We start from the raw sequence: 60,379 nt of genomic DNA, 5'->3' as shown, positions 1-60,379 counted from the left end.
TAGATTTTATTCCAAAGACATTTGGGAGAGATTTAAGCATTTTACAAGTTTGCATTTTACAAATATTACGCTAACAATATAGATGCTAAAATATTAACAGGGATTGTCTCTGGGGGGTGGAATTGCTTGTGTATGCCGCTTTGCTTTGCTTTGCTTTGCTATTTTCCTTTTCTGTTCACTTACCTGTATTTCACTATGTTTTCCACAATGAACATGGCTTACCTGTATGCATTACTGTGCAGAGGCTGCCATAACAAAGAACCATAAACTGGGCCACTTAAAACAACAGGAATTTATTCTCTCCCAGTTTGGGAGACCATGGGAGGTCCAAAATCAAGGTGTCACAGGACCATGCTCCCTCCCAAGGTTTTAGGGGAGGATTCTTTCTTCCTCTGCCAGTTTCTGGCAGCTCCTCATATTCTTTGGCCAGTGGCTGCATCTCTCCAGTCTCTGCCCCATCTTCACATGGTCTTCTCCCCTGTGTGTCTCTGTGTGTCCTCTTCTTATAAGGATGCCAGTCATTGGATTTAGGGTCCACCTTAAATTCATAATGATCTCATCCGGAGATCCTTAACTAATTACATCTGCAAAGCTCTTTCTTTGTTCCAAATAAGGTCACATTCCGAGGTTCTGAGTGGACACAAAGTTTTGAAGGGCTACTATTCAACCCACTACACCATACGATACAGATAAAGCATCAAAGGAAAATTTAAAAATTATTCTGGAGGCCCCCTGAAGGCTGCAGGCAAAGCCTAGAGGCCGGGAGCCTGGAGACAAGGCTGTTGCTGGAGTCCAGGCCGAGGTTTGGACAGCAGCATCTGGGAAGACAGAGGGCAGGCGGGGGGAAGCTGTGGAGGCCATGTCAGTAAGACCCCAGAGTTAACTGGATATGGAAGTCAAGTAGGGCAAACTGCTGGCTTTCTGGCACTGCTACTTATCCAGGTGGGAGTGACAGGAGGCGCCTTGGGAGGAGGGCATCTGCCAAAACCATGAGAAAACTCCTCACAAGCAGTGGTACAGACTCTAGGAGAGATAGAGATATGTTCACTGGAGGGGTCCTAAGGCTAAAGAACCCACTGAAAAAGGCCTTCATGACGTCCTACTAATGTCAAGCATACTTTTCTAATTGTCATACATGTCTAACTGCTCCACTTTATGGATGGGGGGACTGAAGCCTAGCATATACCATTCAGAGTGTATGGCTTTATCTGTCCTGCTTAGTTTAATCAGACTGTAAACTTCTAGAAGGGAAAAGTATATCTCACGTTCAGCCTCACTTGTGGTTATTGAAATGCAAATTCAAACTACACTGAAGTAAACTGAATATAATTAAAATGAAAAACTTCCGTGCGGAGGAAAACAAGATGGCGGCGTAGGTCACAGCTGCACCCGCCGCCTCCCTCAACCTCATCAAAATTACAACTAAAATACAGAACCACCCTCACTCAGAGCCTCCTGAAATCTGGCTGCACAGAAGCCCCACAACCAGGGAGCTGAAGGAGCATCGAGAGCGGGAGGAGGGGCGCAGACGCGGGCGGATCGGGGCTGAATCCCGGAGACGCAGCCGCGGGCCCACACCCGGTGCCGCGGTTTAAACCCGGGAGGGAATCTCGGAGGTGGGGGTTTCCCGGAGGAGGGAGGGGTCCCAGCCCCACAGCAGGCCCCCAGCCCAGGGCTCCAGGCCGGGAAGAGTTGTCCCCACAACTCTGGGCTGTGAAACCAATGGGGACTGTGTCTGAGGGTCACAGAGGCTGCGGGAGCCCCAGCAGCTCCTCTTAAAGGGCCCGGCACGGACTCACTCGGACGCTCCCTCTGAGCCCAGCGCCGGGCAGCAGCCTGAAAGGACCCAGGACACTCGGGGAGGAACTAACCTGCATGAAATCCGGGCGACAGCTCGAGGGGCAGCTTCCTCCCAGGCAGAAGAGTGGGGGGGAGGACATGGCTCCTTTGGCGAGTCCTCCCCGCACAGTGCTCGCAGGCAGGGGCCATATTTGAATCGCCAGCACCTGACTCACACCTTTGGCCCCGCCCCGAGATTCCCGGAGGCCCCGCCCCTCCCCACCTGCAGCTCATCCGGGCCATTTCCAGGGGCTTTTCTGTGCAAGTGGCCTCTCAAGCCTCATGCTTAGGACTTTCCTAAAATCTCTCAAACAAGCAGCAGTGGGCCCCATACAGCTTGATAAGTGGCCCCAGGCCTGGCACTAGCGGCAGCCTGCTTTGGCTCATAGCTTGGCCTCTCCTGGACACCTCCAAGCCCAGCACAAGTAGCAGCCAACTACGGTTTGCTGTGTAGCTCATGCTGGGTGGCCCTGGGCAAGGCACTTGCAGAGGCTGACTTTGCACCTCCTGGGAGGCCCCAGAGACAGTGCACCTGGTGGTCAGACTTGACCACGCTGGATTACAACCCTACCACATCCACAAGTGACACTCAAGGGGCTCACTTGGTGAACACCAAAGCTCCACTGAAGTAAATCGTGCTCCATAGGGGTGTCTCCAGCACAGCAGCTCTTTGGCTGTAGTTGCAGCTGGTCCTCACAGCTGATTGGCCTGGGGGTCAATTCCTCCCAGTGATGCCAACAGCAACCAAGGCTCAGCTACAACAGGACAGTGCACACAGCCCACACAGGGGAGCACCTAGAAGGCCCAGCTCAGGTGACTGGGGAGGCTGAGACACTGGACCCTACAGGACACCTACTATACAAAGCCACTACAAATTCCAGGAGACATAGCAGCTCTATGTAATACACAGAAACAAACACCAGGAAGCAGCCAAAATACAGAGGCAAAGAAACATGTCACAAAGGAAAGAACAGAAGAAATCTCTAGAAAATGAACTAAATGAGATAGACCCACGCCAGCTAACAGATACAGAGTTCAGAATAATGGTTATAAGGATGCGCAAGGATATTAGTAAGAGTATGGCAAAAATAATTGAGAAAATAGATAACATAATAAAGTACCAATTTGAAATGAAGGCTATATGAACTGAAATGAAGAATAATTTACAGGAATCAACCATAGAGCAGAGGACACTGAGAATCAAATCAGCAATTTGGAACATGAGGAAACAAAAAACACCCAACCAGAAGAGCAAAAAGAAAAAAGAATTTGGAAATATGAAGATAGCCTAAGGAGCCTCTGGGACAACTTCAAGAGGCCCAAAATTCATATTATTGGGGTGCCAGAAGGAGAGGAAAGAGAGCAAGAAATTGAAAACCTATTTGAAAAAATAATTACAGAAAACTTCCCCTACCTGGGGAAAGAAATAGACTTACAAGTCCAGGAAGCACAGAGGGTCCCAAATAAGAGGAACCCAAAGAGGCCCACAGCAAGACACATCATAATTAAAATGCCAAAGGTTCAAGACAAAGAGAGAATCTTAAAAGCAGCAAGAGAAATGCAGCTAATTACATACAAGGGAGAACCCATATGGCTGTCAGCTGATTTCTCTCTCTCTTTTTTTTTTTTTAAATATATCTTTATAGATTTTAGAGAGAGGAAAGGAGAGGGAGAGAGAGAGAGAGAAACATTAATGATGAGAGAGTCATTGATCAAGCCCACAACAGGGCATGTGCCCTGACCGGGAATCGAACCCCGATTGCCTGGATCCTAGGTCGATGCTCAACCGCTGAGCCATGCCCGGCTGGGCTCAGCTGATTTCTCAACAGAAACCTTGCAGTCCAGAAAGGAGTGGCAAGAAATATTCAAAGTGATGAAAAACATGGAACTACAACCAAGATTGCTCTACCCAGCAAAGCTATCATTTAGAATTGAAGGTCAGATAAAGAGCTTCTCAGATAAGGAAAAGCTAACAGAGTTCATCACCACCAGACCAGCACTACAGGAAAAGTTGAAGGGTCGTCTTTAAGAAGAAGCTAATGAACAAAAGAATCTGATGAACTAAATAGATCCAGAGACATTGACACATGTAACAGACGATCGTATTTCAGAGGAAAAAAGGGAAGGGGGGTGGAGGGTGGGAAGAGATTAACCAAAGAAGTTATATGCATATATGCATAACCCATGGACACAGACAATGATGGGGTGAAGGCCTGAGGAGGGGGTGGGAGTGAGGTGAAGGGGGTCAATTGGGGAGAAAAAATGGAACACCTGTAATACTTTCAACAATAAAGATAAATTTTTAAAAACCTGAAAAATAAAAATAAAAAGAATGAGAACAAATTAAAATTAATTACAAGGTCAAAAAACCAAACCAAAACAAAACGAAAACAAAAAACTTCTGTTCACAAAAAAGTGCTATGAAAAAGTGAGGCAGAGCCCTAGCCTGTTTGGCTCAGTTAGCGAGCTGGCCTGTGCACTGAAGGGTCCTGGGTTTGAGTCTGGCCAAGGGCATGTTGCAGGCTCCATCCCTGGCCTGACTGGGGTGCATGCAAGAGGCAGCCATTCGATTTGTTTCTCTCACATGGATTTTTCTGTCTCTCTCCCTTCCACTCTCTCTGAAAAGCAATGGAAAAAGTATCCCTGGGTGAGGATTAAAAAAAAAAAAGTGAGATGGAGCCAAGGCCGGAAGTAAAGTGGTGGTGGCGGTGGTGGCAGCTTGGGACTGAGTGCAAGTAACAGAATCACCATGATTCTTCAGAGGCTCTTCAGGTTTCCCTCTGTCATTCAGTCTGCAATCTCAGTCCATTTGAGGAGGGACATGGGTGTGGAGCAGTGACATTTAATAAGGAACTTGATCCTGTACAGAAACTTTACATGGACAAGATTAGAGAATACAGAACTAAGCGACAGTCACATGGATGACCTGTTGACACTCGCCCAGAGTATCAGTAAGACTTGGAGAGGGAGCTTTTTAAGCTTGAGCAAATGTATGGTAAGGCAGACATGAATGCATTCTCTGACTTCAGATTTGAAGATCCCAAATTTGAAGTCATGGAAAAACCCTAGTCCTCAAGAAATGTAAAATTTATCTGGTAATATGCCCTAAATAAGTTGTACAACTGATCAGAAGTATCAGAATAAACATACATTTCAACAACTGTAAAAAAAAAAGTGAAAAGCAACTCACAGAATGGGAGAAAACGGTTACAAATCTGATAAGGAATCAATAGCCAGAATATATAAAGAACTCTTACAACTCAACAACAACAAAACAACCTAATTAAAAAATGGGCAAAGGACTGCCAAGCTGGCGTGGCTCAGTGGTTGAGCATCGACTGGTGAGCTAGGAGATCACAGTTCAGTTCCCAGTCAGGGCGCATGCCTGAGGTTTGGGCTCCATCACCAGCAGGGGGCGAGCAGGAGGCATCCGACCAATGACTCTCTCATCATTGATGTTTCTATCTCCCTCTCGCTGCTTCTCTCTCTGAAATCAATAAAAAAAAAATTTTTTTTAATGGGCAAAGGACTTGAATAGACATTTCTCCAAAAAAGATATACAAATTAACAATAAACACATGAAAAGAGGCTAAACATGACTAATCATTAGAGAAATGCAAATCAAAACCACAGTGAGATACCACTTCATACCCACTAGGATGGCTAGAATAAAAAAGACATAATAACAAGTGCTGCTGGGGATGTGAAGAATTGGAACCCTGTGCATTGCTGATAGGAATATAAAATAGTGAAACTCTTGTGGCAAACAGTCTGGCAGTTTCTCAAAAAGGTCAACATGAAATTACCATGTGAGCCAGAAATTCTCCTCCTAGGTATATACCCAAGAAAAATGAAAATGTATCCACACAAAAACTTGTACAACAATGTTTGTATATAGCAGCGTTATTTACAACAGGCAAAAAGTGAACATAACTTAAATTCCTGTTAATGCATGAATGGATAAGCAAAATGTAGTCTATGTAGTCAATGAAATACTAGTCAATCATAAAAAGAACAAAATTCTAATACATGCTACAACATGGATCAACCTTGAAAACATTATGCTAAGTGCAGTAAACCAGACACAAAAGGACAACTCTTATAGGATTTCCACTCTTATGAGATACCCAGAGTAGTCAAATTCTCAGATACAGGAAAAAAAGAGAATAGAGGTTGCCAGGGGCTGCGGAGAGGGTGGAACAGGAAGTTATTATTTAATGGGTATAGTTTCAGTTTGGGGGATGAAAAAGTTCTGGAAATGGGTAGTGTTGATTGTTGCACAACATTGTGAGTGTAGTTAATGCCACTGAATTGTACACTTAAAAATAGTTAAATTGGTAAATTTTATGTTATGGAAATTTTACCACCAAAAAAATACTCTTAAATACCATATCTCACCTATCAGGTTAGCAAAATTGAAAAGTATAGCATCTCATTCTCTTGGCAAGGCTGTGGGAAAGCAGGCCCTCTCATATTTTGCTAGTGGGAATGGAAATTGGTATGACGCTTACTGAGATGAATCTGTCGCTAGTAACAAAACTACATATGTCTTTACCTTTTACCCCAGAAATCCCACTTCTAGGACTTTACCTTGGAGATATAGTCCCAACAATATGAAAATACGTATGTGCTTGGTTCCTCATTGCAGCATGGAAACAATTTAGATGCTCTTACATAAAAAGGCGGTTGAATGAAAGTTCCTCCACACATCTCTGTGAACTGAGATGGTGTGATTTCCAGGATATAATGCTGTTAAAAAGGTGAAGTGGGAAAGAATATCTATAGCTTGCTACTTTTGTGTAAGAAACAAGGAGAATTAAGAAAATATACATTTGCTTCCTCACTTGAGCATAAAGAAACCTAGGAAGGAAAAAGCAGACAGAACTGAGATTGGCTACCAGAAGGTAGTGGGCAGGAATTGCATGGAGAGGATAGAGGGGATTGAGGAGAAGACACTTCTCTGAATATACTTTTTTTAAAAAAAAAAATCTTTATTGATTTCAGAGAGAGGAAGGAAGAGGGAGAGAGAGAGAAACATCAGTGATGAGAGAGTCATTGATCGGCACGCCCCCGACTGGGGATGGAGCCCGCAACCCAGGCCTGTGTTCTGACCGGGAATCGAACCCCGATCACATGGATCCTAGGTTGATGCTCAACTGCTGAGCCACACCTAGCCGGGCTGAATATACCTTTATGTACAGATCTGCCTTTTGGAACCATGCAATTCTTTCACATATTTGAAAAAGTAAGTATAATCTCTAAGATGGGAGGAAAAATATCCTAAAATTTAATACAAACAGAAACAAATGAACCTAAGCATATTTCAGATGAAAGACAAACACACTTGGTCTCACTCACTGCAGCCGGCCCACAAGCCTCATCCTCTTACAGCTCTGCTCTGTGCTCTTCCATGCCCCGAAACTGCTGCCTCCCCCTCCAATTGCCATGGAAGAAGAGATGTCATCAACAATGACTCTAGCAAGTGCAAAGCTGGCTTTGCTGGAAATGAAAACCCCCAGGCGTGCTCCCTTCCATTGTCAGATGCCCCCAACACCAGGGTGTCATGGTGGGAATGAGGCAGAAGGACAGCTATAAGGGCAACAAGGCCCAGAGCAAACAGCGCATCCTCACCGACTGGCATGACATGGAGATGGAGAAGATCTGGCACTACACCTTCTATAATGAGCTGCGTGTGACCCCTGAGCAGCACCCTGTGCTGCTGACCGAGGCCCTCCTAACCCCTAAGGCCAACTGTGAGTAGATGACTCAGATTATGTTTGAGACCTTCAACAGTCGGCCACGTACATGGCCACCCAGGCTGTGCTATCCCTCTATGCCTCTGCCACACCACTGCTATTATGGACTCTGGGGATGGGGTCACCCACACTATGCCCAACAACGAGGTCTATGCCCCTCCCCATTTCATCCTGTGTCTGGACCTAGCTGGCCAGGACCTGGCCAACTACCCCATTGAAGATCCTCACGGAGCGTCCTACACCTTCAAGACCATGGTGAGCGGAAAATCACGTGTGACATCAAGGAAAAGCTCTGCTACGCTGCCGTGGACTTCGAGCCGGAGATGGCCACTGCAGTGTCGTCCTTCACCTGGAGAAGAGCTACCAGCCTGAGGGGCAGGCGATCACCATCAGCAACAAGTGGTTCTGGTGTCCGGAGGTGCTCTTCCAGCTCTCCTTCCTGGGTATGGAATCCTGTGGCATCCACGAGACCACACTTCAATTCCATCATGAAGTGTGATGTTGACATCCGGAAGGATGCATGCCTTCCTGTATGCCAACACGATGCTGTCTGGTAGGACCACTGTGTACCCCACCATTGCCAGCAGGATGCAGAAGAGATCACAGTCCTGGCTGTGATCAAGATGAAGATCATCGCCCCACTGAAGCACAGATACTCGGTGTGGATCAATGGCTCCATTCTGGCTTTACTGTCTATCTTCCAGCATATGTGGATCAGCAAGCATGAGTGCGACAAGTTGGACCCCTCCATTGTCCATTGCAAATGCTTCTAAACATACTGTGGGCAGATGAGTGGCATTTGCTACATGAGTTGATCAAGTCTTGAGTTTGCCCTAACAGATGTATACACCTCATGCTGGCCTTGTAAAACTGGAATAAACCTTTGAAAAGAAATTGTCCTTGAAGCACGCATCTGTCCTTGTATTCAAGTTAACTGTTCCCTTGGTACATGTTTAATACCCTGTACATATCTTTGATTTAAATCTTGTACATGTGGTCAGTCACTTGGTGGCCGAAACGAGAACATGATTGTGCAAGAGAAATCCAGTGGCTTGATGAGAATTGGGGAGATCACACATTCCTGATTTGTGCAGGGTATTAACATGTGGAAGCTGCACATTCCAGGATTTCTCTAGTGGCTGTCATTTCTGTCCTGTCAATTTGATGGTGTTGGGAGAGTCTGAGGGTTAGGACCCATTTTCCTTTCTTAGCTGATGTTTTCCTGCAAGAACACCTGGACTGTTTGTTACTTGCCTTAAGCTGGAAAACAATTTGTATTTTCACCTGTAAATTTATTCATCCTTTTAATTTATGTAAAATTTCTGTACACAATTCTTTAATAGGTAACAAATTTTGGTTTGCTGTCATGTGAGAACATTAGGCCTCAACAAGTCATTGTGAGAAAAATAAAGTGCTGCAGTAAAAAAAGACACACATATTTAAGGGTGACAAAAAATAAAACCAATTAACTTAAGTAACTTTTGAATATAGTATTTAGAGCACATGTCATCAGGTTAAAGACAAAAAGAACTCTAAACAAATATTGAACCTTAATAGGTAAGCATTTTCTCCCACAGGCATGAATGAACAACTTGAAGTTACTTTTTGGAACTCTAGAATTGGGCAAATATGTAAATATATTGAGGAAATGGAAGCCAAGTTCCTCGTGGGTAGAGAATGGAGTTACAAATATGGAGAGGGGCCAGTGTGGCTCAGTTAATTGGGTGCTGTCCCGTGCACCGAAATGTTGCCAGTTCAATTTCTGGTCAGGGCACGTGCCCAGATTTTGGGCTCAATCCCCAGTAGGGGGTGTGCAGGAGGCAGCTGATCAATGTTTCACTCAAATCGATGTTCCTCTCTCTCCCTCCCTCTCCCTTCCACTCTAAAAATCAATAAAAAAGATTTTCTGTTTAAAGAAATATGGAGAAGGGAGAGGATAGAATGAACCCTGTAGCATTAGACTGGAATTGGCAATATCAGTGTAAACTCATGGATGTATACAGCTCACCCATTTCCCAGCTCTATTCTCCAAGAACGCCTAGAAGTGATGATGCCACAGAACCTGTAAGTACACCTAGTACCCAGATCTTGGTTTCTAAGTACATTTCCCACTAAACACTTTTTGTTTTAAAACTACGAAGGAGTAAGCTAGAAATTTTACAGCAGAGAAACCTGGTTGACCCCTTCTTAATCAAACAAAGTCTGCGTTGGCAGTAATGGAACTATTGGGCAGTATACACCTCTTCATACCATACACTGAGAACCCAGCATCACTTCCATAGTCTTCCTGCCAAAAGTGTATGGCCTGACTCCAGGTATGATGAAGTTGAAATTGAGGGACATTCTACAAAATAAATGGCCTGTGCTCTTCAAAATGGCAATGTCATGAATCACAAAGAAAGTCAGGAACTGTTTCAGATTAGAGGAGTCCAAAAAAGACATGGCAACTGAATGCAAAACTTGTATGATTTTGCATTTTCTTTTGTTATAAAGGATATTATCAGAACAACTGACAACACCTCCATAACCTCTGTAGATAACAGTATCACTTCAATGTTAGTTTCCTGATTTTTAAAACTATACTGTGGACATATAAGGGAACTCATTGTTCCCATAGGAAAAGGAGAATAACACCTACCCCATAGGGTTGTCAAGAGCATTAAATGCGCTGATTCACATACAGAATTCAGCACAAACTATTCAGTAAATATAGAGAAGAATATCATCGGGAATCTGGTTACAAGAAAGGGTCTCACTGGAAGTGGCAGGTTTTAAGAAACCACCATTCTCAACCTCAGAAATAACAGCTCAGGTGCAGAACAACAAAGACTCTGCCACAGAAAGAATATATCTGCCAGGAAGGACACTTTGTAGTTAACTGGGCACAAACTCATAGCTGAAGTCTAGCTGCCATTTTGTCATGCACACTGCATTTTAGGGAAAAGTCACAAACTGAAACTTTAGACTCCTGTATTGTGCTCCTAACACCTACCCTTATAGGAGTTTCTGGTATTGTCTTTTGACCATTGGGCTGAGAGCTGCGCTGCTATATCGGTATTTGCATCTTTATGGACCAATCAGAGCAGCTCCATAATGACCAATCAGAACATGTGATTCTGACCAATCAGACTATGCAAATTTGAATTCCTCATTTGCATAAAATGGACAGATAGGGGGCAGGGCAGGAACTTTCTCTATAAAAAGTGCCCTATGGTAATGCCCAGAGCATTGGTGGCTGAAGGAAGGGTCTCAGGTTCAGTTCCCAGTCATGTACCCTGGGTTGCAGGTTCCACCCCTGGCCCTGGTTGGAGTCTGTACAGGAGACAACGAATTGATGTGTCTCTCTCTGTCGCTTCCCCCTTCCACTCTCTTTAAAAGCCAGTGGGAAAAATATCCTCAGGTGAGGATTAAAAAAAAAAAAGTGGCCTAAGGAGCTCAGTTGGTTAGAGCTTTCCCAACATGCTAAGGTGTGTGTGTGATCCCTGGTCAGGGCACATAAAAGAATGAACCAATGAATGCATTAATAAGTGGAACAACAAATGGATGTTTCTTTCTCCCTCCCTCCCTCTCTCTAAAAATCAATAAATAAAAATTAAAAATTTTTTATAAAAAGCAGCCTCCCCACTGGCTGGTGTGGCTCAGTTGGTTGAGTGCAGTACCATGCATCACGAGGTCTCAAGTTTGATTCCCGGTCAGGACACATGCCTGAGTAGTGGGCTTGATCTCCAGTAGGGGGTGTGCAGGAGGCAGCTGATCAATGTTTCTCTCTTATCAATGTTTCTCTCTCTCTCCCTCTCCCTTCTGCTCTCTGAATAAAAAGACTTTTCCCCCTAAAAAGATACATTTAAAAAAAGCCTCCCCTTTGTCTCTGGGGTATACTTTGGGTTTCCAACTGAGGCTTCATTTCCTGGGTTTGCAAACTGTTCTTTTGAATAGTTTTTCCTCTTCCCATACTCCCAATTTGGGGCTTTTGTCAACATTAGGTTGGTGGCAGTGAACTTCTGTTGAGACCACTTTGCCATAAGTTATTTCATTGGTGGGTACAGCTCATGGAAGCAGTATCCAAAGGTACTCAAGTTCAAGGAGGCAGGCTTAGAACAATTCTTGGGAACTGTAAGCTCCTGCAGAAAATGGTGGATCTCCCAGTACCTGAGGTGAGTTTATCCTTACAAGGGCAGGTTAACAAGAAAACTTAGTGATATCAAATACAATCCCTCAAATTCAAATGGATAACAGCTCGTTAAATGGCTACCATGTACTGGGGTTTGTTGAGGGTGCAAGACAGACCTCCCCACCAAAGGTTAATGGTCGGTGATGTGCAGACAGGCTAAGTAGCCATCTCCAAGGGGTGAATAAAGAAAAATTAAATTTAGCCTGGCCGGGCGTGGCTCAGCGGTTGAGCATTGACCTAGGATCCAGGCGATCAGGGTTCGATTCCCGGTTGGGGCACATGCCCGGGTTGCGGGCTCGATCAATGACTCTCTCATCATTGATGTTTCTGTCTCTCTCTCTCCCTCTCCCTCCCTCTCTCTGAAATCAATAAAAATATAAAAAAAAGAAAAAAAAGAAAAATTAAATTTATTAAAAGGGGATGGGGATATCCAAAGGGAGGGGCTACACAGCACTGAGCCAAAGGGTATTGGGTACATGTCATCAAAAATATACCTGGGACAGTGAAACAAGAGCATAGAAGCAACAGGAGAACCTAGGCTGAGCTGCTTTGGCTCACTGAGAAATTGGAGAGAGAGAGAGAAGGGTGCCTTGGAGACAGGTTCAGGGAGTAAGTCCAGGGCAAGCTGCTGCTGCCCATTGCTCCCCTGGTTCAAAGTATCGTGGGGTCCCCTTGGAGGGATGGAAATGGTCCTGGCCTGCTCCCCTGATGGGGAGTGTGTACTGGGTCCTTTGTCCTGAGTGTATTTATCTTTTCCTTGGAGGCAGGAGTCTTAGGGGAGGTCTCAGGGGAGTGTCTCAATGGAATATTCATCAGCTTTCCAGGTGTGTTCTTTCAGGGTCCTGGTCTCCACTGATTGGTCAGTGCCAGGGCAAAGGGTCATTAGTTAATGTATCTGGTCCTGAGGCAGCCAAGAGGCCACTTGTCTGATTTCCTTGCTTATCTGAGCCTGGAGCTGAAATACAACTGAGGCCTAGATGCTATCTTTAGGGAGGAATGCTCAGGGGGTCTAAACTGAATGATCAGCCCTATGCTAGGGGAAGGATAGATTACCCTGGGGACAAGGTTCTTGTTTTCCCAGTTTCACCCCTTGCTAGGCATCCTGGGCTTCCTGCCCTGGTGAGTCCCTGTACCCTAGTTTTCATACCTGGCTTTCTGTATCCGGGCCCATCAAACACCCCCCATGACCAAGACGCTGAGTGGCCTGGCTGAGCTCAGTTTCTTTCAACTCTGCTCTGAGACTGGCTGGTTCTCAGGCTAAAAAAAATGTACTTAAACAAATTAACGAGACATTCTGCAAAAGGGTGAAAAATTTAAGGGTGTTTGTAACTTTTTTGCCCTGCTACGGATATAAATCGCATTCTTGCCTGCCCGCTTCACCCAGAGATAAAAGAAAATTACTTCCCTGGGCAGAGGGCCCGGTTATGCCCATATGCAACCGCGAAAGCTGTGAACATAAAGGCCAGCTGGAGAGGCTCTTGCCTCAGGCCCTGGGCCTGAAGCTGGGCTCTGGGGTCCTGGGGGAGTCGGTTGGCTGGGGCCTGAGGGGATTCCCCCCAGGTGCGCCATAAGGCCGAATGCCTTTTGGACGCTGGCTGACCCCGCGAAGCCCCTGGTCACACGGAAGCTGCAGGGTCTCTGGGCTCGGTGCCATCGCCTCCCAACATGGGGAGACAAAATGGCGGCCATGCCCAAGGCCGAAACTACAAACGGGTTCAGTGCCACGCTAGAACAACAACTCCCAGAATGCTCTCCGTCGAAGTCGGGAGTCCCAGCGCTCCAGCGTCCCAGCGTCGCTCGACTGGGCGCTAGGCCTTGTGTCCCTCCCCACCTACTGGAAACCCTCCGTAATACGTTGCCCGCTCTCCAGCACTTTTTCGCACTGGACGAAGGGGCTCGTAGTTCTTTGGCTACGGAACTGAACCTCCCTCAGGCCTAAGAAACTACACTTCCCAGTGGGTTTCGGCGCCTGCGCACAAGGCCGCGGTGCGTACTACGGCTCCCGGCGGGTTCTGGGACGCCCGCAGCTGCGTGCTGACGCACTTAGTCGTGCTGACGTGCAACGCGGCCCAGGCGGGGTGCGAGTGGCGCAGTCGGAGCCCGCTGCGGCCCCTGAGGAAGCGAGGAGGCGTCTGTGTCGGCTGAGGCGGGTAGATCGGCAAGGCGAGGCGGCGGCTCCAGGCCCCGAGAGACTCGGGAGCTCGAGCAGCGGTAGCACCTCTTCCCCTCGGAAGCGGAGGGCGGCGGCGGGTGAGAGGGTGAGGGAGCGCGCGAGCCGGGTGGGGGAGGGGCGGCGGCCCCGGCTTGAGGCCAAAGCGCGCGGAGAACGGTCTAGGCCGCCGGGCGCACGCGCGCTCGCCGCCCCTAGCTCGCGCGGACGCCCTCGCTCGCCTGCCTCCCCTCCCCCTTCCCTCGGTTTGTGTCGCACGGGTTTTACTCTATTCCCCTCCCCCATGGCAACGGCGCGCGCCGCCGATTGCACTGAAGCTCGTGCGCGCTCTGGGAGAGAAGGAGAGCGCGCGAGCGCTCGACTCGGCTTCTCGTCTCCCCCACGCGTGCGGCCGAGGAGGTCTTTCTGTAGGTGCCCCTTCTTGGCGGGGAGGGGGCGGCGGCAACGGGGGCCTGCCCCGGGATCCTTTCCCCCGCGCCATTCCTGCTTCCGCACCCTTCCTGGGGGCTTGTGGTCCGGCTGGGAGCCTCCCAGACTTTGGGGCGCCACGCAGCCCCCTCCCCCATTCCTCAAGTCCGAAAATAAGCCTTGGCTTCCCAGTCAGTGCAGAGAAGGCCTTGAACTAGATGCCCCGAAGGTTTAGACCGTTCGGACTCGTTACTGTTTGCCCTGAATATATTAAGGAGAGAAAAGCCCCAAACCTTTAGCGAAGAAAATTCAAGCTGAGTATGTAAAGGCAGACCATATGCTTTTTAAAATTTTAATTTTTACTTTTTATCATCTTTCCAAAAGTTGTATTAAAGTTAGGGAGGAGGCTGTTGGAACCTTCCTTTGGGAAGAAAACGCTGGACTCTTTCAGGCGTTATTTGACGTACAACGCTTCTGAAGAAGCCTTGGTTTCTAGTCTGGCTTATCTTAAGATATCTTTTGGATCAAAAATTCGAAGAGAGTCTGTTTCGTCTACCATCTTAAGTGTGTAGGCTTAGGTCTTTGCTTGAGCTAATATTTTAAGCATTCTGGGTTTCATGGTGTCAACCCAGCTACACAGTCCTCCGGTGCTGAGCTTGCTTTGCTTACATATGTCCATTCTCTCTTCCATCCCGTTTGGTGCCTCTTCGTTTTTTGGATACCTTAATACTGGATTTCAAAATTGCCTTCTATCTCATTAGTTCAGCATCGTGATAATTTCCCAATAGAAAAAATTCTCTTTTGTATTCCTTTGCAGCTTTTATTTTTTGCCTTTAGCTTGGGTAACTTTTGCATACCCACAGTCCATGGACCCCAGTTAAAGAATTCCTATTTTATAAAGCCATCCGGTTTTGGTGATTTATGTGTTGTTGATATGCCCCTGGTCCTTCCTTTTAATGAGCACTGCCTTGGATGCTGTGGTTTGTTTTTTTTCTTTTCCTTTTTTGGCTCATTCCCTACAAGTTCTCCAGTTCGTTGTGACTTAATACCCTTTGCTTAGCAGCTACTGGTTTAACCTCCTTAGGGAGTGGGAGGATTATTGTGTGAGGTGGTATGGAAGTGTGGGTGAATGGTTAAACTGAAGAATTAATTGCAGGTCAGAAGCATTCTGCAAGGGAAAAATTAGGTGGGGTATAGAGAGGCAAAGAGGGATCTAGGTTTAGAATGGGGAGGATTGGTATTTGAGAAAGTGAAAGTGAGGTTTGGAAGGTAGAAAAACTGATTTCTTGTGCTGTAGTTTTTTATTTCTTTTTCATTATCACTTGCCTTTCCTAGCCTTAGTCTTATCCATCACTCCCTTTACCCCAGCATGGTTATCTTTTGTTTTCAATTTCCTGTTGAATCTGCTACTGGGATGGGCAGGGACCCAGCCTTAGAGTGGGGCAGGGGTTGTCCAAACTGGTCTAGAGTTGGGCTGTCTCCCTTCCATTCAACATCTTGTCATACCCTTTTTGTTTTGCTTTAGTACATTTTTCCAGGCGTTTGTATAATGCTGCTTTATCCTGGGATTTTAAAGAAAGTAGCCTTCCCTTTTACCCAATTCAGTGTCTCTTTACTTTCACTAACCTAGCCACTTTGTTCCTTGGGTAGTTTTCCTCACACATTTATGCTTTATCTTGACCAGGATAAGTTGGAGAAAGAAATAGAGTACATACAACATGAGAAAGGAGTAGACTGCGTAGCCAAGAAATCTAACAAGAAAAAAGAGCTTGAGGGCTCTTCAGAGTCTGGGGTTGGGACAGGTTGAGAGGATAGAACCTGGTGGGAGGCATGGAGATAACAGTGTGAGAGGGATAAGAAGACAGGGCTGGAAGAGAAAAACTAGGAAGTGAGATTCAGGAGACTAGTAGGGAAAGCTGACAGTTTGACATAGTGAAAATGAGGTATAAAGAGTGGGTGTTTTCATATAAGAGGAGGAGTGTAGAGATGGTATGGGAACAGTGGAACAGGAGGCTGGTTTGATATATTTAGAGCATTGAACTGAAAACAGGTAATATTTAACAGGTGTTAGGGAGACTTGGGTGAGCTGCAAATCATGAGAGAAATCCTATAGGAAGGAAATTGAAGGACTGAGGTATCAGAGTAGTTGATAGGAGCTATAAATATTTGGAATCAAGGAACTGGTCCCTGGGAAATAAAGTTTAAGTGGATTGTTTCCAAGGTTCATTAGTTTCTGATGTGCATGTTGGCCTTTAGTCTGGGTGTGAGGCTGCATGGGATTCCTTTGGTTTATCTTAAGAACCAGTTGGTCTACCTGTTTAGATATCCAGGGACTGCTTAGTTCATTTTGCATTCATAACAGGGTAGTCTGAAATCCTTAGGTCAGTTCTTGGAAGAGTCCTTGGACTTGAACTGTGGGCCCTTGGGTGTTTGTTGTGCCCAGTTTGGAGACCTCAGTCAGTTACCAGAGGTTAGGAATTAGAGTAGTTGGTGGAGACAGCACTTGTGTGTATTGGGGCCAAAGGAGGATAAAGGGACAGTATGGAGAAATTTGAGAAAGGATCTTTGTTTGCTTAGGGTAGAATAAAGAAGAAAACCTAGGTGCAAGTAGGAATGGCTCTTGCACATGGAAGTTTTCAAAAGGCTATAAGAGCTGGGCTATGAGTTGGTGGAAAGAAAGTGTGGGAAGGATGAAGAAGGTTTTGTTAGGGGACCAGGAAGATTATGTAGCTGAAGGTTGTTTAGCGTGGAGATACATGTTGTAATAGGAATGGAGGAGAGCAGGGATTTGGGTGGTGGTAAGTGGTTAGCTTGGGGCCAGGGGCCTGACCCGTGTTTCCCCGCTCCCCCTCAGGAGCGGTGGTGCCCCCCTCCCCCCCGGGCACGGGGCCATGTACAACGGGATCGGGCTGCCGACGCCCCGGGGCAGCGGCACCAACGGCTACGTCCAGCGCAACCTGTCCCTGGTTCGGGGCCGCCGGGGTGAGCGGCCTGACTACAAGGGAGAGGAGGAACTGCGGCGCCTGGAGGCTGCCCTGGTGAAGCGGCCTAATCCTGACATCCTGGACCACGAGCGCAAGCGGCGAGTGGAGCTGCGATGCCTCGAGCTGGAGGAGATGATGGAAGAGCAGGGGTGAGGGGAGGGCTCGGCTCGGGGAGAGCCAAGCACTGAATGAGTGCAGAGCTGGGGGAGTTAGGTGGGGTGTAAGAAGCTTAGGGCTTGTTGAAAGAGGCCTGGAGAGGAGTTGTAGAAGGGGCGGAGGAAAAGGAACTAGCATATTGAAAGGAATTAAGGGACAGTTCAGAGTGGGAGATGAGGAAACCATGTCTGGGACATACAAGGGAGTCTGAGGAAGTCTGAATTATTTAGACAGGCATATGGGGAAAGGGGGCCATTGAGAGACAAAAATGTGCTTTAAGGAAGAGGTGGGAAAGCAGAGACCAGGCAAGAGATGATCTAGGTAAGCTGACAGGTGTTGTTATTGATAGAGATAGGAAGGTAAATGGATTTAAGGATTGAGACCTTGGAAGGTAGCAAAGGCAGGAAATCAGGAACTGGAAGAACACTTGGCTGGATAAGAGGATCCTGGGTTGGATAGGAAGTGAAATTTTGGAAAAGGAGCACATTCAGGGAAAAAACCTTTTTAGAGCAGTGGTTTTCAAACTTCAGCAGTGGCGCCCCTTTTATACAATGCACCTTATTTTGAAATCCTAGGAAATGAAAGACCTGTTCTTATTGAAGTTTGGGGAGGAGCACCTGGAACTCTGCCTGTTTAACTTTTGTTCTCTTGGCCCGTTTAAAATCCACTGTTCTAGAGGGTGTAGTAAGTTGAAGGAAATAAGATGACAGGGAAAAGGTCAGATGGATTTAAGAAAAGGGTGCTTTGGGTGACAGTGAGTGAAAAGTTCTATGTGTGCATGGAGAGGAAAGGGACCTTGTTGGGAATGAGGAAACTGTAAACCTGGGACTGGGGAAAGTGTCTAATCAAGCTTTAACCCTGAAGGGATTTGTTCTCCAGGTACGAGGAACAGCAAATTCAGGAAAAAGTGGCGACCTTTCGACTCATGTTGCTGGAGAAGGATGTGAACCCTGGGGGCAAGGAGGAGACCCCAGGGCAGAGGCCAGTGTGAGTGTTTCACTCTTCTTTAATTTCCTCTGGACTATATACTCCTGTTGTCCTCTCTTCTTACCTTGTACTTTCTGTTCTGTCTTCCTTTTCCCAATCCTCTTTGGCTCCTGTATATAATTGTGTAAAAATGACTATGCTTTGCTCTCAGTGTCCTTCACATCTTTGCTATTTTTTTTCTCTAGGGTAACTGAGACTCACCAGTTGGCAGAATTGAATGAGAAGAAGAATGAGCGACTCCGTGCTGCCTTTGGCATCAGTGATTCCTATGTGGATGGCAGCTCTTTTGATCCTCAGCGTCGTGCTCGAGAAGCCAAACAACCAGCTCCCGAGCCTCCCAAACCTTACAGGTACACAAGACCAAGAAACCAGTGTCAGTTTCTGTTCCTCATTCTAAGCACTCTGCTCTAATTTATTTATTTTTGTGGGCTGTTTCTTCCCAGATTCTTTAGATTTTGTTCTTCTGAAATTGAAATGTCTGAGAAAATTTGGCTTACTATCCATTCTTTTCATCTTTTCCCCAGCCTTGTCCGGGAGTCCAGCAGCTCTCGCTCACCAACACCAAAGCAGAAGAAGAAGAAGAAGAAGAAAGATAGGGGACGGTAAGTTAGTTGGAAAGTTACTGTAGTAAGCCAGAGGATTAATCCTGTCATGTATTTTCTCTCCCCAATCAATCTCTCTCTGTCTCTGTCTCTCTCTTGAGAATTCTTGCTTCTAGGAAGCAGGAGAGAGTTGTCAGAAAACTCAGGGAGGAGGGAGTTACTATTCAGGTTTAAGCTGGGAGGAGGGAATGTGTATGCTGCTTCAGTGGGAAGGGTTGATTCTGCAGCTCTGTCAATTGAGGACTGGCCAACAGCATTTTGGATTTCTGAGATTTTCATTTTGATGTTTGTTGATAAAAGGAGGGAGCATACCCATGATTTTTAGAGAGTAAGTTCTCGGCTTAGGTCTGGCACATTAATGCTGTTGGAGTTGTTCGGTGCTTTAGAAGCCTTTGGGCGGGGTGGGGGTTGGGGGTGGGGGTGGTTATAAGTGGGAGGGCCAGGGAAGGAGCCAAGCAGTATGACCTTGTTACTGAACTCATCTTTAGCAGGTCAGAGAGCAGCTCTCCTCGACGAGAGAGGAAGAAGAGCTCTAAGAAGAAGAAGCACAGGTATGAGGTGGGAGTACATAGTGTGGTTAGAGAGGTTTAATGAATCCAGGCATAGGTATTGGTTTATGTTTTGTCTTTTTTCCCCCCCAACAGGTCAGAGTCTGAATCCAAGAAACGGAAGCATAGGTAAGAGCTCTTTGGGGAATTGAGGACATAGTGGCATGCAGAGCTGTAGCCATTGTTTAATGACCTTGCTTGCTCTCTGTGGGGGGGTGTCTCTTTTTCTTGAAGTAAAGCTCAGTTTCTTGATCTGTCAACTCTAATATTTATTTCATTTTTTTAAAAGTGATTATTACTTTTAATAATTTTAACTTATTTCTTAGGTCTCCCACTCCAAAGAGCAAACGCAAATCTAAGGACAAGAAGCGGAAGCGGTGAGTGTTTGTGTGGATTGTAGGAAAATGTGCTTAGCAAGTAGATGAATGCCATCTAGGGGAATAGGGTAGAATATGTCATGTTACCTGACTGATAAAGGGTTGCGGGGTGGATGAGGGTAATCCAGTACAAATGTGACAACACCTGAGTTGTGGGTTGTGGTCTTCCTTCAGGTCTCGAAGTACAACACCAGCCCCCAAGAGCCGCCGGGCCCACCATTCAACTTCTGCTGACTCTGCTTCCTCTTCTGATACTTCCCGCAGTCGGTAAGGGGTGGTCCAGGAGGAAGGGAGGGAGAGGGACTTGTGGGTTAATTAATTTAATATTTATTGAGCGCCCACGGTGTGCTAGGCGCTGCACAGACCATTCGGAAGACACGGTCCCTGCCCTCTAGGAGCTGACAGGCTAAAGCAACAGGATGGACAGACATATACATTTCCCCTTCTCTTTTTTTTTTTGTTTTTTTTTTGTTTATTTTGTTATTTCTTGTTTTGTTCTGATGTATATGGACTGCCAGAATAGGGGGGGGTGGTTTGTTCGTGGTGTCTGGGGGAGGAAGGAATCCTTACCCTGGCTTCCTTAATCGGGGAAGGCTTCCTGAAGGAGGTGGGCTCAGAGGTGAGTTGTGAATGAAGTGGGTAGGGAATGGCTGGGTGGAGGGTTTTGGGAGGTTTGGGGGAGGTCAACAAAGGGGTAGAGGGAGAACATTTTTGGGGATCATGTTGGGAAGAGAAGGACCAACCAAAGTGAATTGGACTTGAATTTCAGTGAGTGATTGGAGTCTTGTGAATAAGAGAAGGCTTCTTGGAAGAGGGTTGTGTACAGTCAGGGAAGGTGGATGGGAGCTGGGGAGGGGGTTTTCTGTACTCCCCTGAGCTGATTTTCTTCCTCTCCCCCATCCTCAATTACCTCCCTCAGGTCTCGAAGTGCTGCAACAAAAACCCATTCAACTGCCTTGACGGGGCAAAGTCTTTCCCCTGCTTCAGGGCGTAGAGGGGAGGGAGATGCACCTTCCAGAGAACCAGGTACCACCAACACAGGGCATCCCAGCAGCCCGGAGCTTTCTGCAAAACAGCCTAGTAGCCCTTATGAAGAAAAAGACAAAAAGGAGGTATGTTCCTAAGTTAATGGATGTTTGTTGGGCTGCAGGGTTATGGATTTAGGATAGGTATTTGAAGTGAAAAAGAAATAAGAGTTTATTAAGATAAATGAATTCGGGGTGTTTTTTTTTTTTCCTGTATTCCTTTCTTGTTTTTTTAATCAGATTTTTTTCTACATCTGCAAATTCTTTAGAATTGTAGTTTTCAGACTACCCTGGATATAGGTTTTGCATTGTCGTCCTGTTTATATGTGTATATAGAACTCAAGAAAATTCCTTTATACTTGGCCTTACTACTTAGATTCTTCTAATATTTTTATTTCATTAAATGCTGGTGTGGCTAAAATGTTTCAACCCACTGGATTGCATTCTGAAAGTACTACTCTGGAATGGTCTGTTCAGCACTTATTCTTTTACACTTGCTATTCTAATTCAAACCCTAATGTTTTGTAGTTTCAACTATTACAGTATATTTTAATTGCTGTTTACTAAGTTCTTAGCTCTTCTATCCATTTTCCTGTCTTCCTGTGCTCCATCCTAGTCTTTTTTATTTACACAAGTCCTCAAGCCTTTGCCTTTCCCTTTTATTTTAATACAGTTATTTTTCAAGGATAAAGTAAGAGTTCACCCACTTTAGTGAATTGCTTTTTACAGCATTTTATAATGGTTATTTGTTTTAACGTGTGCTGTTTGTTTGCATTCTGTCTCTTACACGACTATTGAGGTCACAGACTGTCCATATCTTCAAATTTCCCCCAGTGTTTTTTATGTTAAATCGCCTCTTGTTATTGAATGAACGTGATGGTTGGTCATGACATGAGGAAAACGACCAGTTGGTGTAATGGGCCTTGCAGAGAAATTCCATTGAAACGGGTGTTGGAATCTTAAGAGTGATAAAAAGTTTTAGTGCTTACATATCCCTATTCCTACTTTTTTTTCCCACTCTTAGAAATCTGCAGTTCGACCTAGCTCTTCTCCGGAAAGGAGCAGCACAGGCCCAGAACCATCTGCTCCCACTCCGCTCCTTGCCGAGCAACATGGCAGCTCCCCACAACCCCTTGCAGCAACCCCCTTAAGTCAGGAGCCAATGAACCCCACATCTGAGGCTTCCCCAACCCGGGGTCGTTTACCACCTAAGTCTCCTGAGAAACCTCCTCAATCATCTTCAGAGAGTTGCCCACCATCCCCTCAACCTACCAAAGTTTCTCGGCATGCGAGCTCTTCCCCTGAAAGTCCTAAACCCACACCAGCTCCAGGGTCCCACCGAGAGATTTCTTCTTCTCCCACATCTAAGAGTCGCTCACATGGCCGAGCTAAGCGGGATAAGTCACATTCTCATACACCTCGTAGGGCGGGGAGGTCCCGTAGTCCTACCACCACTAAGAGGGGGCGATCGCGGTCTCGAACCCCTACTAAGCGAGGTCATTCTCGGTCCCATTCCCCTCAGTGGCATAGGTCCCGATCTGTACAGCGGTGGGGGCGATCTAGAAGCCCCCAGCGACGTGGCCGCTCTAGGTCTCCCCAGCGACCAGGCTGGTCCAGGAGCAGAAATACTCAGAGGAGAGGCAGGTCGAGGTCAGCAAGGCGAGGAAGGTCACACTCTAGATCCCCAGCCACTAGGGGCAGGTCTCGCTCTAGAACCCCAGCCCGGCGGGGCAGGTCTCGCTCTAGAACACCTGTCAGGCGTAGATCGCGATCCAGAACACCTGCCAGGCGTAGATCCCGGTCTAGAACACCAGCCAGGAGAGGCAGGTCTCGGTCTAGATCACCTGCTAGACGCAGATCTAGGACCCGTTCAATCCGACGGAGGTCTCGTAGTAGATCACCAGCCAGGAGAAGTGGCAGGTCCCGCTCTAGAACCCCAGGGAGGCGGGGCAGGTCGCGCTCTAGAACCCCGGGCAGGAGAGGGAAATCTCGGTCTAGGACACCAGCAAGACGAGGGAGATCTAGGTCTAGGACACCAGCGAGACGAGGGAGATCTAGGTCTAGGACACCAGCAAGACGAAGATCCCGTAGTAGAAGTATAGTTAGACGGGGAAGATCTCACTCTAGAACACCACAAAGGAGAGGGAGATCTGGCTCATCATCAGAGCGGAAGAACAAGTCCAGAACATCACAGAGAAGGAGCAGGTCCAACTCAAGCCCAGAAATGAAAAAATTTCGTGTTTCTTCAAGGCGGAGCAGGTCTCTCTCATCTCCACGATCTAAAGCAAAATCTCGCTTGTCTTTGAGGCGAAGCCTTTCTGGGTCCTCTCCGTGTCCTAAACAAAAATCTCAGACACCACCCAGGCGTAGCCGCTCTGGATCATCCCAATCTAAAGCTAAATCTCAAACACCCCCAAGGCGAAGTCGCTCGGGCTCTTCACCTTCCAACCAGAAATCTAAAACACCATTAAGACAAAGTCATTCTAGTTCATCTCAACCTATAGTGAAATCTGGAACACCACCAAGGCAAGGGTCTGCAACAAGTCCCCGGGCAAATGAACAGTCTGCAACGCCACAAAGACAGAGCTGTTCTGAAACATCACCTGAACCTGAGGTGAAGTCTAGGACCCCTTTGAGACATAGCTGCTCTGGATCCTCTCCTCCTGCAGTGAAATCTAGCACACCTCCAAGACGGAGCCGGTCTGGATCGTCATCTCCACAACCCAAAGTGAAGGCAGTAACATCACCAATCCAGAGCCATTCTGGCTCATCTCCAAGTCCTGGCAAAACACCACCAAGGCAAAACAGACCAGAGTCTCCTTGCTCCAAGGTGGAATCTAGATTATTGCAAAGACACAGCCATTCTAGGTCATCCTCACCAGATACCAAAGTGAAACCTAGAACACCACCAAGACAAAGTCACTCAGGGTCTACTTCCCCGTGCCCCAAAGTAAAGCCTCAAATTCCACCAGGTCACAGTCTTTTTGGATCAAAGTCACCATGTTCCCAGGAGATGTCTAAGGACTCACCAGCACCAAGTTCTGGATCCTTCCCACTCTGTTCAGGAGTAAAGTCCAGCACACCACCAGGAGAAAGCTATTTTGGCACCTTATCTCTGCCACAGGAAGGACAGTCTCACACTTTGCTAGATTCCAGATCTGATACTTCAAGTCCAGAAATGAGACCAGGTCACTATGACTCCCTGTCTCTGCAGAGCAAATCTCAAACACCACCTAAGGGTGGCCAGTCCAGGTCCTCTTCTCCTGTCACTGAACCTGCACCCAGATCTCCAGCACAAGATAGAAGCAAATTGTCAGTAAGTCCTAGTCTAAAACCTGGAATGTCTCCTGAGCAGAATAGATCTCAGTCTGACTCTTCCCCATATTCTGCAATGGACTGTAAATCTCTTCTGGGACAGAGTAGATTGGAGCCTTCTCCTGAATCAAAAACGAAAACAGGCTTACTCCTTCAGGAGGATATTACTACATCGTCTATACTAAGTGACAAATTGAATCCTCCTCCAGTACAGAATAGACCTGAATCCTCAGCAGTACTCAAAGACACATCTAGAAACTCATCAAAGGAAAGAGGTGGTGTTGGGTCATCTCCAGATACAAGAGACCAAAGTAGTCCATTAACTAAAGCAAGCCAAGATGAGGAATTAATGGAGTTGGTAGAGAAATCTGAAGAGTCCTCAAACCAGGTTCTGTCCCATGTGTCTCCAGAACTTAAGGAAATGGTGGGAAGTAACTTTGATTCATCTGAAATAGGAGAAAGGCCTGTTATGTCTTTGACTCTTGACCAAAGCCAGTCTTTGCAGGCTTTGGAAGCAGAAGTCCCTGCAGTGGCCTCAACTTGGAGTGGGCCATCTTTTTCTCCAGAACATAAAGAACTGTCTGATTCCCCTCCCAGGGGCAATAGCTATGAGTCACCTTTAGAATTTAGAAACTCAGGCCCTCTTTCAGAAATAAAGACTGGATTTTCTGCTGAGGTTAAAGGAGGTTTGAATGAACCTTTTCCCAATCAGCTGGAGACAGATTCATCTCTAGACATGAAAGAACAATTGAGGTCCTCCAGACGCAGCAGTTCTGAGTTATCCCCAGATGTGGTGGAAAAAGCAGGAATGTCTTCAAATCAGAGTCTTTCTTCACCAGTACTTGATGCCATACCTAGAACACCCTCAAGGGAAAGAAGTAGTTCTGCATCTTCTCCTGAACTGAAAGATGGTTTACCCAGAACCCCTTCAAGGAGAAGCAGGTCTGGTTCTTCCCCAGGACTTAGAGATGGGTCTGGGACTCCCTCAAGGCACAGCTTATCTGGATCTTCTCCTGGAATGAAAGATATACCCAGAACACCATCCAGGGGGAGAAGTGAATGTGATTCTTCTCCAGAACCAAAAGTGTTGCCTCAGACTCCTAGGCCAAGGAGTCATTCTCCATCATCCCCAGAACTCAACAAGTGTCTTACCCCCCAGAGAGAAAGAAGTGGGTCAGAATCATCAGTTGAACAGAAGACTTTGGCTGGGACTCCTCTTGGGCAGCGAAGTCGATCTGGATCTTCTCAAGAACTTGATGAGAAACCCAGTGCATCCCCTCAGGAAAGAAGTGAATCAGACTCTTCTCCAGATTCTAAAGTTAAGGCACGAATGCCACTTAGACAAAGGAGTCATTCTGGATCATCTCCAGAGGTTGATAGCAAATCCCGACTTTCTCCTCAGCTCAGTAGGTCTGGCTCATCCCCTGAAGTTAAAGATAAGCCAAGAGCAGCATCCAGGGCACAGAGTGGTTCTGATTCCTCTCCTGAACCCAAGGCTCCTGCTCCTCGGGCCCTTCCCAGACGAAGCAGATCAGGTTCATCGAGCAAAGGCAGAGGCCCTTCTCCTGAAGGAAGCAGCAGTTCTGAGTCTTCTCCAGAACACCCACCCAAGTCCAGAATGGCTAGAAGAAGCTCTCGGTCATCACCAGAGCCCAAGACTAAGTCTCGTACTCCACTTCGGCGTCGCAGCTCTCGATCATCTGAGAGGACTAGGAAGACCAGACTCTCCCGTAGAAGCCGTTCTGCATCGTCCTCACCAGAGACCCGTTCTAGAACTCCCCCACGACGCCGAAGAAGTCCCTCAGTGTCTTCTCCAGAGCCAGCTGAAAAGTCAAGATCCTCACGCCGGCGGCGTTCAGCTTCATCCCCCCGTACTAAGACAACTTCAAGGAGAGGCCGTTCTCCTTCACCAAAGCCTCGTGGGCTTCAGAGGTCTCGTTCCCGTTCAAGGAGGGAGAAAACCAGGACAACCCGACGTCGAGATAGGTCTGGATCTTCTCAGTCAACCTCTCGAAGGAGACAGCGGAGTCGGTCAAGGTCTCGGGTTACTCGTAGGCGGAGAGGAGGCTCTGGTTACCATTCAAGGTCTCCTGCTCGGCAGGAAAGTTCACGAACCTCCTCTCGACGTCGAAGAGGTCGCTCTAGGACACCCCCAGCCAGTCGGAAGCGTTCCCACTCACGCACATCACCAGCCCCGTGGAAACGTTCCCGGTCTCGGGCCTCTCCAGCCACTCATAGGCGATCCAGGTCCAGAACACCCCTGGTCAGCCGACGTAGGTCCAGATCACGTACTTCACCAGTCAGTCGGAGACGATCAAGGTCTAGGACATCAGTGACTCGAAGACGATCTCGCTCAAGAGCATCCCCGGTGAGTCGAAGGCGATCCAGGTCCAGAACACCACCAGTAACTCGCCGTCGTTCAAGGTCCAGAACACCAGCTCGCCGGCGCTCCCGTTCTAGAACACCACCAGTAACTCGCAGAAGGTCTAGATCTAGGACTCCACCAGTAGTGAGGAGGCGATCTCGAAGCAGAACCTCACCTATCACTCGCAGAAGATCGAGATCCAGAACATCCCCAGTCACTCGTAGGAGATCTCGATCTCGCACGACTCCAGTAACTCGAAGGAGGTCCCGCTCTCGAACCTCTCCAGTGACACGCCGCCGATCTAGGTCTCGAACACCTCTAGCTATTCGGCGTCGCTCTAGGTCTCGAACCCCACTTCTGCCACGCAAGCGCTCTCGAAGTCGCTCATCACTTGTTGTCCGCCGACGTTCTAGATCTCGTACTCCACGAATGACTCGGGGCAAAAGATCCTTAACAAGATCTCCTCCAGCAATCCGCAGGCGTTCTGTATCTGGGAGTAGCTCTGATCGTTCACGTTCTGCTACTCCTCCAGCAACAAGAAATCATTCTGGTTCTCGGACCCCTCCAGTGGCACTCAATAGCTCCAGAATGAGTTGCTTCAGTCGTCCTAGCATGTCACCAACTCCTCTTGACCGCTGTAGATCACCTGGAATGCTTGAACCTCTTGGCAGCTCTAGAACACCCATGTCTGTCCTGCAGCAAGCTGGTGGCTCCATGATGGATGGTCCAGGTCCCCGAATTCCTGATCACCCTAGAACATCTGTGCCAGAAAATCATGCTCAGTCTAGAATTGCACTTGCCTTGACAGCCATCAGTCTTGGCACTGCTCGTCCTCCTCCATCCATGTCTGCCGCAGGCCTTGCTGCAAGAATGTCCCAGGTTCCTGCTCCAGTGCCTCTCATGAGTCTCAGAACGGCCCCAGCTGCCAGCCTTGCCAGTAGGATTCCTGCAGCCTCTGCAGCGGCCATGAACCTGGCCAGTGGCAGGACACCTGCCATACCAACACCAGTGAACCTGGCTGACTCAAGAACACCAGCTGCAGCAGCAGCCATGAACTTGGCCAGCCCTAGAACAGCAGTGGCACCTTCCGCTGTGAACCTTGCTGACCCTCGCACCCCTACAGCCCCAGCTGTGAACCTAGCAGGAGCCAGAACCCCAGCAGCTTTGGCAGCTTTGAGTCTCACAGGCTCTGGTACACCCCCAAACGCTGCAAACTATCCCTCCAGCTCCAGAACACCCCAGGCACCAGCCCCTGCAAACCTAGTGGGTCCTAGATCTGCACATGGCACAGCTCCTGTGAATATTGCCAGCTCAAGAACCCCTCCAGCCTTGGCCCCTGCAAGTCTCACCAGTGCTAGGATGGCTCCAGCTTTGTCTGGTGCAAACCTCACCAGCCCCAGGGTGCCCCTTTCTGCCTATGAGCGCATTAGTGGCAGAACCTCCCCACCGCTCCTTGACCGAGCCAGGTCCAGAACCCCACCGGGAGGCCCAGGCTCCAGAACCCCACCAGCTGCCCCAAGCCAGTCTAGAATGACCTCTGAGCGGGCTCCCTCTCCTGTCTCTAGAATGGTTCAGGCTCCTCCCTCACAGTCTGTTCTCCCTCCAGCTCAGGATCGGCCTAGGTCTCCTGTGCCATCTTTTTCTGACCAATCCCGATCTTTGCTTGCCCCAACCACCCCTGTAGCAGGATCTCAGTCCCTCTCCTCTGGGTCAGTAGCAAAGACCACATCCTCTGCTGGTGACCACAATGGCATGCTCTCTGTTCCTGTCCCTGGGGTGTCCCACCCTGAGGGTGGGGAACCACCTGCCTCCGCGGGGGCCCTGCAGCCAGCAAAGGAGCGGCGGAGTTCCTCCTCCTCCTCCTCATCTAGCTCCTCCTCCTCGTCGTCGTCATCGTCATCGTCCTCTTCCTCCTCCTCCGGCTCCAGCTCTAGTGACTCGGAGGGCTCTAGCCTTCCCATTCAACCTGAGGTAGCACTGAAGAGGTAAGGGGACTTGACTTTTAGATCTTTTCCAAGGGGCAGGTTTTGTGGATGGGTCGGGATGGGGAAGGGAACACCCTATTCAGAGGTTCTTGGCTCATTGAGGTGGTATGGGGACCTTAACCATTAAGCTGGGAGTAGAAGAGAATGCTGGGGTGGGGGTGATTGGGGGTGGAATGGGACAGAAAAGTCTCCAAAGGTTAATTCTCTAGAGGATAATGATAAGTTTTCCATCTCTACAGAGGACAGAACTAGAGGAAATGGACTTAATTTTACAGCAGGAGGGATGGCAGTTAGACCTCAAGAGGAACTCCCTGGGCTGGAAGGATCTTCAGAGGTCATCCCATCCCTCTTCCTGCCTCCAGGCAGGACGGCTCCTCCCCCAGCCAGCGCACACACACACAGGAGCCTACCCAAGCTGGTTCTCCAAGGAAGGAGACCACCCAGCTTTGCACCCACACCTGAGCCCAGGGGCCGTATTCCTTCATCAGGGTCATTCTTGAGGTTTAACCTTGATCCCTTGTGCTGCGGACCCCAGCCTGTTGCTTATGTTAGCAGAGGTTGGGTCAGCTTGGGGCCACTGCTCTCCAGAGAATACGCTCACTGGGTCACTGGCTCTCTGGCTTTGGCTGGGAGAGTTCCCAGGGCCTTTTTCAGGCACCCCTCCCCCATTGCCCTTCCTCCCGGTCATGGAAGGTAGGGTTGGGGTTGGGGCAGCTTGTCTCTCCTTGTGACATTGCACTCTTCCCACAGGGTCCCTAGCCCTCCCCCAGCCCCAAAGGAGATTGAACGAGAGGGACGTCCTCAGGAACCGACCCCAGCCAAGCGGAAGAGGCGCACTAGCAGCTCCAGTTCTAGCTCTTCCTCCTCCTCCTCCTCTTCCTCCTCTTCCTCTTCCTCCTCTTCCTCTTCCTCCTCCTCCTCTTCCTCTTCCTCTTCCTCCTCCTCCTCTTCTACTTCCTCACCTTCCCCTGCTAAGCCTGACCCTCAGGCCTTGCCCAAACCTGCAAGCCCCAAGAAGCCACCCCCCGGCGAGAGGAGGTGAGTGCTACCTTGCTTGAGATGGTGGGGGGGATGTGACCCTGGAGTGTGAGATCCCTGCTGGGTGCCTCACATGGACTCTGGTGTCTGGTTGTATGGGAGGAGTCAGGTTCTCTTCTCCCCACTTACTCTGTTGTGCCGTTCTGGCCAAGAAGGGCTGTACCATCCAAGTGGATGCCCCAGCCAAAATTGGGGAGTCATAGGTTCCTTCTTCTCCCTGCCCCTGACATGCAGACTGGTCCCAGGGACTCTAGCTTTTAAGTCTCCCCATTGCTATTGCCAGGGCTCTGGTCTGGCCACCGTCATCTTCTCCTGACTCTGTCCACAGCCTCTTCCCTGTCTCCCTGCCTCCACGCCATTCTCTTCCACACGTAGCCAGAAGAATCTTTCTAAAACGCACATCTGGTTACTTCCCTCCACTCCACAAATCCTTCTGGGACGCCCTGTGGCCTGCAGGATAAAGCCCCATCTCTGCGGGAATGGCGTGTGAGGCTCTACACCAACTGGCCTTGCCTGCCCTGTGTTCTCCTCTCCTGCCCGCCCCCACACATGCCCTCTGCTCCAGCCACACCCAGCGCCTTGCAGTCTAAGGAGAACCCCATGCCTTTGGACATGCTGTTCCTTCTGCCTGGAATTCCCTTGTCCGCCTGGTGAACTCCTCGTTCTGCAAGACTCCGCTCAAACAGCACCTTCGAGAAGACTACCCTGCCCCTTCCCTTCATCTCCCTCCCCTGGGTCCCAGATCTACCTATATCAGTCCCTGCTGGGCTGCTTCCCACACATGAGGCTGAGCGTGCCTCCCTTGGCCTTCCTTCATCACCAGACTGAGCCCCTCCAAGGGCAGGGACTGTCTTTATCTTTGTGTCCCCCACTGTCATCCCGTCCCTCCCCATGCCCTGCCCACTGGGGCACTCGGTGGATGGTATGCGGGCGGATGGGTGAGTGAGCAGACAAAGGTGGGTCTGAGGCTGCCCCGTGTGGTATGAGGTTTGGTGGTCAAGACCTGGGGGGGTGGTCCTGAGTGCTGGCTGGTGGGTTTGGAAGAATGTGGCACTATGGGGGATCTTCTCTGCTCCGTAGGTCCCGCAGCCCCCGGAAGCCAATAGACTCCCTCCGGGACTCTCGGTCCCTCAGCTATTCGCCTGCTGAGCGCCACTGCCCCTCGCCCCAGCCCTCACCACGGGACCAACAAAGGTAGGGCCAGTGGTGTTTTTGCCTCCTGCCAATGGCCAGCCCAGTCTGGCCATTGACTTCTGAAAAACCGTTTTCAGGCTTAAAGATGCTAGAGGTGGTTGTGTGTGTATGTGGTCTGATGTCTGTTCTGTGTTGCAGCAGCAGCAGTGAGCATGGTTCCCGGAGAGGTCAGCGTGGGGACAGCCGCTCCCCAGGCCACAAGCGCAGGAGGGAGACACCTAGCCCTCGCCCCGTGCGGCACCGCTCCTCCAGGTGTGTTTCATCATACTCCAGGACTGAGCTTTTATGAGCTCTGGTTAGGACCTCTGCATTAATGGCATTCTTCTCTGTTGCAGGTCTCCATGAATGTTTTTTGGGAAATCCTACCACACCCCAAGTTCTGGAGCCACAGGGAGTGCCCTCTTTCTCCCCAACAGAGCTGTGTGTGTGGGGGGTGCTTGTAACCCCCCCTTGAATCTTGGCAGCATTTTGAGGGGGCTCCCTTCTTTCTCTATCCTTTTTTTCTTTGTTCCTGTGAAATGTTGATCTCTGTGAGTTTTTCTGGTTCACATGTTTTGGGGGGTTTGGGGTGGGTGGGAATGAGAGTTGCCGGAGGGGAGGATACAGTTCAGGACTCCAACCTGGAGTCAAAAAGGGTCTGGGAGGCACAGTCCCCCCTTTACCCCTGAATTTGGGGGAGGGGGAGATGATGATGGTTTGGGACTTGGGAACTTGTGTGAAGTGTTGTGGAAAGGGGCAAGAGTTACAATTAGTTGGCCCTTACTGCTCCCCAGTGAGATTGTGGCCCCTTCCCCCCAACTTTTCTTCACGTTTCTTAAAGGCATTTTGGTTTTTTAAAATCTGTACAGCAAGAGCAACTTTTTCTGTCAAATAAAAATGAGAAATGCAGGAATTGGATCTATAGACTGTTTTATTAGAGGGTGGAGAAGGGCAGGGAGAAAAGCTGCCCCTTCTATTGACTACAGCCCAGGAACTGTGGGTCCCACGTAGAACCTGCTCTGAAGCCACACTGATTCTAGCTTACACTTTTTCTTCTGGCCTCTGAGCAGGACCAGAGGCAGCTGCCTGGGACGAGGGGTGGACTACAACTGAATGAACAAAGCCTCAAACCTTTTTGTCCCTAGATAGGAGCAGGCTTAAAAACTAGCCTGGGGCTCTGGGTTCCTCCCAGTTCTTTCTCCATGGCCTTTGAGGGGTGGCTGGGGTGGATTGTTGGGCCCAGAGAGCCTGTGGTCCAGCAGGCCAACCAGGCAAGCAAGAGGAGAGGCCGAGGAGCCATCTTGTAGGGAATAAGCCTCACCCGTGATGCCTGGAGTCAGGAGAGGGTGCGTATAAAGAGGCAGCAACCAGGCAGACACCCAAATCTCTTTTATTGGGGGGGAATGGGGCATGGGGGGAGCGGGCCCCAGGCCCTCTCACTGAACGGCTTGTTCGTTGGCACTGCTTCCTGAGTCCTGCGGCTTCATCACGTCAGGCAGCTCTGGCGGGCTGGAGAAGGGCTCGATGCGCAGGGCCTCAAATGCATCATCTGGAGAGGAGAATAGAGAGCTGGAGAGGATGGCCACCTCTAGCTTCTGGCGACCTCCAAGCAAATGTTGAGTTTCTGACCTCCGACATCCAACTGCCTGGATTCAGTGGCCCTACTGGAATGTCTCCCACCTCTACAGGGCTAATTGACCCTGCTCCCTTCCCTGAGTCAAGCCATCCTGGGGCCCTTTCCCTTACCCTCTGCACCCATCTTGTTCCCTTCACTACCCCTCTCTACCAAGAAGTGATTTTAAAAATCAAATCAGACTCTACCATTCCAGCTTGAAATCTTCCAACAGTTTCTAACATACTCCGGATAAAATACCAAGTTTTTGGCATGTCTGTCCAATCACTGTCCTGTGTGCTCCGTGTTCCAGTATAAAGCTCTTTCTGCCTCAGGGCCTTTGTACTTGCTGGCCCTAAGTGTGCCATTCAGTGACATTTAGGGTTTAACTCAAACATCACCTCAGAGGCATTCCCCAACCACTCCATATAAGCAACCACTCCGCATCCCAATGCCCTGTGCATTGCCTTGGGAGCACTTAACTAGCTGAAATGGCCTTTTTTTTTTTACCAGCTGCTCTGCCCACTGGAACATAAATGTAAAAATTCTCAAAATATTAGCAAAACAGCCCGGCCGGGCGTGGCTCAGCGGTTGAGCGTCGACCTAGGATCCAGGCGATCCGGGTTCGATTCCCGGTCAGGGCACATGCCCAGGTTGTGGGTTCGATCAATGACTCACTCATCATTGATGTTTCTCTCTCTCTCTCCCCCTCTCCATTCCTCTCTGTGAAATCAATAGAGATATATTAAAAAAAAAAAAATTAGCAAAACAGATTCAATAGTACATTAAAAATTATACACCATGACCAAGAGGGATTCATCTCAGGGATGCAAGGATGGTTCAACACCCCTAAATAAATGTGATACATCATATTAACAAAATAAAAACCATATGATCACCTCAATGGGTGCAGAAAAAGCATGACAAATTGAACACCCTTTTATGACAAAAAGTGACTATAGAATGAACGTATCTCAACGTAATCAGGCTACATATGACAAACCCACAGGCAATATACTCAGTGGTGAAAGCCTGTCAAAAATTAAAATAAATGGAGCCACTGCAAGATAGAGCCAGAGCTGTCACACCTGAGGAACTGCCTTGCACGTCTTATGCCTCAAATCTTTGGAATGTTAAGGCAAAATAACCTTTGGGGTGGACCCAAATCAACATTGTGCTCTAAAGAACTGTTTGGAAATATAACTGAAGACTATTGGACTAAAAATTTAAAACATTCTTTAGAATTAACATTGCCATGTTATTTGCACCAATAGAAATAACTTCCTTCCACTGATGTAATTGTTTCCCTTTCTCATAAATACCTACTGCCTTTGTCTCCTAATCAATTTTTGCTTCTGCATGAATCAGTGTTTCCCAAGTAGGTATCCTTTTTTTTGAATCTCAAATAAATGCTCGTTACCTTTCATTTTCAAAGGCCCTTTTTAAGGCTAACAAGCTAAAGATCAGAACAAGACAATGATGCTTACTATCACCACTTCTATTCAACATAGTACTGGAAGTCCTTGTCACAGCAATGACAAGAAAAAGAAAAGGCATCAAAACCAGAGAGGAAGTAAAATACTCAGTATTTGCAGATGACACGATACTGTGCAGAAAACCCTAAAGACTTCACACACACAAATAGTAGAACTAATAAATTAATTCAGTGAAGTTTTGCAGCATACAAAATCAATATACAGAAATGTGTTACATTTTTTTTTTTTTTTAATCTTTATTGATTTCAGAGAGAGGAGGGGAGAGAGACAGAGATGGAAACATCAACGATGAGTCATTGATCGGCTGCAGCCCACAACCCGGGCATGTGCCCTGACCGGCAATCGAACCCCGATCGCCTGGATCCTAGGTTGACGCTCAACCACTGAGCCACGCCTGGCCGGGCTGTTACATTTCTATATACCAATAACGATCAGGAGAAATTAAGAAAATCCTCACCCTGGCCAGTTTGCTCAGTGGTTAGTGTCAGCGCACAAACCAAAGGGTCATGGGTTCAATTCACAATAAAGGGCACGTACCTGGGTTGCAGGTTCGATCCCTGACCCCAGTTGGGGGCACATGCAGGAGGCAACCAATTGATGTTTCTTGCCCTCCCCCCCAAAGTCAATGGAAAAAATATCCTTGGGTGAAGAGTAACAACCAAAAAAAAGGCAAGAAAGAGAACAATCCTATTTACAATTACATCAAAAACAAAATACCTGCACAGCCGGCATGGCTCAGTAGTTGAGTGTGGACCCAAGAACCAGGAGGTGACAGTCTGATTCCCAGTCAGCACATGCATGGGTTGCAGCTCGATCCCCAGTAGGGGGCGTGCAGGAGGCAGCCAATCAATGATTCTCATCACTAATGTTTCTTTCTCTCCCTCTCCTATCCTCTCTGAAATCAATAAAAACATTAAAAAAAAAACCCAAAACCTGAAATATACCAAGAGGTGAAAGACCTGTACTCTAAAGATACAAATAAATGGAAGGTATGATACACCTTGCTCATGGATTAGAAGGATAAATATTGTTAAATGTCCTTACTACCTAAAGCAGTATGTAGATTCAGTGCAATCCCTATTAAAATACCAACGGCATTCTTCTCTGAATTAATTCTCAAATTTATATGGAACCACAAAAGACCCTGAATAGCAAAAGAAATCTTAAAAGTGGGAGGTACCATACTCCCTGATATCAAACTATTATTACAAAGCTACAATAATCAAAACAGACACATAGACCAATGGAATAAAATGGAGAGCCCAGAAATAAATCCATAACAAGGGAGGCAAGGATATACAATGGGGTAAAGACAGTCTTTCACTAAGTGGTATTGGGAAAACTGGACAGATACATTAAAAAAATGAATTTTTTTCCTGAGGTGATGTACACTTTCTTACACTGTACACAAAAATAAGCTCAAAATGGATTAAAGACTTAAATGTAAGACCTGAAACCATAAAACTTCTAGTAGAAAACATAGGCAGGAAACTTTTTGAAATCGCTGTTAGCAATATCTTTCTAGATATGTCTCCCATATCTAGGGAAACAAAATAAAAAATTAACAAATAAAACTACATCACATAATAAAAAGGCTTTGAACAGCAAAAAGGTTTTGATCATTTTCATTAGATCAAAATGAAAAGACAACCTACTGAATGAGAGATGTCTGCCAATGATACAACCAATAAGCAATTACCCAAAATATATAAGGAACTCATACAATTTAATACCAAAAACCCCCCACAATCCAATGAAATAAAATGGTCAGAAGACCTGAATAGGCATTTCTCCCAAGAGGACATATAGATAGCCAACAAACATGAAAAAATGCTTAACATCACTAATCATGCAAATTAAAACCACAAGATACCACCTCTTGCCTGTCAGAATGGCTATCATCAACAAATCAACAAGTGCTGGTAAGTGAAGAATAGGGAACCCTCATACATTGTTGGTGGGACTGTAAACTAGTACAGCTACTACGGAAAACAATATGCAGATTCCACAAAAAATTAAAAACAGACTACCATATGATCCAGCAATTCTACTTCTGGGTATTTATCCAAAGAAAACAAAAACACTAAATTGAAAAGATATATGCATCCCTATGTTTACTGCAGCATTAGTAGTAACAGCCAAGATATGGAAGTAACCTCCATGTCCATCAGTAGATGAATGGATAAAAATGACAGGGTGTGTGTGCATGTATGTATATACATATACATACAAAATGGAATTATTATTCAGCATTAAAGAAAAATGAAATTTTACCACTTGCAACAACATGAATGGACTCAGAGAGTATTACAAATACCTATAATTTCACTCATATATGGAATCTAAAAAACCAAAACGAATAAAGAAACAAAACAGACCCATAGATACAGAGAACAAGCTGATGGTTGCCAAAGGGGTGGGGGGGAAGGCGGATGGGAATAAAAGAGGGTAAAAAAGTCCTCTGTAAACGTAAACTGGTATCATGAATAGGAATATTTGAATATTTCATGAAATAGGCTTCAATTTCTATAAGCATCTTGTTTGTTTCTCTTTTTTGTGTGTGGGGAAACAAACACAGTCAAGGGGATATTGCCTGATGTTTGTCGACTGGAAAGACACTGTCCTGAAGAATTGCAAGCTTCCTGACGACCCCTTAACTTTGGCTATTCACCCTGCCTGGCTGGGCTGCTCCGCTCACCTGCCCGGAAGGCCAGCCCCACAGTGGCTGGAGCCTGTGGCCGAGCTGTCTGACTGGTGAAGCCACACTCGCCCAGTGTCTTGCCGTCATCCAGAAGTTGGTCATCCTGAGGAGAGAAGCAGGCAGGGTTTCAGGAGAGGCCCCAGGCGGGTCAAGTCCCAAAGACTTCTCTGGTCAGCAACTACAGTGGGCATCAAAAAGGGTAGACAGCCCCAAATAGGGCCCAGGACCACCCCAGAGTTTATCAAATACTTTCCAGGGCTACACTAAAGACTTTCCAAATCGGAACCTCCCAAAGTAGGGCTCTGGAATGTTTTCCCAAACTCCAGGTGAATCTAATTCCAGGAGCCAGTTACTCAATCTGGTCACATGCAGACATGGTTTGAATCCCAGCTCTGCCACTCTGGACAAAGTAATCCTTTTGATGTGAAGTTTCTTTATCTATAAAATGGGAATTACTGGAATTCCCAACTGAGGGCAGCCAGGTTTCAATGAGTGAAGGGTTATAACGTGGAACTATCACAGATGGCAGGAAGGGTAATATTAGGGAAGCCCCAGTAGGTATCAGGGAGAAAAAGTCTTTAAATTTAAAGGCCAAGGGAGTGGAAGTTCAGCCTGGAGGGAAAGGACAGTTTCCCAGCCATTTCCAGCCAATATGAGATCAGCACACTTAGGTGAGGGATCTCATGCTACCAAAGACTTGAATCTGGGGCTGACACACCAGGTTCAACGAAAAACCCAAGCCACAAGCCATCCTTGCTAAATAACTCCAGTTGGTTGTAAGAGAGAAGGGGTGGGGATGGGGCTTTTAGAGTATAAGCAAGGTTGGGGTGTAATAAACTGTTGTGTGAAGAACTGGTGGGACCTGACTCATCCATCCAGACACTCTTCATTTCTTAGTATTAAGGAGTGTCTGGGGGAGGGCAGTGTGATTCTTGATGGGCCTGCAGAGGATTAAGGGTATCTGGAATCAAATCCTGGCCCTGCCAATGACCTTGGGCTGTTAAGTGGCCACCTCGTCGAGCCTCAAGTTTCCTTAACAACAGAGCAGGGATGCCAAGAGCCCGCACGTCGCGGGTGGGACCGTTGTAGGGATCAGATGCGAAGTTGGCCCTAGGCGCTGAGCACAGGGCCTGGCGAGCGACCCTAATGCCATCCTTAATCGAGACCTCCCGTGGGGCGAGCGCTCGCTATCGGTGCTTCATCTCCCCGAGTTCGAACAACGGCCCTACGCGGGGGAGGTTCAGACTGCGGCGCCCACTACTGTTTACCTCAACGACGCTGCCGCCGTGCGCCTACGGCCAGGCTCGGGGCGGCGGTTCCCGGCAGAGTGCGCCCCTGGCCCCAGCCCTCGCCAGGCCCCCGCCCACCCGGAACCAGCGGGGCCGCACCTTGTACAGCCTCTGCTCGTCCGGCGGCCGCTTGAGGATGCCCTCGACGATGCGCTTCAGCTCGTACACGGTGCTCGACTCCTTGGCGTCCGTGAAGATGGTAGTTTTGTGGCGCCGGATCATAAGAAACACGTCCTGGGGACAGCGGACCGGCATAAACGCGGAACCCGGGCCCCCCCCCGCGAGGTCCGCTGCCCCCGCCGCCCCCGGCCCCGGCCCAGCGCCCCTCCCCCAACACCCGCTCACCATCGCAGCAGCTGCCTCTCCCACTCGACGCGCCGGCGCGGCCGCGCTCCGCCCCGTTCCCGGCGGCCGGCGCGCTGGCCCCCAGCGTCCCCCGCGCCCGGAGGCCCCGCCCCCGAAGACCCGCCCCTCGGCCGCCATTTTAAGTGATCACAAAGCGGGTCGCTCCAGCCGTATGGCCGGCCGCCATCTTGGCGCCGTGGCGCGGGGCTTTGTCGGTTGGCCGGGTGGCAGAGGTGGTGGGAGTCGGGCGGGGATGGAACGCGGGAGGGACGTGGGAGGAGGGGGAGAAGGAGGTGGCGCCATCTTGGGAGTGGAGAAGACTAGGTCCCTATCTCGATCAGTTAGGGGGACCCCTGGGCACAGGCCCAGCATTCTTTTGTTAATATGGGGGGCTCGCTTCGTGAGCGTAGGTTACTCCCACATCCAGGGAGAGTGAATGAATGATATGCCTCTTGGCCATCAGGGAGGCAGGACATTCGCATCTCAGTGAGACCTGAGCTGCCGTACTGGGGGGTCTGACTCATGATTCCAGGTCTCTGGCGGCCATTTTGAAGAGGTTTTAAATTCTGGACCTCCAGCCACCGTAGAGGATTGCCACCATTTCCCCCGCCCCAGCCTTGGGTGTCAGTCTTTCCTCTAGTTCGGAGAGGCTTTATGGCCTGTAAGGCCCCAGGAAGCTGCTGTTGGTGTTAGGGGATGGGCCAGGTGAACTAACTGGGGAGAAGCAGCAGGCCTAGTGGAAGTTAGTGCTCGGCTGCCTAGGAGGAGCAAAGGGGAACTCCTTGGCCCCAGGGGCCTTAGGCACTTGGGCTCCAGGCTTATTTCCCTGGCTAGCTGCCTTTCTACGGGAGCATCCTTACCGATGACAGCTCAGCCCTTCAGTGTTGGACACTGTCCTGTGTCACCCCCAATTGCAATCATGCTAGAGCGAGGCATAGGGGATTTTCTTTTACTTAACCACTCCCCAGGAGAGGAGGAGCCCAGCTGGGTCATTGCTGGCGTGTATCAGACTGTATGCCGTGGCACCCAGAGAGAGGAGCCAGTGGATGGCCCTGCAGTTATTGGGGCTGCAATTTGAGAATTCTTGAGAGTGGGCAGAATGCTGCTACCTTGGCCCTGAATCAATCTGGTGCTCGCCGCACAGGCTCTGGGCTCAAACCAGCTGGTATTCAAGTCCTTGTTCCAACGCTGACTGTGCAGCTTTGGGCAGCTAACCTCGCTCACCAAGGTCCACTTTCCTTCACTTCAGGATAGGAAACTGACCCTTTTAAAATTTCGTAGAGCCTCTCCAAGAGTTAGTGCTAAATAGACATTTCCTGAACACTTAACTGTAGTTATTTCTTCTACCCGCTTGCTCCTCAGGAACCCTCTGAAGTCCCTTCTTCTCCTGTGAGTCCTCCCTCCTTGGGCCTCAAGGCAGCAGGCGCTCCCTGTTAGCATGCCATCCCCAGGCTGACATCCACCTGGGCTTCATCCCCTGACTCAGGAGGTGGTGGACACATAACTGGTGGGGCGAGTCCTTGGCCACCCTGAAAGATTCCTTCTTAATATCAGCATCTTTGTTTACAGAGAGTTGGAGGCTTTAGTTCCTGTGTTGCTGAGGATGGAGGGGAAAGGGGAAGTGGGGTGTGAATGGTGAGGGCCAAGGAGGTTCTCAGAGGCAGCCAGTAGACTTCCCAGAATGAGGCAGATAAAGACTGAGTCCAGGGGTTGGGGGGGGGGGTGCTCTTCTCCACCTGTGATGTTCAGGCCCAGCTGCAGCCTGAGTACATCTTTCTGAAGTTGTACTTGTTGCAGACCATCCTGTAGACAACTGACTTGGGGTTGGCCCAGCTGGTGCCCCAGCTGATGTTCATCAGGAGTTACCCTGGGGGTTGGGGCAGCCATCTTAGCCCCCACCCCATCCCCCTGAGGATCATGCCTGTCCCCACCCACCCTCCAGCAGACCAACTGGTTGAAACCCCAGGTTATTTAACTGTGATCTTGGGCAAGGCACTGAACCTCCACCTGTTTTTCCATTCATGAAGAGAGAATACACAATTGGGCCCCTTAAGACATTTGGGAGTATTAATGAATTAATGCACAAAGAGCATAATGCCAGGGTTTGAGTAATGACAGGTGTCTGATTAAAGCTGTATCAGGTGACCCCTTCCTGGGAGAGGTGAGTCCTTCCCTTCAGAGAGGTGTCTCTGTCCGCTTGGGCTGGTTGCAGGAGGTGAATGCAGGCATCCTATCATTCAGTGCAATGATATTTCCTACACAGTGGTAATGGGGTGGGGGCGTGGTTTGAGGGGATAGCAGGGGCTGACCACCCCTCAAACCCCTGTGCTCTATGATCTTTCTGGGTGTAGGTATGTACTCCCACCTAGAGGCCACGACAGAATGGGAATCTCAAGATGGCAGGTGAGCTGGCTGGTCAGCTGCTCTTGCTTCTCTGCCCAGAAAGGCCTCGGCCCTTTCTGCCCCCTTGCCTCAACCACCCAACATTCACGACAGGTATCCTCCAAAGTAAACCTGTAGGGGCTTGGCCTTGATGGGCCTTTTCCTATTTTTTTTTGACATTGATTAATAAACAATAATTATAAATGACCACTAGTAATGTGCCTCTCATTTGTAGTGTTTTACAACTAACTAATCTCCATGAGGGAAGTGATATAACTCAGTGTGGAATTTGAGTCAGTTTTCCATGTTCAATTCTGGCTCCACCTCTTCCCTGCTGTGCGCCTTAGGGCATATCACTTAACCTCTCAAGGCCTGTTTTCCACCTTTGACATGGGATGTGAAAACACTTATGAGAGCCCATCCATGCCTGGTACAGCATACATGCTCAGTGGGCGGAATCGTGATTGCTGTAGCTGTCAACTTGACTCTTCCAGCATCCTCGATAAGGTAGGTGTTACCAGTTTAGGTTATGGATGGGGAAATGAGGTTGAATCAGTATTCTTGGGAGAAACAAGGCCATCCGGTTGCAGCACCACAGATGGGAGTAGGTGGGCAACTAGGAAATGCCTGCCTTGGACAGGAGCATAGCATCCCCTGTCCTTGGAAGTTACCAGGACCACCCTTTCCATCCCAGGTGGCACAGTCTTCACCTGGCAGGTCAGGCAGTCTGGTGAAGCCAGGGGCAGGATGCAGGGCCAAGCACCCCTCCCCTGCCCCCCCACTGACCTTGCTGACAGGATACTGCAGTACAGGGTGTCATGCCAGTGAGCCTGCCAGGCTGAGAAGTGCTGCAATTTGCCCATCCCCACAAGGCTGCCACACCAGGAACCAGCCAAGAGGAATGGGTCTGGGAGGCCACATTATTAGGGTGGAAGTAGAGACAACAAAGAGGGTAATCTACCCTCTACCAGTCCTAGTTCCCTCTGGAATCAGACCACCTGGGTTCAAATCCCAGTCTCCTATCTACCAGTTACATGACTTTGGCCCTCAGTTTTCTCATCTGACATGGGAAAACAAACCTACCTCATAGAGCCTCAGGTGAAAAACCCATTGATATGGTCCAGTAAAGCCCTCTGCACAGTGTCTAAGAGCCTGACCAGGAGTAGCTTATTTCTTCTCATTCACTGACCCCTGCCCTGCCCTGCCCAGTTCCTACCCCCCCCCCCCAGGTGGTGCTTCAGAAACACGACTCTGAATTACTCAAATCACAGTCTAAGGCTGAGGAACCATGGCTCCAGCCCCTGGCTTGTTCTCATCTCAGTGCTTTGGGAGGCATCCCTTGGCTGGCCTCAGACTGAGAAAGAAATGGGAGAATGGCCAGGATCACCCAACAGGGGCCCTCTGGGTCCCACCACAGATATGCCCACAGCCTTTTGCAGGCTGGTCTGTTATAGCCATACCCTGTCTGGGCACCCTGGTCCCTGATGACACCCCAGGAACAGCCAAGCTCTACACCAGATGGATGGCCCTCAGCCTGGGGGAAAGAGCAGCCTGGAATTCCCTGCTGCTCCAGTCCATAGAAGCACTGCCTGGCCTGGCCTACAGCAACCCAGCAGTGACCACCTGGTGCAGCTATTTTCTCCCCTGGGAGAAAAGGGAGGGAGACAGGCTTAGGCCTCTGTGGGGGCAGCTGCACTTGGGCCTGCCCCACTGGCTGTATCTCTGATGATGGCCTTCCCGATCCCTCTTCACCCACTGCTGCTGTCAACTCCAAAGATGCTGCTTTGGATTTCCCAGGTTTTGTTAAGTTTCTTACTCTTCCTGCAGCTTTGGAAACTTAGCTCTATCTACAGGAATGGGTGATCCTTGGCCTGGGAATGAGGAGATGGCAGGTCTCAGACACAGGAAGGTGGGCAGAGAGCTGTAAAGGGTCTAAGCCAGTCTTCAAATACAGAGGTTGGAGGTCCTGGGCATGGAGGTTCTGGCCAATGCTAGGACCCAGCCCCAGGCTCCCCCAGGGCATGGATGGGATAATGACAGAAACAACAACAGCAGAAACTCCAGCCAGGCTGGCCTGGGTGCTCCTAACCTCTTTTGGGCAGAGGGCATGATTCCAGGCCCAGACTCCTGAGCCTGGTGGAGGCCTACCCTGCTCAAGGCACCTTCATTGCGGTGGGGCAAAATCTAGGTTCATTTCCTATTGTGTAACCAATGACTACAAACATAGTGGCTTTAAACAACACAAATTTATTAAATCACAGCTCTGTGGGCCAGAAGTCTGGTTTGGCTCAGCTGGGTTCTCTGGGTAGGGTCTCACCAGGCCAAAATCAAGGGCTTGGCCTGGTGGGCTCTCATTGGAGGCTGGGGGAAGAATTTGCCTCCATGCTCAGTTTCCCTTTGCCTGAAGGCTGTCAGCCAAGGCTGCCCTCAGCTCCTGGAGGAGCTTGTGACCCACCACCACCATCTTCAAAGCTAGCAATGGAAAACCATCTCTTTGGTGCTGAATCCCTCTGTACTTCGAATCTCCCTGACTTCCTCCAGAAAAAGAGGGGCACACAGGCCAAACCAGAATGCCACTTACCCATCTCTGGGAGCCCAGGCCCACCCATGGCTGGAGCTGCAGAGGGTAAATGAGCAGGAAGTTGAAGGTAGGAGTGTGAGACCCCCACACATGGGAGGCTCCTGGAGCAGGGCTGGCAGCTCAGGTTTGGTGAGCCCCAAGGAAGGTAGGGGATGGGGAGATGGAAGGACGGATGGCTTCTTAGTTTTATCAGGCCTCTGAGCCTCAAGTCAGAAGTGGTGGGGTTGGGGGATGTGCAGGTCCCTAGAGGGACCAAGAAGCTGAGGAGCTCCAGCATCTGACTCGAGGTCAGTGTCACCACATCAGTGGTTGAGGCAAGCCTGAATCCAGCGGCTATAAATGGCTACATTGGTATAGACACCTGGACGGTAGGGCAGGGCACAGCCCTTGCCCCAGCTCACGACGCCCACCAGGACCCAGCGCCCAGACTTCAAGCAGGTCAGGGGTCCCCCAGAATCACCCTGTAGGAGAAAGGCAAGCTTTGGTCCCAGCCCTCTGAAGACTATGATGGCAGTCCTAAGGTTCATCCCCCAGGTGGTGCATCTGGGTTGGGAGCCAGGACACTGAGCCTGGAGGTAGCACCTCCTTGGTCCTGGGTTCAAGGGAGGTAGGATACTGGGCACAGGAGCATGGACTCCAGAGGTTCAAGGCAGCTTCACGCACCTGGCAGGCATCCTTGTGGCCCTGGGTGTAGCCAGCGCATAGGTTCCCTGGTAACACTATGTGCTCAGCATGGGGCACGTTGGTGCCTACGTGGTAGAGGTGGTCGCAAGTGTGCGCATCCAACAATGGCACTCTTACTCCTTGAAGAGGTCGCCACTCTGGGAGTGGCACTGGGAGGGAAGAAGGGGGACTTATGAGAGATGAGAGAGGGCGTGGCAGTAGGAGGGTGGGTGGGAGAAGCCTCACCTGGGAATCTAACTTGCCAGGACTGGGAGGAGTTTGGGGTGCCTGGAGGTTGCACTGGGTCCCAGATTGAAGTAGTGGTGGGTGGGATTCCCGGTTAGAGGGAGGGTTCCCCCAGTGCCCGCCCTCTGCCTCACCTCCTGGGAAGAGGCTGCCCCAGCCAGTGACCCAGCACAGTGTCCCGGGAGGCGGGCAGGCCCCGGGCTCCGGCAGGCAGACGGGCTGGACTCGGGGGCTCAGGGGCACCGGGCGGCGCAGCTGTAGCAGTGCCAGGTCGCCACGGGCCCGGTCCTCAGAGTAGTCGGGGGGCAACAGCATCCTCTGCACGGGTGCCGAGACTGCAAGGGCCGAGGCAGGACCCAGATGAAGCGCCCCGAGGCGCACGCGGTACTCAGACAGTGGCGCCTTCCTGCGTGACAGGAGCGGGGCTATTTAGAGCACCCCTCCTCCACCTCCAGTAGCGCCCCAAGTCCGCGCTGCTCCCTGGAGCCGGCACCGTCCCGCGCCTCCGCTAGGTGGTGCCCCGATTACCCTGGGCCTTGCGGGAAGCTCCCCTCTCCCCCCATTCCCTTATCCCCTCGCTCCAGCCTGACCTCTGGAAGCAGTGCGCCGCTGTCAGCACCCACTGGGGGGCGATGAGCGAGCCCCCACACACATGCACCCCGTGGTGCTGGATGCTCGCCTGCCACGGCCACTCTCCTGCGCGGGCGTCCTGGCCCCCTACGATCCTGCTGGATGCACGAGGCTGCCCGCAGACTGCGAGAGGACAAGGGGGACGGCGAGGGTGGGCGAAGGACTGGAGGCGTGGGAAGCGGGGGCCGGGAGACACAGAGCCAAGGTTAGGGAGGGGTCGGCTCAGGGGTGGGTATGGGGCCCCTGAGGCTTCCTAACCTGCAGACTCCAGCGTCCCAGCAGCTCCTGGAGGAGGAAGTAGGGAAGGCACTGGATTATGGATTTGGTGTTAGATAACAGGGTGAGGGGAAGGGAGGCTACAGATTAGGAAGGAGGGTGGAACATAGTTGTTGCATTAGTCTGGTGCCAGGATTTTGTCCAGCAGGTTACCCAATTTAACTCTCCCCAGAGCACTGTGAGGTGGGGATTTTATACCCATTACACAGATGAGCACATCTGGGTTTGGAGAGCCCAAGGTCAATGACAAAGAGAGCTTGAACCCTTGAAGCCAAGATTAGGATGCCCTGGAATGCTCTATGGGAACCAGGCCAGAGAGGGGTGAGATGGGACATCTGGTAGCCAAGGTCCCTGTGGTCAGCACCCATTGCCCCTGCCCCACACTCACCCAACAGCAGTAGGAACAGGACCTGAAGGCAGGAAGTCCCCCTCATTCTGTCTTTAGGACTGGGCTGGGTAAAGGTGGCACTGCCCAGGGCTTAGACTCTGGTAGGAGCCTGCAGAGAGAGGGAGGGTCCTAGCCTAGAGCACTAGCCTCCTAGAGGCCCTTCTGCCTTCCCTCAGCCCCTAGTTGGTCCCAGACTTATCCCCATGGCCCAGGCTCTGTCTGCTTTCCAGGCCCCAGGCACCACCCCTGCCCCCATGCCCTTTGAGACTTGGGCACCCTAGGCTCCAGGCAAGCCCCTTCCCCACCTTTTATTTCCATTGTCCAACTGCTGCCCCCACCCACCCTGGCAACCCCTGGACCCTGCTCTCACCCTCACAGCTTGGTGCCCTCCCTGCTGACTGGGCTGGGGGAGTATGTGGGGGCTTAAAAGGCCAGGAGGGGGTGGGGCTCTGGCCAGGGGGTGATTAAGGAGACCAGGGAGGGGCTGCGGCTTCACCTGTCCAGCCTCAAACAAAGATGCTTTGAGCAGCACTTTGGAGGTGGCAGGAAAGGGACGCCTGCAATTCTCAAAAGAAGCCTGGTTTGGGCCAGGTGCTGAAAACTGGGGGCAGGAGCCTGGGCCCAACCGAACAAGGGCAGTGAGGTGGGGGAAGAGAGGAGGGGGCCTGCGGTCAGGCCAGGAAGCTCCAGAGGATCCTTGGCAGGGCTCCTCCAAATCTGCCCCAGGCTCCTGGCTCCTTACAGTGCTGGTGGCTAAGGCACCTGAATACTATTGTTCCGTGAAGTTCCGGCTTGGCCGGCCCCACATGGAGCCCAGACCCCAGGCCTGACCAAGTGCTCTCTATACCTGGGCCCTTGTGAGCTGGGTGACTCTAGCAGTCCTGTCACCTCACTCAGCATCAGTTTGCTCATTGTGGCCAGGGGGAAGGGAAGTTGCAGCCTCAGAGGGCCGCCCTAGGGCACGAAGCCTCAGTGGGATGCCCTACACACCTGCATTGCTGGCAGGTGTGGGGCAGAAACCAGGAAGGTCCCCCCTCTGAAGACTCCCACACCTGCCTCTCCACAGCAGGGAACTGTGGCGTGGAGAACCGAGGGAAGGAGTCTAGACCAACCATAGCTCCTCACACATCTTGAGCTTACAGCACTTGGGAATCGTGTCAAAAGGCAGATCTGCCTGAGCAGTTCCAAAGTGCACCTGAATCTGTCCTGTTGGTGTGATCTTTTGTCAGGCTGAGGTTGGGTTCTGGGACACCAGTGAGGAGCCAGACACACTTGATGCTTCCCCCTCCACCAGGCCACCTTATGGTGCTGCAGCAGCTCCTTAGGCTCTGGCCTCCTCACCAGGGCCTGCTTCACCTTGGAGCACGCATGCCTCCAGGAGAACCCTCAACCTCTGGGGGTTAGGAGAGAAGTGCCCACACCCAGCATCCTTGTCTTCCAGGAGTCTGATGGAGGGGGTTGTGTTCCCTGTGGTTTCCCAGAGGGACTGTGCCTCAGTTGTCCACACAATAACCTCCTCTTTCAGGCAAAGGTCATGGGGTTCTTCCTTCCCTGCCTCAGTTTCCCCACTCCTCACTGGGGCTTCTTGGTATCACCTCCCAAATAAACTACCTGCACCTCTAGTCCTGGTTCCAGGTCAGCCTTTGGGGGACCGCAGTAAGACCAGGAGCACCTGGCATCTGTGTGATGGGGCCACCGGCATGAGCACTGGGGTGTTTGGGGGCATTTCCTTCACAGTACCCCCACTCCAGTCTTCAGAGCCTCCAGGGACCCTGGTGCTACTAATGCCCTTCCATAAATTATCTTCCTGATTGAATTAACCTGAGAGGGTTCTACTGTTTGCAACCAAAATATGTATAGTGCAGATAAGCAGAGAAAGATTTAGGAATTAGGGAGTGGTCTTGGAGTGAATGGGACATCAGTGACCATGAGGGTGTCCAAGAAGCCACCTGAGTCCACAAAAATGCTCTACAAGGAATCAGAGCGTGCACACATGTTTATTAGCAAAACATGCACAAGTGTTTATTAGCAAAAGAGACAGAAGGGGACCAGAGCCTGATCCAGCAGACAGTCCTGCCACTAGGGTGTCCACAGCCCTGGGTGAACGTGCCCAATGCTGGGTAACTGCTGCATTCTTACAGGGTCAGCTGTGCACAGGCCAGCTGCACAAGTGGGGCAGCCCAGGGCAGAGGGAGGAGCAGCAGCAGTAGGAAGGGGTCTGGCCTGGGTGGGCTGTGGGCCGTGAGCTTCTGGATCCAGCCGAAGTACCTACTGACGTTGGTGTAAATTCCAGGCTGGTTGGGCCTACCACAGCCTACTCCCCAGCTCACGATTCCAATCTGAATCCACAGTCCATTCTTTTCACAGGTCAAGGGTCCACCTGAGTCACCCTGGAGAGCAGCATGGTTAAGCCTGGCCTGAGGCGGGGAAGGAGGGGCCAGTGGAGAGGCCCCAGAGTAGGAGGGGCTATGGAGCTGGGAAAACTGGGTGCAAATCCTACTCCTCCCCCTGGAAGTGACCAAGCCTTAGTTTCTGCATCTGCAAAGTGGGGGCAACAATCTCTACCCACCAGAATTCACATGAGGATTAAAGGAGATACAGTTAATGCAAAATGAGAAGCTTTTATAGGCAGGGTAAGTAAGGGCTGCAATCATTTTCTCATTAATCAATTCTGAAAGTAGGTTGGTCATGGAGGTTGCTTTCAGGCCCAAGGAAACAGATGGTGCCTGTTTCCAGCAAGGCCCTGGCTGGGGCAGGGGCAGGGGCAGAGGCAGGGGTGGGGCACTCACTTTGCAGGAGTCATGGCTACCATCCTCAGAGCCAGCACAAATCATGTCATCCCCGATTCCATAGAAGAAATTGGGCTTTTGGAACAGGGTATTACACCTGGAGTTGTTTATGATGGAGACCTGCACTTCCTGGAGGTTGTAGGGAGGCGGCAGCTCTGCATAGGAGTTGAGGAGACAGAGAAAGATAGCATCCTGAGCCTTTCCTCTGCCGTGCGGTTGGGAGGAATTATACGGGCTATGGAGGTGCAGGTCCCTGGGACACCCAAAATGCCTGGGCCATTGTTTTTTATGAGTCCTCTGCTCTAGCCCAGCACCCAGCACATCATGGGTGATAAGCAATATCACAAAAGGACCCAGTGGCTGGACAGACTGTAATAGCATCTCCCTGAGACTCAGTTTTCCTATCTGTAGCATGCAGATGACAGTCCCTGCCCAAGCCAGTAGAGACAAACCTTCGCATGCACAGGGGAGGGGGCTGACGCAGGTGAAATTGTTTCTGATTAATATATTACAGCTCCAGGATCTAGGCAAAAAACTTCCCAAATTTGATGAAAGACCTGAGTCTATACACTCAAGAATCTATACACTCTGAACAAACTCCAAGTAGGCTAAACACAAGGAGATTGACACAGAGATACATTTTCATCAAAATATCAAAAGACAAAGACAAAGGGAGAATCTTATACACAGCAGGAGAGAAGCTACACATTAAGTATAAGGGATCTTCAACAAGATTAACAGCCAAATTCTTTTCAAACACCCTGGAGGCCAGGAGACATTACGATGACATATATAAAGTGCTGAAAGAATAAAACAGTTAACCAAGAATTCTATATCAGGCAAAACTATCCCTCAAAAATTGAAGAAGAGGTTAAGACATTTCCATATAAACAAATGCTGAGAGGGTTCACCACTAGTAGATCTATCCTTAGAGAAATAGGAAAGGAAGTCCATTTTAGGCTGAAATGAAAGGACACTAACCAGTAACTTAAACCCATAGGAAGAAATAAAGAACATTGGTACAGCCTGGCTGGTGTGGCTCAGTGGTGAGAGTGTCAGCCTGTACACTGAAGGGTCTCAGGTTTGATTCCTGGCCAAAGGCAGATATCTGAGTTGCAGGCTTGATCCCCGGCCATGGTCTGGGCACACTCGGGAGTCATCCAACCGATGTGTCTCTCTCACATTGATTTTTTCTCTATCTCAATCTCTCTCTCTCTCTCTCCCTCTCCCTGCCTCTCTCTCTCCCTCCTTCCCTCCCTTCCTCTCTTCCACTCTCTAAAAATCAATGGAAAAATATCCTTGGGTGAGGATTAACAAAACAAAACAAACAGCCCTAGCCAGTTTGGCTCAGTGGTTAGAGCGTTGGCCCATGGACCAAAGGGTCCGGGGTTCGATTCCAGCCAAGCGCAAGTACCTTGGTTGCAGGCTCGATCCCCAGTCGGGTCATGTGTGGGAGTCAACCAGTTGATGTGTCTCTTTCACATCCATGTTTCTCTCTCTCTCCCTCTCTCTCTCCCTCCCTTCCACTCTCTCTGAAAAGCAATGGAAAAAATATCCTTGGGTGAGGATTTAAAAAAAGAAAAAGAGATTCCATACAAATAGTAAACCAAAAAGAGCTCAGGCTGCTATACTATCAGACAAAATAGACTTTCAGTCAAAACTTGTTACAAGAGTCAAAGAACATTACATATTGATAAAAGTGTCAAGAAGATAAAATAATTATAAACATCTATACACCTAACAACCAAGCCCCAAAGTATATTATGCAAAAGTGACAGAACTGGTGGGGAAATACACAGTTCTATAATAACCATTGGAGGCTTCAATACCTCACTTTTAATAATGGGTAGGACAACCATAGAGATCAATTAGAAAATAGAGAACTTGAGCAACACTACAAATTAACTAGACCTAACAGATATATACAGAATAGTCCCCCTAAACAAAAGCAGAATGTGCATCCCTCTCAAGTGCACATGGAACATTTTCCAGGAGAGATTATATGTAAGGCCATAAAAGAAGCTGCAATAAGTTAGAAAAGATTGGAATCATTTAAAACATATTTTCCAACCATAATGGACTGAGGCTAGAAATCAATAACAAAAGGAAAACTGAAAAATTCACAAATATGTGGAATTAAACAACATACTCTTAACCAATAGATTAAAGAAGAAATCACAAAGAAATTATGAAATACTTTGAGATGAATGAAAATGAAACTACTACATGCAAAATTTATGAGATGGAGCACAAACAGTTCTCAGAAGGAAATTTGTAGCTGGAGATGTCTACGTTAATAGAGGAGAGAAAGCAAATCGACAGCCCAGCTTACACCTTTGAGAACTAGAAAAAGAAAAGCAAACTAAACCCACAGGGAGGAGAAGGAAGGAAACGATATAGAGAGGGATGGAGAGAAATCAGACTGGGGAACAGAAAAACAACAGAGAAAATCAATAAAACCAAAGTTGACTCTTTGAAAGGTCAACAAAATTAACAATGAAAGTGGGAACAGACATTAAGGACTATAAAGGAATACTATGAACAACTGTATGCTAACAAATTATATAACCTAGAAGAAATGGAAAAATCCCTGGAAACACATAATCTATCAAGGCTGACTCAAGAAGAAATAGAAAGTCTGAAAAGGCCCATAATAAGGAAAGAGATTGAATCAGTAGTTGAAAACCTCCCAGTGAAGAAAATCCTATTCAATGGTGAATTCTACCAAACATCTGAAGAAATTAACACCAATCCTTCTGGAACTCTTCCAAAAAATAGATAAGAAAGGAACACCTTCCAAACTTGTTCTATGAGAACAGCATTACTGTGACACCAAAGCCCATATAAGGACATCAAAAGAAAAGGAAACTATAGATCAATATCTTTTTATTGAGAGTATATATGCAAAAATCTCCAACAAAATACTAGCAAACTGAATCCAGGAGCATATTGAAAGAACTATACACCATGACCATGAAGTAAGATTTATCCCATGAATACAAGGGTGGTTCAACATATGAAAATCAACCAATATAGCATACTACACGCTACACTGACAGAATGACAGGAAAAACACACACAATCATCTTAATCGATGCAGGGAAAGCATTTGGCAAAATCTAACACACTTTCATTATAAAAACACTAAATAAACTAGGAACAGAGGGAACTTCCTCACCATGACAAAAGTCATATACAGAAAACCCATAGTTAATGTTACACTAAATGGTGAAAAACTGAAAGCTATTTAGCCCTATGATCAGGAGCAAGAAAAGGATGCGTTTTTGCCACTTAACATTTTACTGGACAATTAGTCAAGAAAAAGAAATGAAACACCCAAACTGGAAAGAAAGAGGTAAAACTATCTCTATTCATGGATAGAGACACGGTCTAATATATACAAAACCATCAAGAATATACAAAAAAGGACTAGAGTTAATAAATGAACTCATCAAATTTGTAGGATCCAAGATAAGACACAAAAGTCAGCTGTATTTCTATATATTGCCAATGAACAATTCCAAAAGGAAATTTAAAAAGAAATTTTATTTATAATAGCATCAGAAAGAATTAAATAGGAATAAATTTAACTAAGGAGATGAGAGTTGTGCACAAAAAAACTACATGACATTGCTGAAAGAAACTGAAGACCTAAATAAATGAAACCACATCCCATATTCATGGATTGGAGACTTATTAAGATGACAATACTCCCGCAAAGCAATCTACAGATCAATGTAATCTTTATCCAAATTCCAATGGATTTTTAGCAGAAATTGACAAGCTGATCCTAAAATTCATATGGAATATTAAGAGACCCCCAAATAACCAAAACAATACTGAAAAAGCAGAACAGCCTTGGTTGGTGTGGTTCAGTTGGTTGGATTGTCCTCCTGTGCACCAGAAGGTCTTGGGTTTGATTCCTGGTCAGGGCACATACCTAGGTTTCAGATTTGATCCCAATAGGGGCACATACGGGAGACAACCTATATGGATCTCTGTCTCTCTGTCTCTCTGTCTCTCTCTCTCTCTCTCTTTCCCTCTCTTTAAAAATCGATGAACATATTTTCAGGTGAGGATTAAAAAAAGATCCTGCCCAACTAAAAGGAAAAAGAAAAAGCAAAACAAAGCTGGAGGACTCATACTTACAAACTTCAAAACATATTATAAAGGTACAGGGATCAAACAATGAGATCCTGGCATAAGGATAAACATACAGACCAATGGAATAGAATTGTGAGTCTAGAAATAAACCTGTACATCTATGGTAAATTCTTTTTTTTTTTCTCCAGCTGTGCCTCTTTAATGCAGAGATAAAATGGATTTTGACAATTTCATTTTTTCATCGTCTCTGAACCCCTTTTCATGATCATTGAGGATTTTTTTTTTTATCCTTACTTGAGAATATTTTTTCATTGCTTTTCGGGGGGGGGGAACACTGATTTGAGAAAGAGACATCAATTGGTTGCCTCCCACAAGTGCCCTGACAGGAGCCAGGGATTGAGCCTGCAACCAAGGTACATGACTTTGGCCGGAATCTAACCCGGGATGCTTCAGTCCACAGGCTGGTGCTCTAGCCACGGAGCCAAACCAGTTAGGGACACTGAGGATATTTTAAAAATAACTTTTATTTTGAAATTTAGTTCTTTCTAGTTGCCAGATTATATTCTCAAAATTCTACTCCATTTGCTCTTCTTATAAGTATGTCTTCAATTCTTTGTACGTTTACTTTATTGAAGCTAATAAAAGTTGGCACAGCTTTTTCCCCTTAGCCTATAGAGAAATATTTGGTGCTATTCATTGGGCATAAGCCCATCTGCTTGTATTTTTCTGGCATTAAATCTTCTCTTTATTGGTGCTTTTTAAACTTCTATGTGGTTCAAGAGACAGGATACTGATTTGGTTCCCTACTAGTGTTCTAATTTTGTTCATAAAAACTGTTCCGTAGCTAATAAATCAAATCATTGGCCAAGAGTCTTTGTAGTTTTCTTTGACAATGTCCCATGTGCACTTGAGAAGAATGTGGTAAATCCATTTTTGACAAAGGTGCCAAGACAACTCAATGAAGGAGAGAACAGTCTCTTTAACAAACAGTGTTTGCACAACTGAATATTCACATGCAAAAGAATGAAGTTGGACCCCTACCTTATACCATATGCAAAAATAAACTCAAAATGGATCAAAGACATAACTATAAGCACTAAAACAATAAAACTTTTTAAGAAAACACAGGGATAAATCTTCATGACTTTGTATTTGGCAATAGTTTCTTAGATATGACTTTGAAAGCACAAGCAACAAAAGAAAAATATAAAAATTGGACTTCATAAAAAAATGTTTAAGATTGTGCATCAAAAGACACTATCAAGAAAGTGAAAAGAAACCTACAGATGAGAGAAAATGTTTGCAAATCATATTCCTGATAAAGATCTATTATCCAGAATATATAAAGAATGATTACAATTCAACAACAAATACAACTTGATTTAAAAATAAGTAAAGGAGATTCCAAGATGGTGGCAGATTGAGTGGAAGCTACACTGACACTCTCCCAGGAACAAACTGGAATTACAACTAAAATATAGAAAAACCATCCTGAATAATCAACTGAAGACTAGCTGTTGAGCCCCGCCGGGCGTGGCTCAGCGGTTGAGTATCGACCTAGGATCCAGGCGATCAGGGTTCGATTCCCGGTCAGGGCACATGCCCGGGTTGTTGGCTGCAGCCGATCAATGACTCTCTCATCATTGATGTTTCTATCTCTCTCTCTCCCTCTCCTTTCCTTTCTCTGAAATCAATAAAGATATATTAAAAAAAAAGAAGAAGAAAAAAAAGACTAGCTGTTGAGCACACTTATAAACAAGGACATAAAGCAGAGACTACATAGAGACTGGTAGGAAGTGCAGATGCACAAGAGGGCTGGCCAAGTTCCCACAGGCAGCAGCTGAAGTTCCAGAGGGATATCTCAACTGTGGGGGGTTTCCACTGAAAACTCTGGGGCCTAAACCTCAAGGCGGGCTTCCTAGTCTGGAGCACCAGAACTGAGAAAGATGCCTACATAACATCTGGCAATGAAAAGCAGCAGGGTTTCTGTCTGACAGAGAGAGATGGCTGGAAATGCAGGCACCCTCTTAAAGGGCCAATGCACAAAGTTTCATGTGCAGCCACTCACCTTGGGCTCTGTCAGAGGAAAGGTGGAGTGGACTAGAGCTGTGTGAGGAGAAACTAGGGGTACTGGCTCTGGGGATAGAGCTCAGAGGACAGCCATCTGGATTCCTGTGCTGAGTCATTCCCCCATACAGCAGAGGACATCTTTCTCAGGCAGACATTTACCATCCAAGTAGCTCTTGCCTGGGGGGTAAAGCAATTGCCCCACACTGTTGGAAAACCTCTCGCCCCACCCTGTGGAGGCTCATTAAGAGACTAAATGACAATCAGCCTCTTGGTGCTTTGAGTCTTTGCCTGATTTGCTTCTGGACCCAGGGCTTAGTAAAGCAGATCTTGGTGCACATCCTGGTCCTTTCCAAATGCACCCAGCCTCAGCAGAGGGAACCACAAGCTGTGGAATGCAGAAAGCTTCAAACAGGGTTCTCAAGGCCAGTCACAAACAGCATCTGATATTAGCCTGCACCAGAGACCATCCAAAAGACTGGGAGTGCTAGCAGATCTACCTAATACATAGAAACAAACCCATATAGGCTGCCAAAATGGGGAGACAGGAAAACAGCCCTAAATGAAAGAATAAGAGAATTCTCCAGAAGAAGAGATAAATGAGATGGAGATAAGCAATCTATCAGATGTAGAGTTCAGAACACTGATCATAAGGATGCTCAACACCATGAGAAAAGATATGGAAACTATGAAGGAAATTAAGAATGACATACTAGAAGTAAAAAATACATTGGAAGGAATAAACAGCAGATTACAGGAAGCTGAGGATCGGATTAGCTAATTAGAAGACAGGGTAGAAAAAAATCACACAATCAGAGAGCCAAAGAAAAAACAATTAAAAAACAGGAAGACAGTTTAAAGGAGCTTGGGACAACATGAAACATAACAATACTACCATCATAGGAGTACCAGAGGATGTAGAAAGTAAGCAAGGATTAGAGAACCTGTTTGAAGAAATAGTGGAAGAAAACTTCCCTAACCTGGTGAAGGAAAAAGTCACACAAGTTCAGGCGGCACAGAGAGTCCCAAGCAAGAAGAGCCCAAAGAGGCCCACACCCGACACATCATAATTAAAATGCCAAAAATTGAAGACAAAGAGAGAATCTTAAAGGGAGCAAGAGAAAAGCAAATCTGTTACCTACAAAGGAGCTCCCATAAGGCTGTCAGTTGATTTCTCATCAGAAACTCTCCAGGCCAGAGGGGAATGGCATGAAGTATTCAAGGTAATGCAAAACAAGGATCTGAAACCAAGACTACTCTATCCATCAAGGCTATCATTCAAAATAGGTGGTGAAATAAAGAGCTTTCCAGACCAAAAAAAAAAAAAAAAGGCTAAAGAAATTTATCACCATCAAACCAGCATTGCAAGAAATGTTTAAAAGACTGCTGTAATTAGAAATAGAAATGTATATATAGAGAAATATAGGCATAAAGAATTAAAATGGCAGGAGATAAGTACCTATCAATAACAACTTTACATATAAATGGATTAAATGTTCCAATCAAAAGACATAGGGTAGCTGAATGAATAAGAAAACATGACCCAAATATATGCTGTCTACATAAACCCACCTCAGAACAAAAGACTCACACAGGTTGAAAAAAACTTCTGGAGGACTTTAAAGAAGAGATCAATAGCAGTACAGTTAAAGGGGACTTTAACACCCCACTGACTTTACTGGATAGAAAGAAAAATCAACAAGGAAACAGTGACTCTAAATGACACACTAGGTCAGATGGATTTAATTGACATTTACAGAACATTTCACCCCAAAGCTGTAGAATATACATTCTTCTCAAGTGCACATGGAACATTCTCAAAGACAGACCCATGTTAGGACACAAAACAAGTCTCTACAAGTTCAAGAAGACTGAAATAATATCAAGCATCTTCATGGACATTTATACTATGGAATACTATGCAGCTGTACAAAAGAAGGATCCTTTACCGTTTGAGACAGCATGATGGGACCTGGAGAGTATTATGCTAAGTGAAATAAGCCAGTCAGAGAAAGATAAGTGTCACATGATCTCACTCATATGTGGAATCTAATGAACAAAGTAAACTGATGAACAAAATAGATCCAGAGACTTAGAAGCATGGAACAGACTGAGGGATCTCAGAGGGAAGGCAGGGCTGGATGTGGAGAGATTAACCTAAGAATTTATATGCATATATGCATAACCCATGGACACAGACAATATTGTGGTGAAGGCCTGGGGAGAGGGGTGCAGGGTGGAGGAGATCAATGGGGGGAAAAGGAGGATATTTGTAATACTTTCAACAATAAAGATAAATTAAAACAGTAAAAAAATAGGCAAAGGACTTGAATTTTTCTCCAAGGAAGATATATACAAGTGGCCATCGCACACATGAAAAGATGCTCAACTTAACTAGTGATTAAAGAAATGCAATCAAAACCACAATGAGATACCACTTCACACCCACTAGGATGGCAAAAATAAAAAAAATTTCAGAAAATACAAGTATTGCAGAAAATGGAGAGAAATTATTACCCTCATTCATTGTTGATGGGAATGGTAAATGATGTAATTGCTGTGGAATATTGTTGGTTCCTCAAAAAGTTAAACATAGAATTACCATGTGATCCAGAAATTGCACTGCTAAATATATATGCATAAGAATTGAAAAAAGGTATTCAAAGAATAATTTGTATGCTACTGATTATAGCAGCTCTATTTGCAATACCCAAAAGGAAGAAACAACACAGATGTCCTTCAATGGATAAATACACAAATACGGTCTATCCACACAATGGAATATTAGTCAGCCACAAAAAGAAATGGTGTTCTCAGTCATCCTACAGCGTAGATGAACCTTAAAAAGATTATGCTTGAGAAGAGGATCAAGATGGCGGCGTAGGTCACAGCTGCACCCGCCGCCCCCGCAACCACATCAAAATTACAACTAAAATACAGAACCACCATCACTCAGAACCTCCTGAAACCTGGCTGAGCAGAAGCCCTACAACCAGGGAACTGAAGAAGTGCTGGGACGGGAGGAGAGGCGGAGACGCGGGCGGATCGGGGCTGAATCGGAGACGCAGCCGCGGGCCCACACCTGGTGCCGCGGTTGAAACCCGGGAGGGAATCTCGGCGGTGGAGGTTTCCTGGAGGAGCGAGGGGTCCCAGCCCCACAGCAGGCCCCAGCCCAGGGCTCCAGGGCCGGGAAGAGATGTCCCCACAACTTCAGGCCATGAAAACCAGTGGGGACTGTCCCTGAGGGTCACGGAGGCTGCGGGAGCTCCAGGCTTTCCTCTTAAAGGGCCCGGCACGGATTCAGACACGCTCCCTCTGAGCCCAGCGCCAGGCAGCAGCTTGAAAGGACCAGGGACACTTGGGGAGGAACTAACCTGCCTGAAATTGGGACAAGAGGTGGAGGTGCGGCTTCCTCCCAGGCAGAAGAGCTGGCAGAGGCCACTGTTCCTTTGACCAGCCCTCCCCGCACAGAGCCCGCAGGCAGGCGCCATATTTGAATCGCCAGCACCTGACTCACACCTTTGGCCTCGCCCCGTGATTCCTGGAGGCCCCGCCCCTCCCCACCTGCAGCTCATCCGGGCCATTTCCAGGGGCTTTTCTGTGCACGTGGCCTCTCAAGCCTCATGCTTAGGACTTTCCTAAAATCTCTCAAACAAGCAGCAGCTGCCCCATACAGCTTGATAAGTGGCCCCAGGCCTGGCACTAGCGGCAGCTGCACTGGCTCATAGCTTGGCCTCTCCTGGACACCTCCAGGCCCAGCACAAGTAGCAGCCAACTACGGTTTGCTGTGTAGCTCATGCTGGGTGGCCCTGGGCAAGGCACAGGCAGAGGCTGACTTTGCACCTCCTGGGAGAACCCAGAGACAGTGCACCTGGATTACAACCCTACCACATCCACGAGTGACACTCAAGGGGCTCACTTGGTGAACACCAAAGCTCCACTGAAGTAAATCCTGCTCCATAGGGGTGTCTCCAGCACAGCAGCTCTTTGGCGGTAGTGGCAGCTGGTCCTCGCGGCTGGTTGGCCTGAGGGTCAATTCCTCCCAGGGATGCCAACAGCAACCAAGGTTCAACTATAACAGGACAGTGCACACAGCCCACACAGGGGAGCACCTAGAAGGCCCAGCTCAGGTGACTGGGGAGACTGAGCCACTGGACCCTACAGGACACCTACTACACAAAGCCACTACAAATTCCAGGAGGCATAGCAACTCTACCTAATACATAGAAACAAACACCTGGAAGCAGCCAAAATGCGGAGGCAAAGAAACATGTCACAAAGGAAAGAACAGAAAAAATCTCTAGAAGAGGAACTAAATGAAATAGATCCAAGCAAGCTAACAGATACAGAGTTCAGAATTTTGTTTATAAGGATGCTTAAGCAGACTATTAGGGAAATAACTGAGAAAATAGATAATATAATAAAGTACCAATTTGAAATGAAGGCTACAGGAACTGAAATGAAGAATAATTTACATGGAATCAGCAGTAGAGTAGAGGATGCTGAGAATCAAATCAGCAATTTGGAACATGAGGGAACAAAAAACACCCAACAAGAAGAGCAAAAGGAAAAAAGAATCCAGAAATATGAAGATAGTATAAGGAGCCTCTGGGACAACTTCTAGAGCCCAACATTCGTATTACTGGGGGTGCCAGAAGGGGAAGAAAGAGCCCAAGAAATTGAAAACCTATTTGAAAAAATAATTACAGAAAACTTCCCCTATCTAGGGAAAGAAATAGACTTACAAGTCCAGGAAGCACAGAGAGTCCCAAACAAGAGGAACCCAAAGAGACCCACAGCAAGACACACCATAATTAAAATGCCAAAGGTTAAGGACAAAGAGAGAATCTTAAAAGCAGCAAGAGAAAAGCAGTTAGTTACCTACAAGGAAGCACCCATACCACTGACTGTCAGCTGATTTCTCAACAGAAACCTTGCAGGCCAGAAGGGAGTGGTAAGAAATATTCAAAGTGATGAAAAACATGGAACTACAATGAAGATTGCTCTACCCAGCAAAGCTATCATTTAGAATTGAAGGTCAAATAAAGAGCTTCACAGATAAGAAAAAGCTAAAGGAGTTCATCACCACCAGAGCAGCACTACAGGAAAAGCTGAAAGGTCTTCTTTAAGAAGAAGCTAATGAACAAAAGAATCTGATGAACTAAATAGATCCAGAGACATTGGCGCATGCAACAGACGATCATATTTCAGAGGAAAGAGGGAAGGGGGTGGAGGGTGGGAAGAGATTAACCAAAGAAGTTGTATGCATATATGCATAACCCATGGTCACAGTTAATAATGGGGTGAAGGCCTGGGGAGGGGGTGGGAGCGAAGTGGAGGGGGTCAATTGGGGGGGGGAAATGGGACACCTATAATATTCTCAACAATAAAGATAAATTAAAAAAAAAAGATTATGCTCAGCGAAAGAAGCCAGACACAAACAGTCACATATTGTATGATCCCATTTCTATAAAACTTCCAGAACAGGTAAACCCATAGAGGTAAAAACCTGGTTAGTGGTGCTAAGGGCTGGAGGGAGGGGGGATGGGGAATGACTGTTAAATGGTTTCAGGGTTTCATTTTGATACGAAAATGTTCCACAATTAGATGGTGGTGATGTTGCAAACTGTATGTACTAAAACCTACTGAATTGTATATACTTTGAAATGGTGAATTTCGTTGTTTATGAATTAAATCTCAATTATTAAAAAAAACAATGCCTACAGCCTTTCTGAAAAATCCACCCCAAATCTCCCAGATCCCTGCAGGCTGAGAAGTGAAGTGTGGGGGAAGCAGGTCCTCTCAGTGCTGGCTCCTGGCTCAGCCTCGGGGAGGACAGGGAACTGAGTGTGGGCACGGGAAGTCCTGCCCTTTCAGGGGCAGGAGGAGTGGACAGCAGGTGGGGAGAGAA

The 60,379-nt window shown here is 48.1% G+C and overlaps 5 protein-coding genes and 2 pseudogenes across 10 annotated transcripts in view; 4 read left to right on the top strand and 3 right to left on the bottom strand.

Moving 5' to 3' along the window:
• The first annotated feature begins 4,546 nt into the window (after positions 1–4,546).
• LOC308554898 (ATP synthase-coupling factor 6, mitochondrial pseudogene) lies at positions 4,547–4,908 on the top strand (annotated as a pseudogene). Its single transcript has one exon. The product of its transcript is annotated as an ATP synthase-coupling factor 6, mitochondrial pseudogene (transcript).
• A 2,704-nt stretch (positions 4,909–7,612) lies between these two features.
• Positions 7,613–8,368, top strand: LOC308554685 (actin, cytoplasmic 1 pseudogene; annotated as a pseudogene). The gene has a single exon. The product of its transcript is annotated as an actin, cytoplasmic 1 pseudogene (transcript).
• Positions 8,369–13,785: 5,417 nt separating this feature from the next.
• On the top strand, positions 13,786–23,243 carry SRRM2 (serine/arginine repetitive matrix 2). Of its 4 annotated transcripts, XR_013998440.1 has the most exons (11): positions 13,786–14,016; positions 17,199–17,477; positions 18,364–18,471; positions 18,657–18,821; positions 18,996–19,073; positions 19,562–19,624; positions 19,718–19,750; positions 19,948–19,998; positions 20,173–20,265; positions 20,351–21,110; positions 22,048–23,243. XR_013998440.1 is itself a non-coding variant. In XM_081132282.1 (10 exons), the coding sequence occupies exons 2-10, from the start codon at positions 17,236–17,238 to the stop codon at positions 20,391–20,393; spliced, it is 873 nt and encodes a 290-aa protein (XP_080988408.1). In that variant the 5' UTR covers positions 13,786–14,016; positions 17,199–17,235; the 3' UTR covers positions 20,394–21,090. The 4 variants fall into 4 exon arrangements, 3 of the variants coding, with proteins under 3 accessions (XP_080988408.1, XP_080988406.1, XP_080988407.1); XM_081132282.1 differs by lacking the exon at positions 22,048–23,243 and having other exon boundaries at positions 19,565–19,624; positions 20,351–21,090; XM_081132280.1 differs by lacking the exon at positions 22,048–23,243 and having other exon boundaries at positions 13,786–14,024; positions 20,351–21,090.
• Positions 23,244–28,938: 5,695 nt separating this feature from the next.
• On the top strand, positions 28,939–31,812 carry LOC308554762 (uncharacterized protein). Its single transcript, XM_081132283.1, has 5 exons — positions 28,939–29,189; positions 29,439–29,726; positions 30,807–30,920; positions 31,059–31,172; positions 31,256–31,812. Exons 1-5 carry the CDS (start codon positions 28,972–28,974, stop codon positions 31,263–31,265), a joined length of 744 nt encoding a protein of 247 aa, XP_080988409.1. The 5' UTR covers positions 28,939–28,971; the 3' UTR covers positions 31,266–31,812.
• Positions 31,813–32,273: 461 nt separating this feature from the next.
• Positions 32,274–38,421, bottom strand: ELOB (elongin B). The gene is made up of 4 exons (XM_081132284.1): positions 38,343–38,421; positions 38,097–38,231; positions 36,706–36,811; positions 32,274–32,448 (listed from the first exon to the last, which is right to left on the bottom strand). Exons 1-4 carry the CDS (start codon positions 38,343–38,345, stop codon positions 32,336–32,338), a joined length of 357 nt encoding a protein of 118 aa, XP_080988410.1. The 5' UTR covers positions 38,346–38,421; the 3' UTR covers positions 32,274–32,335.
• A 5,186-nt stretch (positions 38,422–43,607) lies between these two features.
• Positions 43,608–45,554, bottom strand: LOC308554487 (serine protease 33-like; the record flags this gene model as incomplete). Its single annotated transcript, XM_081131718.1, has 6 exons — positions 43,608–43,766; positions 43,969–44,138; positions 44,349–44,620; positions 44,805–44,967; positions 45,103–45,129; positions 45,509–45,554. The coding sequence occupies 6 exons, from the start codon at positions 45,552–45,554 to the stop codon at positions 43,608–43,610; spliced, it is 837 nt and encodes a 278-aa protein (XP_080987844.1).
• Positions 45,555–47,643: 2,089 nt separating this feature from the next.
• The window catches only part of LOC308554486 (serine protease 41-like), a gene marked incomplete at its 3' end in the record, with an annotated part of 14,712 nt that continues 1,976 nt past the window's right edge, over positions 47,644–60,379 (bottom strand). The window contains exons 4-5 of the mRNA XM_081131717.1: positions 48,298–48,452; positions 47,644–47,898 (exon numbers count right to left, since the gene is read on the bottom strand). Coding sequence (XP_080987843.1) covers positions 47,644–47,898; positions 48,298–48,452 — 410 coding nt within the window. The remainder of the gene's footprint in view (positions 47,899–48,297; positions 48,453–60,379) is intronic.

Source organism: Miniopterus schreibersii (assembly GCF_964146895.1).
Source record: "Miniopterus schreibersii genome assembly, chromosome: 3".
NCBI lineage: Eukaryota > Metazoa > Chordata > Mammalia > Chiroptera > Miniopteridae > Miniopterus > Miniopterus schreibersii.
Note: the sequence above shows the minus strand (reverse complement) of the source record. Positions and strands in the feature narration are given on the sequence as shown.

Coding starts and splice junctions, on each gene's coding strand:
- LOC308554762 (XM_081132283.1), top strand. CDS start 28,972: ATGGCAGTTAGACCTCAAGAGGAACTCCCTGGGCTGGAAGGATCTTCA. Junction 29,190..29,438: donor TCATCAGGGTCATTCTTGAG/GTTTAACCTTGA, acceptor CTCTTCCCACAG/GGTCCCTAGCCCTCCCCCAG. Junction 30,921..31,058: donor TCACCACGGGACCAACAAAG/GTAGGGCCAGTG, acceptor TCTGTGTTGCAG/CAGCAGCAGTGAGCATGGTT.
- ELOB (XM_081132284.1), bottom strand. Junction 36,812..38,096: donor ACGAGCAGAGGCTGTACAAG/GTGCGGCCCCGC, acceptor TTCTCTCCTCAG/GATGACCAACTTCTGGATGA. Junction 32,449..36,705: donor GGGGCTGGCCTTCCGGGCAG/GTGAGCGGAGCA, acceptor TCTCCTCTCCAG/ATGATGCATTTGAGGCCCTG.
- SRRM2 (XM_081132280.1), top strand. CDS start 17,236: ATGTACAACGGGATCGGGCTGCCGACGCCCCGGGGCAGCGGCACCAAC. Junction 18,822..18,995: donor GAGCCTCCCAAACCTTACAG/GTACACAAGACC, acceptor TCTTTTCCCCAG/CCTTGTCCGGGAGTCCAGCA. Junction 19,074..19,561: donor AAGAAGAAAGATAGGGGACG/GTAAGTTAGTTG, acceptor ACTCATCTTTAG/CAGGTCAGAGAGCAGCTCTC.